We start from the raw sequence: 70,831 nt of genomic DNA, 5'->3' as shown, positions 1-70,831 counted from the left end.
TTTGGCCTTCCTAGCCCTGGGCCAAGTTCCTTCCTCTTTGCTCAGTTTTTACCCCTTTCCTTCATTCTCCCATCCAACTTTCAGTCCTTCCTTTCTCACGCCCCAGTTAGCAGCATCTGAAAATTCGAAAGGTTTGTTACTCGTCTATTAATTGTATTCCATTTACTTATTCAGTTCTATACCTGTCTTACCTGTGTATGGAAGAACAGCTGGTAGCCAAGGTGGCACCAAGAATCCTAGCAGCTCTCACTTGACGTATCCGTAGTAGTCGGCAATTTCCATTTCGTTTTCCCTCTCGGTGAAAAATTGCAGCTTGCCCGAAGAGGTGTATCTGGCAGCATTCTCCCGTTGTTGTTGAGCCCGCCTCTTCATGGCCTCTCGCTCTGGCCTCTGCTCTTGTTCGATGGGCTTTGACATGACTGGCTCAGGCACGTTGGGTTCCCTCCATGGAACTCGTTGCTTGCTGAAGTCTTGGAGTAGAAAGTGGGTTTGGAGCTTGGGTGGGGACTGGCGCTTATTCACAGCAGGGGGAACAGGCTCCCGCTGGAGAGGAGCGCCAGATGAAGTTTTGGAGGGTGCAGGCCTAGGAGCAGCAGACTGAGGGACACGAGGCTGGGTATGGTTGGTCCAAGCCGGTTGGGTTGGGTTGGTCACAGTTGGCTGAGCTGGTTTGGCGGGGCCTGGCAAAGAGGCAGGAGCTGGCTGGGATGAATTGGCTGCAGCAGGTTGAGCTGAGTCAGTAGAACCAGGCTGGGCACGGTAAGCCCCAGCAGGCCGATGTGAGGCGAGACTGTGGCCTCCGAGGAGCGGGTCGAGCTTGAGGCTTGTCCCAGGCAGAAAAAGGCAGAGGTATCAACTTGACCTTCCCAGGAGGAGGCCGCTCATACTGGGCTGGAGATGGACACTCTGTTTCAGCACTGCTGTCTGGTTTCTGGGCTTGGACTTGCGTTTTCTCAGGACCCTTCCCCTCACGTGGGGTATGCCGCCATGGCTGGATAGCTGGGGGTGGCTGGGGGTCTTTGGGGTTGCTTGACTTTCCCAAGAGCCGACAGGAAGAGAGCCCAGTTTTCGTCTCATTCTTCTTCCCCAGCGCATGAAGAACCTTCACAGACTCCAGCATGCGCACGCCAAGGGAGGTTCGAGGCTTTTGAAAGCTCTGTTGGAGAAGCTCAGTTTGGTGTTCCTTTCGCTTCGTGTGGGGGATTGCTGGCTTCTCTTCTGCCTTGACTTTGTTCCCTGACTGCTTGTTCTCCTCAGCCTTGTTTCTCCCTCTGGTCCTTTTGGTCTTTTCCTGCCCGTGGCTCTTAGTTTTGCTGATCTTTCTGGATGCAGCTTTCTGAGGTTTGCCTTGAGAGTGCTTGGCCGTGTTCACAGGAGCCCTGTCACTGACTGCAGCGTGGCATATAACCACTTCTCCCCCTAACAGGCACTCTGGATTCTTTGGCTGGATTTTGGCCTTGGGAGCGCCACTGATAGGCTCAGAGGCTTTCTGTTTGTTCTTCCTGGGTTGATCAGAGGGAACCTTTATGACACTTGGCTTTTCCTGCACCGGATTCACCTTAATGGCTCTGGTGTCTTTAGCTTTGATCACGTTGGGACCTTGGGATTGATCAAGATCTTTCAAAGGATTAAAGAGCTGGGGAAGGTGAATATCCTCCGCCAGTGTAGTAATGTCTGCAAGACCACTGCTAGGTTCAATCCCATTTTCAAGTGTCCCTAGGTCCTGACGACTCCGGCTGTTCTCTCCCAGATCAGCATTTTCAGAACCAGGCTGCTCCTCTTGGCTGAGGGGATCGGTGCAGGCCAGCGGCTGGTGAATATCAGGGATTCCTAAAGGGAGTAGTGGAGGATCTTGGTTCTCTGTTGGGATCTGGTAGGCATCCAGAGGCTTTGAAAGCTTGGTTTTGATATCATCCACGTGCTTACTCTCTATTTGTCCCTGGCTTGGAGCTGGAGGCAGGGCCAGGAGACGCCTGGCACTCTGGACTGGAGCTGTCACTGAAATGTCCCCAAGTTCAGATGGTGGGTTACTCTCAAGTATGTGGCTGTTTCTGCTACTGCAGGACTTGGGGAGTTCTTGACTTTGTGTCACACAAAACGTCTGGCTTGGAGGTTGCAATCCCAGGGAATTTTTCATCACCAGGGGGGAGGTCTCCATCCCTACAAAGGGATCAAGGGAGAAGTCAGTCCCTGGTAAGTGAGATGCTCCCCCTAAACACCAACACAGCAGTCGTGTACCTTTCAAGGGGTTCAGGGGCAAGATGGGCAAGGCATTTCTACTAACTCTTCTTAAGGATCACGGACAGTGCCCTATGCTACGAGGTAAGCGGTGACTGTTGTAATTCTTACTGGTGAGCCTTTCCTGTCGCTGATTCTCGGCTCGCTTTGTATTTCATAGGACTGTTATAAGTCCAATACAAAATGAGTCTTATTTTTAAAAACCTGAAATGTTTTACAAAGCCTAGCATTCTCATATAGGGTCCTTTCCATTCTCCCCACTTTCCCGAGAGGCCAAGAACACGTCACACCATGAACTAGGAGAGGGGGTAGAGCCCTTGCTGATGAAATACATCAACAAAGACAGAGTCTTAGCCTGCTTGCTCTCTGGACAGGATCTCGGACCACAAGGTCTTCAATCCTGGTATAAATGAAGGAAGTGAGGACAGTTCAACTGGCACTCTCATAACAAGAGTTCTGAAACACCTTCCGAAGAGACTATAGCAGTAGATGAGGGAAGGGAGTGCTACAGTGTGGCAGTACAGGGGGAACGATCGGCTACAGCAGTGAAAAGTGTGGTACCGATTGGTGTGCTCTCGGGGTTCTTGTACATGTAGCATAGATGACCTCTACAGTGGCCCTCCCACCGTCCCACCTGCATTAGGTGTTCTTTTTTTTTGTAATTTATGTTTATGTATTTATTTACTGTTTGAACTTATTTATTCTACGTATTTATTTTTTTGGCTGCACTGGGTCTCTCATTGCTGTGCACGGGCTTTCTCTAGTTGGCGGCTAGCGGGGGCTACTCTTGGTTGCGGTGTGCGGGCTTCTCATCGCGGTGGCTTCTCTTGTTGCGGAGCATGGGCTGTAGGCACGTGGGCTTCGGTAGTTGAGGCTCACGGGCTCTAGAATGCAGGCTCCGTCGTTGTGGCACATGCGCTTAGTTGCTGCACGGCATGTGGGATCTTCGCAGACCAGGGCTCGAACCCGTGTCCCCCGCATTGCATTGGCAGGCGGATTCTTAACCACGGCGCCACCAGGGAAGCCCTAGGTGTTCTCATAGAGAGTCTAAAAACAGAGGGCACTGAGCGAAGGTAGTGGTTATTAAAGGCTCAGGATCTAAATTCTACCTGCCTCTACACCCCTTCCCAGCTGTCGATTTGACCCCATTTTTGAATGCCGACCTCATTCTTCAACTTTCTCTGGCGTTTGTTATACTCACCTTGAAAACTTGTTTCTGTGATGCGTTGAGCAGACACAGGGTGGCAGACTGCAGAGGTGGAAGCTGGTGGTCGGATATTTGTGGGCTGAATCTCCTTCAGTCCCATTCCCATTTCTGGTTGCCCAGAGGCCCGACTTCCTGTGTATGACGCCGAGCCGTAGGATTGCGGGCAGGAGCCAAGTTCTCCATACAGTAAAGACCCCAGTGTGCCTTGGTTATAGTAATATACCTGGCTCCCTTCCTGGCAGGGAAGTGGCAGGCGGCTCTGCCCCTGATTTGGAATCTGAGATGGTGTTCCCTGAGCAAGGCTGGCAGAAAGCGATGGATGTAGAGGGACCATGTTCTTGGCGTCTGAAGTTTTATCATCCTGGGCTGCCAGAAACATGGAGGAGGCAGCTGTGTGGCGGTCAGTGAGTGCCAGAGTAAAGTCTCCGAGTGAAGAAGAATTCTTTTCAGTGCTTGCTGTGATGTCCCACTCAAGAACACCTGGATAGGAAGCAGCTGAAGTGGAGATCTGGCTGTGGTCAGTAACTCCAGATAACATAGTCGTGCTAGAATGTTGGTAAAGGTAGGCACTACCCATGAGTGTCTGGAAAGGGGTACCAGTAGCCGATGCCGAACTGACGGCAGGGGCAGAGACTCTGGAGAAGTTGCAGACACTTCGTGTTAGGGAAGTTGCATTGCTCACCACAGGAGGAGAATGCTGCAGAGAATTTAGAGTTCCAAGTAGAGATGGATGTTGGAAATTTTCTGTAAGAACAAGAGGGTCATGAAAAACTCAGGGAGGTTGAGAAATTCTCACTACGTTTGAGGAACGGCATCATCTGAAGGTTCTTGCTATCAGGACACCTCTACTATCACTACTTCCTGAGAAGCCCAAAATCAGACAGTTGATGATGGCTGTAAGGACTGAGCAGTTTTCCACTCTTCTCTATTAACTGCCTGTGCTCCCATCTTGGGCACAGACGGGCAGAAGAGCCAAGTGGTGTGGTTCAGAGATTGTTCTCTAGGCTGGAAGCAACCTTCTCCCTGCCCTGTCTTTCCCTTCGGCCTGCACTCGTATTGACTTCTATGCTATTTCCTAGACTGGAAGCATTTTAGAACTAGGAGGCCCTTAGAGAACTTCGATGTTCTCAGTCTCATTTCGTGAGTAAGGAAACTGAGGCTCAGAGAGGTCGGGTTGACTTGTTCAAGTTCTCTCATTATGTTAGTATCATTACCAGGTTTCAGAACCTAAGTATCCTGACTTCCTTGCCAGGACTCCACTCTGAGCATGATACTGCCAGAAAGCAGGAGAAATAGAACTTATAATATAGGCATTTTTTTTGTCCATTAGAAAACAGTACGGCTATTACCATTGTCGTCTTCAGTGTCTCCCTTTGCTTGTGCAGTTCCCACGCTATTACCTAGAGGTGACGTACAGCTCAGTCCAACTGGTGAATTGAAAGAGTCATTTTTGCCCTCTTCAAGCCTGGTTTCTCATCCTACCTCAAAATGATTACCCGAAAGTGGATTTCTTAAGTGCTTTTGGAAAGGGAAAAGTTATCTGATTACTTCAGATTACTCACCTATAAAGTGGTTATAACACCACCACCAATAATAATAGCAGTAATAATTAATAGATGAATAAGCTGATCTGTTGCGTATGATTTATATGGAGGAAGATACAATAAGTTCTAGAAAGACAAAGAAAAATCATGACAAGCATATTACGTTAACGAAAAAGAAATCCATAGATATTAATGAAAACTGGGGTATGTGGCAAGTATCGAAGCCTAATGAATTTACTAACAAATGGCATTCTGTACCATCCATGCAATATTATGAAAGTGAATTTTGCCCACTCTATTTTAGTGAATACTATTAACCAGAAAACACGATGGAGGTGATAGAGGTGAATGAATTCCTAGCCAATGCATACAGACAGAGAAGGTATGTCAGTAAAAAATGCATAACAAGCAACAGAATGCAATAAATGTGCATGTATAGGTAGCCACAACACATATAGACAAGTATTTCAATGAAAACCGGTACGAAGCAGACAGCAAAATAATAAGTGTAAAAGAGTTTCATTATTGTGCTCCTTCATATTTTTACCCAGCAAGTAAGAGGTATTAAGCCTAGGAGAAATATATATTTCAATGAATATAGCTTATATAATAAGCAGAAAGGAAGCTTAAAATGTATCAGGAAGGTTTTTGGATTTATCCTAGAACTTAGATTAGAATCATCTTCAGCATCCAAGAAGATGGCATCCCAAAACCTCAAAAAACCATCATGCCTAGAATCCAATTAAAAAAGATTTTCGAATGTAAGAAAATCCACAGGACTCCACAATATGGTTTTCGATAAACGTGGATGTTTGTTTGTTTTGTTTCTTTGGCCGCGCCGCGTGGCCCTGGCCGTGAAAGCACCGAGTCCTAAGCACTGGACCGCCAGGGAATTCCCTAAGTGGGGGGAATTAGAGATGTGGGGCTTGACTTTTTCTTCTTCTTCTTCTTCTTCTTCGGTAGCTAAGATCTGCAAGCGAACGATGGCTGTTGATCAATGTGCTCTCTGTGTTAGGAAGGAAATAACTGTAAAAATGAAAAGCAGCCTTGCCTTAGAACCTACATATCACACCAAGGAAAATAGTCCTTCTGATTCAATTTAGAAGATATCACTTAAAATGTTGAATTGGTGAAATGTCTACCTAGTTTAAAAATTAGAAAGAATAAAACACTGAAAAGCAGCCCCCTAGATAACCACTGTGGTTGCTTGTTTATAGGAGGCATCATTTCTAAAACGTATTTCTAAAATGTTTATATTCAAAACTGTCAAGTGGCCAACTGTATTCAGAGAGGCAATAAAAGAAAGAAAACGGAGTATGACTTTTCTGATAAGCTGCCTTTCCCGGTGATCCCCTGTTCTGGCCTTACTTTCCTTCTTAGTCTGTTAATGTAAGGGTTTGCTACCATCAACTTGGTTTTGCCCTGCTCTGAGCAGGTTTCCCTCTGTGCTGTTTCTGCTTTAATTGAAAATCTTTGGTTCCCATCAGCATTCCATTGCAAACTCCGTTTTTCTTGAGAGCTCCTCTATGCTTTCCCTCTTCATTCTTACATTTTCTCCCATCTCTTGGTGCCTGTTGGCCTGTGCTAATGAAAACCATCCTAAACTTCCTTACGCTCGACTCTGTGCCTCCCTGTAGAGCCCAGTACTCTCCATCCTCTCTCCCTATTCTCTCTTTTCAACTAGTCGAAATCCTAGTGGAGGGAGACCATTAGAGATGAAACATCTTGGTATATATTGCTAGTTTTCTATGTCCCCTGGCTTTTCTATGTTTCTGTTGAAACACTCTTGAGAAGTGTCTGATTTCGTTTTCTACATGGGTACCCTTTAAGGCTCAATACTGGAAAAGAAGGGGATCAGAGTGATCAACCCAATGTGGTATCCTAACGTAACAGTTAAGGAAAGCAACAGGCTTTGTGAGACAGCCAGTGATTTGTCCAAAGTCACACAGATAGTAAACGTCAAAGTCAAAAGTGAAATTAGGTCTCCAGACTTGTAGTTCAATACTTTCCCTCATTATTCCATGCTATTTTGAATCTCCTACTCAATTTAGGGGCAAAAGAAATCGAACGCAAAACTTTCCAAAGTTTCTTTTCTTACCTGACATGGTCAGAGAAGAGGAAGCATCCACTGCAGGTACAAGGGATGAGGAGACAACACTAGAGGATGTCTGAGTGGCTGCAGCTGAACGGCGCACGTGTCCAGTACAGAGGTCACTGGTTACTGGTCCAAACAGCTCCACGGAAACCCCAAGGCTCTACCAAGTGGTAGTAGGTTTGGTAGGAGAGTGATGTCACAAAGCAGGCAGTTGAAAGGTATGAGAGAGCCAATAGGGAGGTCCGATCCCCAACAGGAAGGCGGGCTTGGGTGAAGAGAGTGTAGGAGAGCTAAAACAACACCTGAGTTTCTGAGCTCTGGGGAGGAAATCCTAGAAGACAGATTTACCTCCCCCAGGCTCTTCCATTAGGGAAATCATTGCCACATTTCTTACAGACGTTCATTAATACACTGAACTAAGAGTTACTTATATTCTACAGAGTATTCTATTTTATGTATCATATACTTAGAGCTATATAGATCTTATTTAATTAATAATCCTTAGGAAGGAAAGAGCCATCTAGTTTGAACTATTACAGTTGTTCTGAAATCAGATGTGTCTAATGAGTGAACTGATAGCAGCTTTTAAGGAGCCAAAGTAGGGATTAAGAAGCTCTCTTTGTAACTTGGTTCAAGAGTAGGGTGAAGTTTCTTGAGTGTACCTTGTGGAGAATGTTGTGGTCCAAGGCTCTTCTCTTTTAGTTTCTTCTCCTTGACTCCTACCTTCCTTGGGCTGGGCTAGGCTGGGGGCCAGGTTGGACTTGCGACTTAACGTTTCTCTTCCGCTTCCTCTTTTTTTTTTTTCTTCCATTATGGGCATTGCTTCGAGGACAAGCCTTGATCTTGCATTGGACGTTACTTCCTGTCAACTTCCAGCAGCAGGAGTCTTCTTTTCAGTGCTTGATGCTTCACGAAATAGACTCTGCCCGTTGGCAGCAAATACCAGAGAGCTAGGAGACAGAGCTGGTTGCAGACCTTTCCTCTTCCAGCCTTTGGTTGCAATTGTTTGGCCCATAATTTGCTAGCTCTAGTTCCTTGGGCCACACAGGTATCCTGCCATCTCCAGCTCTTGTTATATGTGAGAGACATTCTGAACACTGTCCCTTTTTCTTTGCACAGAAGTATATACAGTGTGGCAGCTACTGTAATCTCCTCCGCCTTGCAAACAGCCACTCTAGAATCTTGGACCTCTAGGACTCTCTGTCTTGCATGCTTGGGGGCAAGGCCAAGCAAAATGAAGAGGAGAATAATTAGAGAAAGAGGAGGACGTTGGTGGAGAATTGGGAGCAGGTAAGGTGAAAGGGCACAGGAGAAAAGAGATGCATGTAGACTTTTTGGTTTCTGTGGGAAACAGGTTGACACACTTGGGCCTCATTTGGTATTAACAGAACAGAGAGTTAAAGATCTAAGTAGCTAGATAGTGTGCAGCAACTGCCATGAAGTCTGTACACTGAAGAGAACAGTCTCACATCTAGTTTTCATTTTGTTTTATGTCATAGTACCTTATTTATAGCATTCACTGGTGTGTTTGTAGAATACAGATGTTTTCAAATGCTCTGGTTTTGTCTACATGGTTATCTCCTTGTCCTGTTTGTAAGGAATCCAACATTGTAAGACATATTGCATGTTTTTCTCTTGACGATTGTTGACCTTGAAGCGTCATGAACTGACTTGAGCTGTTGGATTCTGTGGAGAAACGTTCAAAAGGGTCTGTGAAAAAGGCACTGTGGTGAGTCGCATTATGCACCCGAGCGTAAGGAGCAAGATATCTGCCACCAGCCCAGCTTGGCCTGGATTGCCTCTGTTTTAGTTCCCCTGGTTAGTGCTTTTCTCCCTAACCACTCTTGTGACTGTGATAATGTGAGTAAGGGCGGAGTTGCTAATGATCTATGTGTGAGGTAAGCTGGTTTGAGGGAGGAAATCTATGGACCTAGTCATTTTCCTTGGTGGTAAGCTTTCAGGGGTGCAGAGATTGATCTTCCTGGGGCCTTTTCTGGTCCCAGGAAGATATCGCATAGATGGGACCTCCCAAGACACACATTGAATCTTTAGGCCTGTTTTTCCTATTATGAGGTACGAGTTTCTTCACTGATGGGGATGATGCTTATCTGAGAAGAAATTGTGAAAGGTGGTGTAGTGTAGAGGTGTGGCTTAAGCTTTTAAGTTTTCCTCCAGGTTTTTCCCCTAAGCTTCCTACTTCGGACGGCCTACTTACATGATACTAGTAGGTGATGTCCGGCTAACAACTTCCTAAATATACCTGCAAGCCAGATCAGTGTCTCTTTTCTCTGTATTCCCATGGAAATCAAGAGTCCCGCCGAATTTTCCATCGAAACAGTTGATTTGTGTTGTCTCTAGGAATTCTAAAGGGCGTACCGTTGCTTCCTAACCGGTGTCATTTGGGAGATCCGCCTCTGTACGTTCAAATGATTAATTTTGAGACTTTGCTCATGTGTGCAGTAAACCCTTGAATTCCCTAAGACCTTCCTTTCCTCCATCTCCTACCCCATTAAGCCCGCTTCAGTTCATCTCCTGAATTTCTTTGGAATCTGTCAGCCAGCTCTTCCTCAACTTCCTAATACTGAACTTGCCTGTCTGTTGCGATTAGGTCCTAACTAGTGTCCATATATCTTGTTTCCTTCCAATCCACTCTTCACACAAGAAACCTTCAAAGCAAGTTGGAACGTTGCTCATAAACATCGCTCACAAGCATTGTTTTGAGAATAGAAAACACACTGTTGGCCTTTAAGACTCTGCGTGGTCTAGAATCCTCTCTGCTTCTCTAGCCCCATCTTGTGCCACTTTTGCCCTCACTTTCTATGCTTCAGATACACTGAATTAACCTTAGTTCTCACTCATCTGACAGAAGTCAGTTCAGATACTATTTTTCACTGTGATTCCTAGCATTAAGGAATTTGATTATCAGGTTTTGTATGAGGACTATTTCATCAGGGGTACAGAAGTTCTGGCCATCTCTGGTTTTGGATATCCCTTATTTGTTGAGACCTTTGCGTTGTTTGGTTGCCTTTTGTCTGTTTTCCAGATGGGAAAACAGGAACAAGGGAAGTATAGGTTATTACTAGGTGGGGTTGAACAAGTGGAGCAGCAAACTGCAAAGCAGAAAGAAGAGGGACGTACTATAGAGGGATATGACTTCCATTCTCAAGGCGCCTGCATCCTGTGCAGGGAGACAGCCTAACATAAAATGTGCCTAACAACAAATATATTGACTTCTTACTAAAAATCTCCAGTTCATAGAACCGAGGGGTTTGTACCTTCTCCTTTAAAAGTGATAGTCCTGGGACTTCCCCGGTGGTCCCGTGGTGAAGACTCTGCGCTTCCAATGCAGCAGGCGTGGGTTCAATCCCTGGTTGGGGAGCTAAGATCCCACATGCTGCGCAGCCAAAGAAATTTTTTTCAAAAGTTATACTCCTGTATTATTGGCTTTAGTGGTTTAGATTTTGTTTTACTGTTAAGAAGATTTCAGTTTATTTACCGGGAACAAACAACACGTAATGTAAGAATAGTTTCCCAGAAACGATTTCCATCATTCTCTTCCTCCCTTTCTCCCGCAGACTGGTGTTTCACCTTGACAAGTTCTCTGTCATTCCATAGGAAAGCTGTCTGGCTTGGAGGTTGCAATCCCAGGGAATTTTTCATCAGCGGGGAAGTCTCCATCACTACAGAGGAATCAAGGGAGAAGTCAGTCCCTGGTAAGTGAGATGCTCCCCCTAAACACCAACACAGCAGTCGTGTACCTTTCAAGGGGTTCAGGGGCAAGATGGGCAAGGCATTTCTACTAACTCTTCTTAAGGATCACGGACAGTGCCCTATGCTACGAGGTAAGCGGTGACTGCTGTAGTTCTTACTGGTGATCCTTTCCTGTCACTGATTCTCGGCTTTCTTTGTATTTCATAGGACTGTTGTCAGTCCAATACAAAATGAGTCTTATTTTTAAAAACCTGAAATGTTTTACAGAGCCTAGCATTCTCATATAGGGTCCTTTCCATTCTCCCCACTTTCCCGAGAGGCCAAGAACACGTCACACCATGAACTAGGAGAGGGGGTAGAGCCCTTTCTGATGAAATACATCAACAAAGACAGAGTCTTAGCCTGCTTGCTCTCTGGACAGGATCTCGGACCACAAGGTCTTCAATCCTGGTATAAATGAAGGAAGTGAGGACAGTTCAACTGGCACTCTCATAACAAGAGTTCTGAAACACCTTCCAAAGAGACTATAGCAGTAGATGAGGGAAGGGAGTGCTACAGTGTGGCAGTACAGGGGGAATGATCGGCTACAGCAGTGAAAAGTGTGGTACCGATCGGTGTGCTCTCGGGGTTCTTGTACATGTAGCATAGATGACCTCTACAGTGGCCCTCCCACCTTCCCACCTGCATTAGGTGTTCTTTTTTTTTGTAATTTATGTTTATGTATTTATTTACTGTTTGAACTTATTTATTCTACGTATTTATTTTTTTGGCCGCACTGGGTCTCTCATTGCTGTGCACGGGCTTTCTCTAGTTGGCGGCTAGCGGGGGCTACTCTCGGTTGCGGTGTGCGGGCATCTCATCGCGGTGGCTTCTCTTGTTGCGGAGCATGGGCTGTAGGCACGTGGGCTTCGGTAGTTGAGGCTCACGGGCTCTAGAATGCAGGCTCCGTCGTTGTGGCACATGCGCTTAGTTGCTGCACGGCATGTGGGATCTTCGCAGACCAGGGCTCGAACCCGTGTCCCCTGCATTGGCAGGCGCCACCAGGGAAGCCCTAGGTGTTCTCATATAGAGTCTAAAAACAGAGAGCACTGAGAGAAGGTAGTGGTTATTAAAGGCTCAGGATCTAAATTCTACCTGTCTCTACACCCCTTCCCAGCTGTCGATTTGACCCCATTTTTGAATGCTGACCTCATTGTTCAACTTTTCTCTGCCGTCTATATACTCACCTTGAAAACTTGTTTCTGTGATGCGTTGAGCAGACACAGGGTGGCAGATTGCAGAGGTGGAAGCTGGTGGTCGGATATTTGTGGGCTGAATCTCCTTCAGTCCCATTCCCATTTCTGGTTGCACAGAGGCCCTACTTCCTGTGTATGACGCCGAGCCGTAGGATTGCGGGCAGGAGCCAAGTTCTCCATACAGTAAAGACCCCAGTGTGCCTTGGTTACAGTAATATACCTGGCTTCCTTCCTGGCAGGGAAGTGACAGGCGGCTATGCCCCTGATTTGTTCGTGGGCCTCCTGATCCAGCAGTTCCCTTGGCTCTGCCCCTGTCGTCAGCTGCCCCTAGGATAACTCTGAGCCCTAGCCACTTCTCTGGTAGATTTCCCTATTCCCCCACTACAGTCACACCTGAATAAGGCAACTCAGACCTTTCAGAGATGTGTCCTGAACCTCTTGTTTTCTGAAATACCTATCTGGTGGTTGTGAGACTTAAGGCCAGCGTCCCCGAGAGACTTTTTCTATTTCTCCTAGTAAACCTAGACTCATCTTCTGTCACCTTCAACTCTACTCCAATTGTGTTCTTTCAACCCAGACCTCTGACCCTGCTTTTTACTTCTGCCGTTTCATCCTCGCTCCTGCTTCCTTTCCTAAATCCATACGTCTCTTTTGGCCTTCCTAGCCCTGGGCCAAGTTCCTTCCTCTTTGCTCAGTTTTTACCCCTTTCCTTCATTCTCCCATCCAACTTTCAGTCCTTCCTTTCTCACGCCCCAGTTAGCAGCATCTGAAAATTCGAAAGGTTTGTTACTCGTCTATTAATTGTATTCCATTTACTTATTCAGTTCTATACCTGTCTTACCTGTGTATGGAAGAACAGCTGGTAGCCAAGGTGGCACCAAGAATCCTAGCAGCTCTCACTTGACGTATCCGTAGTAGTCGGCAATTTCCATTTCGTTTTCCCTCTCGGTGAAAAATTGCAGCTTGCCCGAAGAGGTGTATCTGGCAGCATTCTCCCGTTGTTGTTGAGCCCGCCTCTTCATGGCCTCTCGCTCTGGCCTCTGCTCTTGTTCGATGGGCTTTGACATGACTGGCTCAGGCACGTTGGGTTCCCTCCATGGAACTCGTTGCTTGCTGAAGTCTTGGAGTAGAAATTGGGTTTGGAGCTTGGGTGGGGACTGGCGCTTATTCACAGCAGGGGGAACAGGCTCCCGCTGGAGAGGAGCGCCAGATGAAGTTTTGGAGGGTGCAGGCCTAGGAGCAGCAGACTGAGGGACACGAGGCTGGGTATGGTTGGTCCAAGCCGGTTGGGTTGGGTTGGTCACAGTTGGCTGAGCTGGTTTGGCGGGGCCTGGCAAAGAGGCAGGAGCTGGCTGGGATGAATTGACTGCAGCAGGTTGAGCTGAGTCAGTAGAACCAGGCTGGGCACGGTAAGCCCCAGCAGGCCGATGTGAGGCCAGAGACTGTGGCCTCCGAGGAGCGGGTCGAGCTTGAGGCTTGTCCCAGGCAGAAAAAGGCAGAGGTATCAACTTGACCTTCCCAGGAGGAGGCCGCTCATACTGGGCTGGAGACGGACACTCTGTTTCAGCACTGCTGTCTGGTTTCTGGGCTTGGACTTGCGTTTTCTCAGGACCCTTCCCCTCACGTGGGGTATGCCGCCATGGCTGGATAGCTGGGGGTGGCTGGGGGTCTTTGGGGTTGCTTGACTTTCCCAAGAGCCGACAGGAAGAGAGCCCAGTTTTCGTCTCATTCTTCTTCCCCAGCGCATGAAGAACCTTCACAGACTCCAGCATGCGCACGCCAAGGGAGGTTCGAGGCTTTTGAAAGCTCTGTTGGAGAAGCTCAGTTTGGTGTTCCTTTCGCTTCGTGTGGGGGATTGCTGGCTTCTCTTCTGCCTTGACTTTGTTCCCTGACTGCTTGTTCTCTTCAGCCTTGTTTCTCCCTCTGGTCCTTTTGGTCTTTTCCTGCCCGTGGCTCTTAGTTTTGCTGATCTTTCTGGATGCAGCTTTCTGAGGTTTGCCTTGAGAGTGCTTGGCCGTGTTCACAGGAGCCCTGTCACTGACTGCAGCGTGGCATATAACCACTTCTCCCCCTAACAGGCACTCTGGATTCTTTGGCTGGATTTTGGCCTTGGGAGCGCCACTGATAGGCTCAGAGGCTTTCTGTTTGTTCTTCCTGGGTTGATCAGAGGGAACCTTTATGACACTTGGCTTTTCCTGCACCTGATTCACCTTAATGGCTCTGGTGTCTTTAGCTTTGATCACGTTGGGACCGTGGGATTGATCAAGATCTTTCAAAGGATTAAAGAGCTGGGGAAGGTGAATATCCTCCGCCAGTGTAGTAATGTCTGCAAGACCACTGCTAGGTTCAATCCCATTTTCAAGTGTCCCTAGGTCCTGACGACTCCGGCTGTTCTCTCCCAGATCAGCATTTTCAGAACCAGGCTGCTCCTCTTGGCTGAGGGGATCGGTGCAGGCCAGCGGCTGGTGAATATCAGGGATTCCTAAAGGGAGTAGTGGAGGATCTTGGTTCTCTGTTGGGATCTGGTAGGCATCCAGAGGCTTTGAAAGCTTGGTTTTGATATCATCCACGTGCTTACTCTCTATTTGTCCCTGGCTTGGAGCTGGAGGCAGGGCCAGGAGACGCCTGGCACTCTGGACTGGAGCTGTCACTGAAATGTCCCCAAGTTCAGATGGTGGGTTACTCTCAAGTATGTGGCTGTTTCTGCTACTGCAGGACTTGGGGAGTTCTTGACTTTGTGTCACACAAAACGTCTGGCTTGGAGGTTGCAATCCCAGGGAATTTTTCATCACCAGGGGGGAGGTCTCCATCCCTACAAAGGGATCAAGGGAGAAGTCAGTCCCTGGTAAGTGAGATGCTCCCCCTAAACACCAACACAGCAGTCGTGTACCTTTCAAGGGGTTCAGGGGCAAGATGGGCAAGGCATTTCTACTAACTCTTCTTAAGGATCACGGACAGTGCCCTATGCTACGAGGTAAGCGGTGACTGTTGTAATTCTTACTGGTGAGCCTTTCCTGTCGCTGATTCTCGGCTCGCTTTGTATTTCATAGGACTGTTTATAAGTCCAATACAAAATGAGTCTTATTTTTAAAAACCTGAAATGTTTTACAAAGCCTAGCATTCTCATATAGGGTCCTTTCCATTCTCCCCACTTTCCCGAGAGGCCAAGAACACGTCACACCATGAACTAGGAGAGGGGGTAGAGCCCTTGCTGATGAAATACATCAACAAAGACAGAGTCTTAGCCTGCTTGCTCTCTGGACAGGATCTCGGACCACAAGGTCTTCAATCCTGGTATAAATGAAGGAAGTGAGGACAGTTCAACTGGCACTCTCATAACAAGAGTTCTGAAACACCTTCCGAAGAGACTATAGCAGTAGATGAGGGAAGGGAGTGCTACAGTGTGGCAGTACAGGGGGAACGATCGGCTACAGCAGTGAAAAGTGTGGTACCGATTGGTGTGCTCTCGGGGTTCTTGTACATGTAGCATAGATGACCTCTACAGTGGCCCTCCCACCGTCCCACCTGCATTAGGTGTTCTTTTTTTTTGTAATTTATGTTTATGTATTTATTTACTGTTTGAACTTATTTATTCTACGTATTTATTTTTTTGGCCGCACTGGGTCTCTCATTGCTGTGCACGGGCTTTCTCTAGTTGGCGGCTAGCGGGGGCTACTCTCGGTTGCGGCGTGTGGGCATCTCATCGCGGTGGCTTCTCTTGTTGCGGAGCATGGGCTGTAGGCACGTGGGCTTCGGTAGTTGAGGCTCACGGGCTCTAGAATGCAGGCTCCGTCGTTGTGGCACATGCGCTTAGTTGCTGCACGGCATGTGGGATCTTCGCAGACCAGGGCTCGAACCCGTGTCCCCTGCATTGGCAGGCGCCACCAGGGAAGCCCTAGGTGTTCTCATATAGAGTCTAAAAACAGAGAGCACTGAGAGAAGGTAGTGGTTATTAAAGGCTCAGGATCTAAATTCTACCTGTCTCTACACCCCTTCCCAGCTGTCGATTTGACCCCATTTTTGAATGCTGACCTCATTGTTCAACTTTTCTCTGCCGTCTGTATACTCACCTTGAAAACTTGTTTCTGTGATGCGTTGAGCAGACACAGGGTGGCAGATTGCAGAGGTGGAAGCTGGTGGTCGGATATTTGTGGGCTGAATCTCCTTCAGTCCCATTCCCATTTCTGGTTGCCCAGAGGCCCTACTTCCTGTGTGTGACGCAGAGCCGTAGGATTGCGGGCAGGAGCCAAGTTCTCCATACAGTAAAGACCCCAGTGTGCCTTGGTTACAGTAATATACCTGGCTTCCTTCCTGGCAGGGAAGTGACAGGCGGCTATGCCCCTGATTTGTTCGTGGGCCTCCTGATCCAGCAGTTCCCTTGGCTCTGCCCCTGTCGTCAGCTGCCCCTAGGATAACTCTGAGCCCTAGCCACTTCTCTGGTAGATTTCCCTATTCCCCCACTACAGTCACACCTGAATAAGGCAACTCAGACCTTTCAGAGATGTGTCCTGAACCTCTTGTTTTCTGAAATACCTATCTGGTGGTTGTGAGACTTAAGGCCAGCGTCCCCGAGAGACTTTTTCTATTTCTCCTAGTAAACCTAGACTCATCTTCTGTCACCTTCAACTCTACCCCAATTGTGTTCTTTCAACCCAGACCTCTGACCCTGCTTTTTACTTCTGCCATTTCATCCTCACTCCTGCTTCCTTTCCTAAATCCATACGTCTCTTTTGGCCTTCCTAGCCCTGGGCCAAGTTCCTTCCTCTTTGCTCAGTTTTTACCCCTTTCCTTCATTCTCCCATCCAACTTTCAGTCCTTCCTTTCTCACGCCCCAGTTAGCAGCATCTGAAAATTCGAAAGGTTTGTTACTCGTCTATTAATTGTATTCCATTTACTTATTCAGTTCTATACCTGTCTTACCTGTGTATGGAAGAACAGCTGGTAGCCAAGGTGGCACCAAGAATCCTAGCAGCTCTCACTTGACGTATCCGTAGTAGTCGGCAATTTCCATTTCGTTTTCCCTCTCGGTGAAAAATTGCAGCTTGCCCGAAGAGGTGTATCTGGCAGCATTCTCCCGTTGTTGTTGAGCCCGCCTCTTCATGGCCTCTCGCTCTGGCCTCTGCTCTTGTTCGATGGGCTTTGACATGACTGGCTCAGGCACGTTGGGTTCCCTCCATGGAACTCGTTGCTTGCTGAAGTCTTGGAGTAGAAATTGGGTTTGGAGCTTGGGTGGGGACTGGCGCTTATTCACAGCAGGGGGAACAGGCTCCCGCTGGAGAGGAGCGCCAGATGAAGTTTTGGAGGGTGCAGGCCTAGGAGCAGCAGACTGAGGGACACGAGGCTGGGTATGGTTGGTCCAAGCCGGTTGGGTTGGGTTGGTCACAGTTGGCTGAGCTGGTTTGGCGGGGCCTGGCAAAGAGGCAGGAGCTGGCTGGGATGAATTGGCTGCAGCAGGTTGAGCTGAGTCAGTAGAACCAGGCTGGGCACGGTAAGCCCCAGCAGGCCGATGTGAGGCCAGAGACTGTGGCCTCCGAGGAGCGGGTCGAGCTTGAGGCTTGTCCCAGGCAGAAAAAGGCAGAGGTATCAACTTGACCTTCCCAGGAGGAGGCCGCTCATACTGGGCTGGAGACGGACACTCTGTTTCAGCACTGCTGTCTGGTTTCTGGGCTTGGACTTGCGTTTTCTCAGGACCCTTCCCCTCACGTGGGGTATGCCGCCATGGCTGGATAGCTGGGGGTGGCTGGGGGTCTTTGGGGTTGCTTGACTTTCCCAAGAGCCGACAGGAAGAGAGCCCAGTTTTCGTCTCATTCTTCTTCCCCAGCGCATGAAGAACCTTCACAGACTCCAGCATGCGCACGCCAAGGGAGGTTCGAGGCTTTTGAAAGCTCTGTTGGAGAAGCTCAGTTTGGTGTTCCTTTCGCTTCGTGTGGGGGATTGCTGGCTTCTCTTCTGCCTTGACTTTGTTCCCTGACTGCTTGTTCTCCTCAGCCTTGTTTCTCCCTCTGGTCCTTTTGGTCTTTTCCTGCCCGTGGCTCTTAGTTTTGCTGATCTTTCTGGATGCAGCTTTCTGAGGTTTGCCTTGAGAGTGCTTGGCCGTGTTCACAGGAGCCCTGTCACTGACTGCAGCGTGGCATATAACCACTTCTCCCCCTAACAGGCACTCTGGATTCTTTGGCTGGATTTTGGCCTTGGGAGCGCCACTGATAGGCTCAGAGGCTTTCTGTTTGTTCTTCCTGGGTTGATCAGAGGGAACCTTTATGACACTTGGCTTTTCCTGCACCTGATTCACCTTAATGGCTCTGGTGTCTTTAGCTTTGATCACGTTGGGACCGTGGGATTGATCAAGATCTTTCAAAGGATTAAAGAGCTGGGGAAGGTGAATATCCTCCGCCAGTGTAGTAATGTCTGCAAGACCACTGCTAGGTTCAATCCCATTTTCAAGTGTCCCTAGGTCCTGACGACTCCGGCTGTTCTCTCCCAGATCAGCATTTTCAGAACCAGGCTGCTCCTCTTGGCTGAGGGGATCGGTGCAGGCCAGCGGCTGGTGAATATCAGGGATTCCTAAAGGGAGTAGTGGAGGATCTTGGTTCTCTGTTGGGATCTGGTAGGCATCCAGAGGCTTTGAAAGCTTGGTTTTGATATCATCCACGTGCTTACTCTCTATTTGTCCCTGGCTTGGAGCTGGAGGCAGGGCCAGGAGACGCCTGGCACTCTGGACTGGAGCTGTCACTGAAATGTCCCCAAGTTCAGATGGTGGGTTACTCTCAAGTATGTGGCTGTTTCTGCTACTGCAGGACTTGGGGAGTTCTTGACTTTGTGTCACACAAAACGTCTGGCTTGGAGGTTGCAATCCCAGGGAATTTTTCATCACCAGGGGGGAGGTCTCCATCCCTACAAAGGGATCAAGGGAGAAGTCAGTCCCTGGTAAGTGAGATGCTCCCCCTAAACACCAACACAGCAGTCGTGTACCTTTCAAGGGGTTCAGGGGCAAGATGGGCAAGGCATTTCTACTAACTCTTCTTAAGGATCACGGACAGTGCCCTATGCTACGAGGTAAGCGGTGACTGTTGTAATTCTTACTGGTGAGCCTTTCCTGTCGCTGATTCTCGGCTCGCTTTGTATTTCATAGGACTGTTTATAAGTCCAATACAAAATGAGTCTTATTTTTAAAAACCTGAAATGTTTTACAAAGCCTAGCATTCTCATATAGGGTCCTTTCCATTCTCCCCACTTTCCCGAGAGGCCAAGAACACGTCACACCATGAACTAGGAGAGGGGGTAGAGCCCTTGCTGATGAAATACATCAACAAAGACAGAGTCTTAGCCTGCTTGCTCTCTGGACAGGATCTCGGACCACAAGGTCTTCAATCCTGGTATAAATGAAGGAAGTGAGGACAGTTCAACTGGCACTCTCATAACAAGAGTTCTGAAACACCTTCCGAAGAGACTATAGCAGTAGATGAGGGAAGGGAGTGCTACAGTGTGGCAGTACAGGGGGAACGATCGGCTACAGCAGTGAAAAGTGTGGTACCGATTGGTGTGCTCTCGGGGTTCTTGTACATGTAGCATAGATGACCTCTACAGTGGCCCTCCCACCGTCCCACCTGCATTAGGTGTTCTTTTTTTTTGTAATTTATGTTTATGTATTTATTTACTGTTTGAACTTATTTATTCTACGTATTTATTTTTTTGGCTGCACTGGGTCTCTCATTGCTGTGCACGGGCTTTCTCTAGTTGGCGGCTAGCGGGGGCTACTCTTGGTTGCGGCGTGCGGGCTTCTCATCGCGGTGGCTTCTCTTGTTGCGGAGCATGGGCTGTAGGCACGTGGGCTTCGGTAGTTGAGGCTCACGGGCTCTAGAATGCAGGCTCCGTCGTTGTGGCACATGCGCTTAGTTGCTGCACGGCATGTGGGATCTTCGCAGACCAGGGCTCGAACCCGTGTCCCCCGCATTGCATTGGCAGGCGGATTCTTAACCACGGCGCCACCAGGGAAGCCCTAGGTGTTCTCATAGAGAGTCTAAAAACAGAGGGCACTGAGCGAAGGTAGTGGTTATTAAAGGCTCAGGATCTAAATTCTACCTGCCTCTACACCCCTTCCCAGCTGTCGATTTGACCCCATTTTTGAATGCCGACCTCATTCTTCAACTTTCTCTGGCGTTTGTTATACTCACCTTGAAAACTTGTTTCTGTGATGCGTTGAGCAGACACAGGGTGGCAGACTGCAGAGGTGGAAGCTGGTGGTCGGATATTTGTGGGCTGAATCTCCTTCAGTCCCATTCCCATTTCTGGTTGCCCAGAGGCCCGACTTCCTGTGTATGACGCCGAGCCGTAGGATTGCGGGCAGGAGCCAAGTTCTCCATACAGTAAAGACCCCAGTGTGCCTTGGTTATAGTAATATACCTGGCTCCCTTCCTGGCAGGGAAGTGGCAGGCGGCTCTGCCCCTGATTTGGAATCTGAGATGGTGTTCCCTGAGCAAGGCTGGCAGAAAGCGATGGATGTAGAGGGACCATGTTCTTGGCGTCTGAAGTTTTATCATCCTGGGCTGCCAGAAACATGGAGGAGGCAGCTGTGTGGCGGTCAGTGAGTGCCAGAGTAAAGTCTCCGAGTGAAGAAGAATTCTTTTCAGTGCTTGCTGTGATGTCCCACTCAAGAACACCTGGATAGGAAGCAGCTGAAGTGGAGATCTGGCTGTGGTCAGTAACTCCAGATAACATAGTCGTGCTAGAATGTTGGTAAAGGTAGGCACTACCCATGAGTGTCTGGAAAGGGGTACCAGTAGCCGATGCCGCACTGACGGCAGGGGCAGAGACTCTGGAGAAGTTGCAGACACTTCGTGTTAGGGAAGTTGCATTGCTCACCACAGGAGGAGAATGCTGCAGAGAATTTAGAGTTCCAAGTAGAGATGGATGTTGGAAATTTTCTGTAAGAACAAGAGGGTCATGAAAAACTCAGGGAGGTTGAGAAATTCTCACTACGTTTGAGGAACGGCATCATCTGAAGGTTCTTGCTATCAGGACACCTCTACTATCACTACTTCCTGAGAAACCCAAAATCAGACAGTTGATGATGGCTGTAAGGACTGAGCAGTTTTCCACTCTTCTCTATTAACTGCCTGTGCTCCCATCTTGGGCACAGACGGGCAGAAGAGCCAAGTGGTGTGGTTCAGAGATTGTTCTCTAGGCTGGAAGCAACCTTCTCCCTGCCCTGTCTTTCCCTTCAGCCTGCACTCGTATTGACTTCTATGCTATTTCCTAGACTGGAAGCATTTTAGAACTAGGAGGCCCTTAGAGAACTTCGATGTTCTCAGTCTCATTTCGTGAGTAAGGAAACTGAGGCTCAGAGAGGTCGGGTTGACTTGTTCAAGTTCTCTCATTATGTTAGTATCATTACCAGGTTTCAGAACCTAAGTATCCTGACTTCCTTGCCAGGACTCCACTCTGAGCATGATACTGCCAGAAAGCAGGAGAAATAGAACTTATAATATAGGCATTTTTTTTGTCCATTAGAAAACAGTACGGCTATTACCATTGTCGTCTTCAGTGTCTCCCTTTGCTTGTGCAGTTCCCACGCTATTACCTAGAGGTGACGTACAGCTCAGTCCAACTGGTGAATTGAAAGAGTCATTTTTGCCCTCTTCAAGCCTGGTTTCTCATCCTACCTCAAAATGATTACCCGAAAGTGGATTTCTTAAGTGCTTTTGGAAAGGGAAAAGTTATCTGATTACTTCAGATTACTCACCTATAAAGTGGTTATAACACCACCACCAATAATAATAGCAGTAATAATTAATAGATGAATAAGCTGATCTGTTGCGTATGATTTATATGGAGGAAGATACAATAAGTTCTAGAAAGACAAAGAAAAATCATGACAAGCATATTACGTTAACGAAAAAGAAATCCATAGATATTAATGAAAACTGGGGTATGTGGCAAGTATCGAAGCCTAATGAATTTACTAACAAATGGCATTCTGTACCATCCATGCAATATTATGAAAGTGAATTTTGCCCACTCTAGTTTAGTGAATACTATTAACCAGAAAACACGATGGAGGTGATAGAGGTGAATGAATTCCTAGCCAATGCATACAGACAGAGAAGGTATGTCAGTAAAAAATGCATAACAAGCAACAGAATGCAATAAATGTGCATGTATAGGTAGCCACAACACATATAGACAAGTATTTCAATGAAAACCGGTACGAAGCAGACAGCAAAATAATAAGTGTAAAAGAGTTTCATTATTGTGCTCCTTCATATTTTTACCCAGCAAGTAAGAGGTATTAAGCCTAGGAGAAATATATATTTCAATGAATATAGCTTATATAATAAGCAGAAAGGAAGCTTAAAATGTATCAGGAAGGTTTTTGGATTTATCCTAGAACTTAGATTAGAATCATCTTCAGCATCCAAGAAGATGGCATCCCAAAACCTCAAAAAACCATCATGCCTAGAATCCAATTAAAAAAGATTTTCGAATGTAAGAAAATCCACAGGACTCCACAATATGGTTTTCGATAAACGTGGATGTTTGTTTGTTTTGTTTCTTTGGCCGCGCCGCGTGGCCCTGGCCGTGAAAGCACCGAGTCCTAAGCACTGGACCGCCAGGGAATTCCCTAAGTGGGGGGAATTAGAGATGTGGGGCTTGACTTTTTCTTCTTCTTCTTCTTCTTCGGTAGCTAAGATCTGCAAGCGAACGATGGCTGTTGATCAATGTGCTCTCTGTGTTAGGAAGGAAATAACTGTAAAAATGAAAAGCAGCCTTGCCTTAGAACCTACATATCACACCAAGGAAAATAGTCCTTCTGATTCAATTTAGAAGATATCACTTAAAATGTTGAATTGGTGAAATGTCTACCTAGTTTAAAAATTAGAAAGAATAAAACACTGAAAAGCAGCCCCCTAGATAACCACTGTGGTTGCTTGTTTATAGGAGGCATCATTTCTAAAACGTATTTCTAAAATGTTTATATTCAAAACTGTCAAGTGGCCAACTGTATTCAGAGAGGCAATAAAAGAAAGAAAACGGAGTATGACTTTTCTGATAAGCTGCCTTTCCCGGTGATCCCCTGTTCTGGCCTTACTTTCCTTCTTAGTCTGTTAATGTAAGGGTTTGCTACCATCAACTTGGTTTTGCCCTGCTCTGAGCAGGTTTCCCTCTGTGCTGTTTCTGCTTTAATTGAAAATCTTTGGTTCCCATCAGCATTCCATTGCAAACTCCGTTTTTCTTGAGAGCTCCTCTATGCTTTCCCTCTTCATTCTTACATTTTCTCCCATCTCTTGGTGCCTGTTGGCCTGTGCTAATGAAAACCATCCTAAACTTCCTTACGCTCGACTTTGTGCCTCCCTGTAGAGCCCAGTACTCTCCATCCTCTCTCCCTATTCTCTCTTTTCAACTAGTCGAAATCCTAGTGGAGGGAGACCATTAGAGATGAAACATCTTGGTATATATTGCTAGTTTTCTATGTCCCCTGGCTTTTCTATGTTTCTGTTGAAACACTCTTGAGAAGTGTCTGATTTCGTTTTCTACATGGGTACCCTTTAAGGCTCAATACTGGAAAAGAAGGGGATCAGAGTGATCAACCCAACGTGGTATCCTAACGTAACAGTTAAGGAAAGCAACAGGCTTTGTGAGACAGCCAGTGATTTGTCCAAAGTCACACAGATAGTAAACGTCAAAGTCAAAAGTGAAATTAGGTCTCCAGACTTGTAGTTCAATACTTTCCCTCATTATTCCATGCTATTTTGAATCTCCTACTCAATTTAGGGGCAAAAGAAATCGAACGCAAAACTTTCCAAAGTTTCTTTTCTTACCTGACATGGTCAGAGAAGAGGAAGCATCCACTGCAGGTACAAGGGATGAGGAGACAACACTAGAGGATGTCTGAGTGGCTGCAGCTGAACGGCGCACGTGTCCAGTACAGAGGTCACTGGTTACTGGTCCAAACAGCTCCACGGAAACCCCAAGGCTCTACCAAGTGGTAGTAGGTTTGGTAGGAGAGTGATGTCACAAAGCAGGCAGTTGAAAGGTATGAGAGAGCCAATAGGGAGGTCCGATCCCCAACAGGAAGGCGGGCTTGGGTGAAGAGAGTGTAGGAGAGCTAAAACAACACCTGAGTTTCTGAGCTCTGGGGAGGAAATCCTAGAAGACAGATTTACCTCCCCCAGGCTCTTCCATTAGGGAAATCATTGCCACATTTCTTACAGACGTTCATTAATACACTGAACTAAGAGTTACTTATATTCTACAGAGTATTCTATTTTATGTATCATATACTTAGAGCTATATAGATCTTATTTAATTAATAATCCTTAGGAAGGAAAGAGCCATCTAGTTTGAACTATTACAGTTGTTCTGAAATCAGATGTGTCTAATGAGTGAACTGATAGCAGCTTTTAAGGAGCCAAAGTAGGGATTAAGAAGCTCTCTTTGTAACTTGGTTCAAGAGTAGGGTGAAGTTTGTTGAGTGTACCTTGTGGAGAATGTTGTGGTCCAAGGCTCTTCTCTTTTAGTTTCTTCTCCTTGACTCCTACCTTCCTTGGGCTGGGCTAGGCTGGGGGCCAGGTTGGACTTGCGACTTAACGTTTCTCTTCCGCTTCCTCTTTTTTTTTTTCTTCCATTATGGGCATTGCTTCGAGGACAAGCCTTGATCTTGCATTGGACGTTACTTCCTGTCAACTTCCAGCAGCAGGAGTCTTCTTTTCAGTGCTTGATGCTTCACGAAATAGACTCTGCCCGTTGGCAGCAAATACCAGAGAGCTAGGAGACAGAGCTGGTTGCAGACCTTTCCTCTTCCAGCCTTTGGTTGCAATTGTTTGGCCCATAATTTGCTAGCTCTAGTTCCTTGGGCCACACAGGTATCCTGCCATCTCCAGCTCTTGTTATATGTGAGAGACATTCTGAACACTGTCCCTTTTTCTTTGCACAGAAGTATATACAGTGTGGCAGTTACTGTAATCTCCTCCGCCTTGCAAACAGCCACTCTAGAATCTTGGACCTCTAGGACTCTCTGTCTTGCATGCTTGGGGGCAAGGCCAAGCAAAATGAAGAGGAGAATAATTAGAGAAAGAGGAGGACGTTGGTGGAGAATTGGGAGCAGGTAAGGTGAAAGGGCACAGGAGAAAAGAGATGCATGTAGACTTTTTGGTTTCTGTGGGAAACAGGTTGACACACTTGGGCCTCATTTGGTATTAACAGAACAGAGAGTTAAAGATCTAAGTAGCTAGATAGTGTGCAGCAACTGCCATGAAGTCTGTACACTGAAGAGAACAGTCTCACATCTAGTTTTCATTTTGTTTTATGTCATAGTACCTTATTTATAGCATTCACTGGTGTGTTTGTAGAATACAGATGTTTTCAAATGCTCTGGTTTTGTCTACATGGTTATCTCCTTGTCCTGTTTGTAAGGAATCCAACATTGTAAGACATATTGCATGTTTTTCTCTTGACGATTGTTGACCTTGAAGCGTCATGAACTAACTTGAGCTGTTGGATTCTGTGGAGAAACGTTCAAAAGGGTCTGTGAAAAAGGCACTGTGGTGAGTCGCATTATGCACCCGAGCGTAAGGAGCAAGATATCTGCCACCAGCCCAGCTTGGCCTGGATTGCCTCTGTTTTAGTTCCCCTGGTTAGTGCTTTTCTCCCTAACCACTCTTGTGACTGTGATAATGTGAGTAAGGGCTGAGTTGCTAATGATCTATGTGTGAGGTAAGCTGGTTTGAGGGAGGAAATCTATGGACCTAGTCATTTTCCTTGGTGGTAAGCTTTCAGGGGTGCAGAGATTGATCTTCCTGGGGCCTTTTCTGGTCCCAGGAAGATATCGCATAGATGGGACCTCCCAAGACACACATTGAATCTTTAGGCCTGTTTTTCCTATTATGAGGTACGAGTTTCTTCACTGATGGGGATGATGCTTATCTGAGAAGAAATTGTGAAAGGTGGTGTAGTGTAGAGGTGTGGCTTAAGCTTTTAAGTTTTCCTCCAGGTTTTTCCCCTAAGCTTCCTACTTCGGACGGCCTACTTACATGATACTAGTAGGTGATGTCCGGCTAACAACTTCCTAAATACCTGCAAGCCAGATCAGTGTCTCTTTTCTCTGTATTCCCATGGAAATCAAGGGTCCCGCCGAATTTTCCATCGAAACAGTTGATTTGTGTTGTCTCTAGGAATTCTAAAGGGCGTACCGTTGCTTCCTAACCGGTGTCATTTGGGAGATCCGCCTCTGTACGTTCAAATGATTAATTTTGAGACTTTGCTCATGTGTGCAGTAAACCCTTGAATTCCCTAAGACCTTCCTTTCCTCCATCTCCTACCCCATTAAGCCCGCTTCAGTTCATCTCCTGAATTTCTTTGGAATCTGTCAGCCAGCTCTTCCTCAACTTCCTAATACTGAACTTGCCTGTCTGTTGCGATTAGGTCCTAACTAGTGTCCATATATCTTGTTTCCTTCCAATCCACTCTTCACACAAGAAACCTTCAAAGCAAGTTGGAACGTTGCTCATAAACATCGCTCACAAGCATTGTTTTGAGAATAGAAAACACACTGTTGGCCTTTAAGACTCTGCGTGGTCTAGAATCCTCTCTGCTTCTCTAGCCCCATCTTGTGCCACTTTTGCCCTCACTTTCTATGCTTCAGATACACTGAATTAACCTTAGTTCTCACTCATCTGACAGAAGTCAGTTCAGATACTATTTTTCACTGTGATTCCTAGCATTAAGGAATTTGATTATCAGGTTTTGTATGAGGACTATTTCATCAGGGGTACAGAAGTTCTGGCCATCTCTGGTTTTGGATATCCCTTATTTGTTGAGACCTTTGCGTTGTTTGGTTGCCTTTTGTCTGTTTTCCAGATGGGAAAACAGGAACAAGGGAAGTATAGGTTATTACTAGGTGGAGTTGAACAAGTGGAGCAGCAAACTGCAAAGCAGAAAGAAGAGGGACGTACTATAGAGGGATATGACTTCCATTCTCAAGGCGCCTGCATCCTGTGCAGGGAGACAGCCTAACATAAAATGTGCCTAACAACAAATATATTGACTTCTTACTAAAAATCTCCAGTTCATAGAACCGAGGGGTTTGTACCTTCTCCTTTAAAAGTGATAGTCCTGGGACTTCCCCGGTGGTCCCGTGGTGAAGACTCTGCGCTTCCAATGCAGCAGGCGTGGGTTCAATCCCTGGTTGGGGAGCTAAGATCCCACATGCTGCGCAGCCAAAGAAATTTTTTTCAAAAGTTATACTCCTGTATTATTGGCTTTAGTGGTTTAGATTTTGTTTTACTGTTAAGAAGATTTCAGTTTATTTACCGGGAACAAACAACACGTAATGTAAGAATAGTTTCCCAGAAACGATTTCCATCATTCTCTTCCTCCCTTTCTCCCGCAGACTGGTGTTTCACCTTGACAAGTTCTCTGTCATTCCATAGGAAAGCTGTCTGGCTTGGAGGTTGCAATCCCAGGGAATTTTTCATCAGCGGGGAAGTCTCCATCACTACAGAGGAATCAAGGGAGAAGTCAGTCCCTGGTAAGTGAGATGCTCCCCCTAAACACCAACACAGCAGTCGTGTACCTTTCAAGGGGTTCAGGGGCAAGATGGGCAAGGCATTTCTACTAACTCTTCTTAAGGATCACGGACAGTGCCCTATGCTACGAGGTAAGCGGTGACTGCTGTAGTTCTTACTGGTGATCCTTTCCTGTCACTGATTCTCGGCTTTCTTTGTATTTCATAGGACTGTTGTCAGTCCAATACAAAATGAGTCTTATTTTTAAAAACCTGAAATGTTTTACAGAGCCTAGCATTCTCATATAGGGTCCTTTCCATTCTCCCCACTTTCCCGAGAGGCCAAGAACACGTCACACCATGAACTAGGAGAGGGGGTAGAGCCCTTTCTGATGAAATACATCAACAAAGACAGAGTCTTAGCCTGCTTGCTCTCTGGACAGGATCTCGGACCACAAGGTCTTCAATCCTGGTATAAATGAAGGAAGTGAGGACAGTTCAACTGGCACTCTCATAACAAGAGTTCTGAAACACCTTCCAAAGAGACTATAGCAGTAGATGAGGGAAGGGAGTGCTACAGTGTGGCAGTACAGGGGGAATGATCGGCTACAGCAGTGAAAAGTGTGGTACCGATCGGTGTGCTCTCGGGGTTCTTGTACATGTAGCATAGATGACCTCTACAGTGGCCCTCCCACCTTCCCACCTGCATTAGGTGTTCTTTTTTTTTGTAATTTATGTTTATGTATTTATTTACTGTTTGAACTTATTTATTCTACGTATTTATTTTTTTGGCCGCACTGGGTCTCTCATTGCTGTGCACGGGCTTTCTCTAGTTGGCGGCTAGCGGGGGCTACTCTCGGTTGCGGTGTGCGGGCATCTCATCGCGGTGGCTTCTCTTGTTGCGGAGCATGGGCTGTAGGCACGTGGGCTTCGGTAGTTGAGGCTCACGGGCTCTAGAATGCAGGCTCCGTCGTTGTGGCACATGCGCTTAGTTGCTGCACGGCATGTGGGATCTTCGCAGACCAGGGCTCGAACCCGTGTCCCCTGCATTGGCAGGCGCCACCAGGGAAGCCCTAGGTGTTCTCATATAGAGTCTAAAAACAGAGAGCACTGAGAGAAGGTAGTGGTTATTAAAGGCTCAGGATCTAAATTCTACCTGTCTCTACACCCCTTCCCAGCTGTCGATTTGACCCCATTTTTGAATGCTGACCTCATTGTTCAACTTTTCTCTGCCGTCTATATACTCACCTTGAAAACTTGTTTCTGTGATGCGTTGAGCAGACACAGGGTGGCAGATTGCAGAGGTGGAAGCTGGTGGTCGGATATTTGTGGGCTGAATCTCCTTCAGTCCCATTCCCATTTCTGGTTGCACAGAGGCCCTACTTCCTGTGTATGACGCCGAGCCGTAGGATTGCGGGCAGGAGCCAAGTTCTCCATACAGTAAAGACCCCAGTGTGCCTTGGTTACAGTAATATACCTGGCTTCCTTCCTGGCAGGGAAGTGACAGGCGGCTATGCCCCTGATTTGTTCGTGGGCCTCCTGATCCAGCAGTTCCCTTGGCTCTGCCCCTGTCGTCAGCTGCCCCTAGGATAACTCTGAGCCCTAGCCACTTCTCTGGTAGATTTCCCTATTCCCCCACTACAGTCACACCTGAATAAGGCAACTCAGACCTTTCAGAGATGTGTCCTGAACCTCTTGTTTTCTGAAATACCTATCTGGTGGTTGTGAGACTTAAGGCCAGCGTCCCCGAGAGACTTTTTCTATTTCTCCTAGTAAACCTAGACTCATCTTCTGTCACCTTCAACTCTACTCCAATTGTGTTCTTTCAACCCAGACCTCTGACCCTGCTTTTTACTTCTGCCGTTTCATCCTCGCTCCTGCTTCCTTTCCTAAATCCATACGTCTCTTTTGGCCTTCCTAGCCCTGGGCCAAGTTCCTTCCTCTTTGCTCAGTTTTTACCCCTTTCCTTCATTCTCCCATCCAACTTTCAGTCCTTCCTTTCTCACGCCCCAGTTAGCAGCATCTGAAAATTCGAAAGGTTTGTTACTCGTCTATTAATTGTATTCCATTTACTTATTCAGTTCTATACCTGTCTTACCTGTGTATGGAAGAACAGCTGGTAGCCAAGGTGGCACCAAGAATCCTAGCAGCTCTCACTTGACGTATCCGTAGTAGTCGGCAATTTCCATTTCGTTTTCCCTCTCGGTGAAAAATTGCAGCTTGCCCGAAGAGGTGTATCTGGCAGCATTCTCCCGTTGTTGTTGAGCCCGCCTCTTCATGGCCTCTCGCTCTGGCCTCTGCTCTTGTTCGATGGGCTTTGACATGACTGGCTCAGGCACGTTGGGTTCCCTCCATGGAACTCGTTGCTTGCTGAAGTCTTGGAGTAGAAATTGGGTTTGGAGCTTGGGTGGGGACTGGCGCTTATTCACAGCAGGGGGAACAGGCTCCCGCTGGAGAGGAGCGCCAGATGAAGTTTTGGAGGGTGCAGGCCTAGGAGCAGCAGACTGAGGGACACGAGGCTGGGTATGGTTGGTCCAAGCCGGTTGGGTTGGGTTGGTCACAGTTGGCTGAGCTGGTTTGGCGGGGCCTGGCAAAGAGGCAGGAGCTGGCTGGGATGAATTGACTGCAGCAGGTTGAGCTGAGTCAGTAGAACCAGGCTGGGCACGGTAAGCCCCAGCAGGCCGATGTGAGGCCAGAGACTGTGGCCTCCGAGGAGCGGGTCGAGCTTGAGGCTTGTCCCAGGCAGAAAAAGGCAGAGGTATCAACTTGACCTTCCCAGGAGGAGGCCGCTCATACTGGGCTGGAGATGGACACTCTGTTTCAGCACTGCTGTCTGGTTTCTGGGCTTGGACTTGCGTTTTCTCAGGACCCTTCCCCTCACGTGGGGTATGCCGCCATGGCTGGATAGCTGGGGGTGGCTGGGGGTCTTTGGGGTTGCTTGACTTTCCCAAGAGCCGACAGGAAGAGAGCCCAGTTTTCGTCTCATTCTTCTTCCCCAGCGCATGAAGAACCTTCACAGACTCCAGCATGCGCACGCCAAGGGAGGTTCGAGGCTTTTGAAAGCTCTGTTGGAGAAGCTCAGTTTGGTGTTCCTTTCGCTTCGTGTGGGGGATTGCTGGCTTCTCTTCTGCCTTGACTTTGTTCCCTGACTGCTTGTTCTCTTCAGCCTTGTTTCTCCCTCTGGTCCTTTTGGTCTTTTCCTGCCCGTGGCTCTTAGTTTTGCTGATCTTTCTGGATGCAGCTTTCTGAGGTTTGCCTTGAGAGTGCTTGGCCGTGTTCACAGGAGCCCTGTCACTGACTGCAGCGTGGCATATAACCACTTCTCCCCCTAACAGGCACTCTGGATTCTTTGGCTGGATTTTGGCCTTGGGAGCGCCACTGATAGGCTCAGAGGCTTTCTGTTTGTTCTTCCTGGGTTGATCAGAGGGAACCTTTATGACACTTGGCTTTTCCTGCACCTGATTCACCTTAATGGCTCTGGTGTCTTTAGCTTTGATCACGTTGGGACCTTGGGATTGATCAAGATCTTTCAAAGGATTAAAGAGCTGGGGAAGGTGAATATCCTCCGCCAGTGTAGTAATGTCTGCAAGACCACTGCTAGGTTCAATCCCATTTTCAAGTGTCCCTAGGTCCTGACGACTCCGGCTGTTCTCTCCCAGATCAGCATTTTCAGAACCAGGCTGCTCCTCTTGGCTGAGGGGATCGGTGCAGGCCAGCGGCTGGTGAATATCAGGGATTCCTAAAGGGAGTAGTGGAGGATCTTGGTTCTCTGTTGGGATCTGGTAGGCATCCAGAGGCTTTGAAAGCTTGGTTTTGATATCATCCACGTGCTTACTCTCTATTTGTCCCTGGCTTGGAGCTGGAGGCAGGGCCAGGAGACGCCTGGCACTCTGGACTGGAGCTGTCACTGAAATGTCCCCAAGTTCAGATGGTGGGTTACTCTCAAGTATGTGGCTGTTTCTGCTACTGCAGGACTTGGGGAGTTCTTGACTTTGTGTCACACAAAACGTCTGGCTTGGAGGTTGCAATCCCAGGGAATTTTTCATCACCAGGGGGGAGGTCTCCATCCCTACAAAGGGATCAAGGGAGAAGTCAGTCCCTGGTAAGTGAGATGCTCCCCCTAAACACCAACACAGCAGTCGTGTACCTTTCAAGGGGTTCAGGGGCAAGATGGGCAAGGCATTTCTACTAACTCTTCTTAAGGATCACGGACAGTGCCCTATGCTACGAGGTAAGCGGTGACTGTTGTAATTCTTACTGGTGAGCCTTTCCTGTCGCTGATTCTCGGCTCGCTTTGTATTTCATAGGACTGTTATAAGTCCAATACAAAATGAGTCTTATTTTTAAAAACCTGAAATGTTTTACAAAGCCTAGCATTCTCATATAGGGTCCTTTCCATTCTCCCCACTTTCCCGAGAGGCCAAGAACACGTCACACCATGAACTAGGAGAGGGGGTAGAGCCCTTGCTGATGAAATACATCAACAAAGACAGAGTCTTAGCCTGCTTGCTCTCTGGACAGGATCTCGGACCACAAGGTCTTCAATCCTGGTATAAATGAAGGAAGTGAGGACAGTTCAACTGGCACTCTCATAACAAGAGTTCTGAAACACCTTCCGAAGAGACTATAGCAGTAGATGACGGAAGGGAGTGCTACAGTGTGGCAGTACAGGGGGAACGATCGGCTACAGCAGTGAAAAGTGTGGTACCGATTGGTGTGCTCTCGGGGTTCTTGTACATGTAGCATAGATGACCTCTACAGTGGCCCTCCCACCGTCCCACCTGCATTAGGTGTTCTTTTTTTTTGTAATTTATGTTTATGTATTTATTTACTGTTTGAACTTATTTATTCTACGTATTTATTTTTTTGGCTGCACTGGGTCTCTCATTGCTGTGCACGGGCTTTCTCTAGTTGGCGGCTAGCGGGGGCTACTCTTGGTTGCGGTGTGCGGGCTTCTCATCGCGGTGGCTTCTCTTGTTGCGGAGCATGGGCTGTAGGCACGTGGGCTTCGGTAGTTGAGGCTCACGGGCTCTAGAATGCAGGCTCCGTCGTTGTGGCACATGTGCTTAGTTGCTGCACGGCATGTGGGATCTTCGCAGACCAGGGCTCGAACCCGTGTCCCCCGCATTGCATTGGCAGGCGGATTCTTAACCACGGCGCCACCAGGGAAGCCCTAGGTGTTCTCATAGAGAGTCTAAAAACAGAGGGCACTGAGCGAAGGTAGTGGTTATTAAAGGCTCAGGATCTAAATTCTACCTGCCTCTACACCCCTTCCCAGCTGTCGATTTGACCCCATTTTTGAATGCCGACCTCATTCTTCAACTTTCTCTGGCGTTTGTTATACTCACCTTGAAAACTTGTTTCTGTGATGCGTTGAGCAGACACAGGGTGGCAGACTGCAGAGGTGGAAGCTGGTGGTCGGATATTTGTGGGCTGAATCTCCTTCAGTCCCATTCCCATTTCTGGTTGCCCAGAGGCCCGACTTCCTGTGTATGACGCCGAGCCGTAGGATTGCGGGCAGGAGCCAAGTTCTCCATACAGTAAAGACCCCAGTGTGCCTTGGTTATAGTAATATACCTGGCTCCCTTCCTGGCAGGGAAGTGGCAGGCGGCTCTGCCCCTGATTTGGAATCTGAGATGGTGTTCCCTGAGCAAGGCTGGCAGAAAGCGATGGATGTAGAGGGACCATGTTCTTGGCGTCTGAAGTTTTATCATCCTGGGCTGCCAGAAACATGGAGGAGGCAGCTGTGTGGCGGTCAGTGAGTGCCAGAGTAAAGTCTCCGAGTGAAGAAGAATTCTTTTCAGTGCTTGCTGTGATGTCCCACTCAAGAACACCTGGATAGGAAGCAGCTGAAGTGGAGATCTGGCTGTGGTCAGTAACTCCAGATAACATAGTCGTGCTAGAATGTTGGTAAAGGTAGGCACTACCCATGAGTGTCTGGAAAGGGGTACCAGTAGCCGATGCCGCACTGACGGCAGGGGCAGAGACTCTGGAGAAGTTGCAGACACTTCGTGTTAGGGAAGTTGCATTGCTCACCACAGGAGGAGAATGCTGCAGAGAATTTAGAGTTCCAAGTAGAGATGGATGTTGGAAATTTTCTGTAAGAACAAGAGGGTCATGAAAAACTCAGGGAGGTTGAGAAATTCTCACTACGTTTGAGGAACGGCATCATCTGAAGGTTCTTGCTATCAGGACACCTCTACTATCACTACTTCCTGAGAAACCCAAAATCAGACAGTTGATGATGGCTGTAAGGACTGAGCAGTTTTCCACTCTTCTCTATTAACTGCCTGTGCTCCCATCTTGGGCACAGACGGGCAGAAGAGCCAAGTGGTGTGGTTCAGAGATTGTTCTCTAGGCTGGAAGCAACCTTCTCCCTGCCCTGTCTTTCCCTTCAGCCTGCACTCGTATTGACTTCTATGCTATTTCCTAGACTGGAAGCATTTTAGAACTAGGAGGCCCTTAGAGAACTTCGATGTTCTCAGTCTCATTTCGTGAGTAAGGAAACTGAGGCTCAGAGAGGTCGGGTTGACTTGTTCAAGTTCTCTCATTATGTTAGTATCATTACCAGGTTTCAGAACCTAAGTATCCTGACTTCCTTGCCAGGACTCCACTCTGAGCATGATACTGCCAGAAAGCAGGAGAAATAGAACTTATAATATAGGCATTTTTTTTGTCCATTAGAAAACAGTACGGCTATTACCATTGTCGTCTTCAGTGTCTCCCTTTGCTTGTGCAGTTCCCACGCTATTACCTAGAGGTGACGTACAGCTCAGTCCAACTGGTGAATTGAAAGAGTCATTTTTGCCCTCTTCAAGCCTGGTTTCTCATCCTACCTCAAAATGATTACCCGAAAGTGGATTTCTTAAGTGCTTTTGGAAAGGGAAAAGTTATCTGATTACTTCAGATTACTCACCTATAAAGTGGTTATAACACCACCACCAATAATAATAGCAGTAATAATTAATAGATGAATAAGCTGATCTGTTGCGTATGATTTATATGGAGGAAGATACAATAAGTTCTAGAAAGACAAAGAAAAATCATGACAAGCATATTACGTTAACGAAAAAGAAATCCATAGATATTAATGAAAACTGGGGTATGTGGCAAGTATCGAAGCCTAATGAATTTACTAACAAATGGCATTCTGTACCATCCATGCAATATTATGAAAGTGAATTTTGCCCACTCTATTTTAGTGAATACTATTAACCAGAAAACACGATGGAGGTGATAGAGGTGAATGAATTCCTAGCCAATGCATACAGACAGAGAAGGTATGTCAGTAAAAAATGCATAACAAGCAACAGAATGCAATAAATGTGCATGTATAGGTAGCCACAACACATATAGACAAGTATTTCAATGAAAACCGGTACGAAGCAGACAGCAAAATAATAAGTGTAAAAGAGTTTCATTATTGTGCTCCTTCATATTTTTACCCAGCAAGTAAGAGGTATTAAGCCTAGGAGAAATATATATTTCAATGAATATAGCTTATATAATAAGCAGAAAGGAAGCTTAAAATGTATCAGGAAGGTTTTTGGATTTATCCTAGAACTTAGATTAGAATCATCTTCAGCATCCAAGAAGATGGCATCCCAAAACCTCAAAAAACCATCATGCCTAGAATCCAATTAAAAAAGATTTTCGAATGTAAGAAAATCCACAGGACTCCACAATATGGTTTTCGATAAACGTGGATGTTTGTTTGTTTTGTTTCTTTGGCCGCGCCGCGTGGCCCTGGCCGTGAAAGCACCGAGTCCTAAGCACTGGACCGCCAGGGAATTCCCTAAGTGGGGGGAATTAGAGATGTGGGGCTTGACTTTTTCTTCTTCTTCTTCTTCTTCTTCGGTAGCTAAGATCTGCAAGCGAACGATGGCTGTTGATCAATGTGCTCTCTGTGTTAGGAAGGAAATAACTGTAAAAATGAAAAGCAGCCTTGCCTTAGAACCTACATATCACACCAAGGAAAATAGTCCTTCTGATTCAATTTAGAAGATATCACTTAAAATGTTGAATTGGTGAAATGTCTACCTAGTTTAAAAATTAGAAAGAATAAAACACTGAAAAGCAGCCCCCTAGATAACCACTGTGGTTGCTTGTTTATAGGAGGCATCATTTCTAAAACGTATTTCTAAAATGTTTATATTCAAAACTGTCAAGTGGCCAACTGTATTCAGAGAGGCAATAAAAGAAAGAAAACGGAGTATGACTTTTCTGATAAGCTGCCTTTCCCGGTGATCCCCTGTTCTGGCCTTACTTTCCTTCTTAGTCTGTTAATGTAAGGGTTTGCTACCATCAACTTGGTTTTGCCCTGCTCTGAGCAGGTTTCCCTCTGTGCTGTTTCTGCTTTAATTGAAAATCTTTGGTTCCCATCAGCATTCCATTGCAAACTCCGTTTTTCTTGAGAGCTCCTCTATGCTTTCCCTCTTCATTCTTACATTTTCTCCCATCTCTTGGTGCCTGTTGGCCTGTGCTAATGAAAACCATCCTAAACTTCCTTACGCTCGACTCTGTGCCTCCCTGTAGAGCCCAGTACTCTCCATCCTCTCTCCCTATTCTCTCTTTTCAACTAGTCGAAATCCTAGTGGAGGGAGACCATTAGAGATGAAACATCTTGGTATATATTGCTAGTTTTCTATGTCCCCTGGCTTTTCTATGTTTCTGTTGAAACACTCTTGAGAAGTGTCTGATTTCGTTTTCTACATGGGTACCCTTTAAGGCTCAATACTGGAAAAGAAGGGGATCAGAGTGATCAACCCAACGTGGTATCCTAACGTAACAGTTAAGGAAAGCAACAGGCTTTGTGAGACAGCCAGTGATTTGTCCAAAGTCACACAGATAGTAAACGTCAAAGTCAAAAGTGAAATTAGGTCTCCAGACTTGTAGTTCAATACTTTCCCTCATTATTCCATGCTATTTTGAATCTCCTACTCAATTTAGGGGCAAAAGAAATCGAACGCAAAACTTTCCAAAGTTTCTTTTCTTACCTGACATGGTCAGAGAAGAGGAAGCATCCACTGCAGGTACAAGGGATGAGGAGACAACACTAGAGGATGTCTGAGTGGCTGCAGCTGAACGGCGCACGTGTCCAGTACAGAGGTCACTGGTTACTGGTCCAAACAGCTCCACGGAAACCCCAAGGCTCTACCAAGTGGTAGTAGGTTTGGTAGGAGAGTGATGTCACAAAGCAGGCAGTTGAAAGGTATGAGAGAGCCAATAGGGAGGTCCGATCCCCAACAGGAAGGCGGGCTTGGGTGAAGAGAGTGTAGGAGAGCTAAAACAACACCTGAGTTTCTGAGCTCTGGGGAGGAAATCCTAGAAGACAGATTTACCTCCCCCAGGCTCTTCCATTAGGGAAATCATTGCCACATTTCTTACAGACGTTCATTAATACACTGAACTAAGAGTTACTTATATTCTACAGAGTATTCTATTTTATGTATCATATACTTAGAGCTATATAGATCTTATTTAATTAATAATCCTTAGGAAGGAAAGAGCCATCTAGTTTGAACTATTACAGTTGTTCTGAAATCAGATGTGTCTAATGAGTGAACTGATAGCAGCTTTTAAGGAGCCAAAGTAGGGATTAAGAAGCTCTCTTTGTAACTTGGTTCAAGAGTAGGGTGAAGTTTGTTGAGTGTACCTTGTGGAGAATGTTGTGGTCCAAGGCTCTTCTCTTTTAGTTTCTTCTCCTTGACTCCTACCTTCCTTGGGCTGGGCTAGGCTGGGGGCCAGGTTGGACTTGCGACTTAACGTTTCTCTTCCGCTTCCTCTTTTTTTTTTTCTTCCATTATGGGCATTGCTTCGAGGACAAGCCTTGATCTTGCATTGGACGTTACTTCCTGTCAACTTCCAGCAGCAGGAGTCTTCTTTTCAGTGCTTGATGCTTCACGAAATAGACTCTGCCCGTTGGCAGCAAATACCAGAGAGCTAGGAGACAGAGCTGGTTGCAGACCTTTCCTCTTCCAGCCTTTGGTTGCAATTGTTTGGCCCATAATTTGCTAGCTCTAGTTCCTTGGGCCACACAGGTATCCTGCCATCTCCAGCTCTTGTTATATGTGAGAGACATTCTGAACACTGTCCCTTTTTCTTTGCACAGAAGTATATACAGTGTGGCAGTTACTGTAATCTCCTCCGCCTTGCAAACAGCCACTCTAGAATCTTGGACCTCTAGGACTCTCTGTCTTGCATGCTTGGGGGCAAGGCCAAGCAAAATGAAGAGGAGAATAATTAGAGAAAGAGGAGGACGTTGGTGGAGAATTGGGAGCAGGTAAGGTGAAAGGGCACAGGAGAAAAGAGATGCATGTAGACTTTTTGGTTTCTGTGGGAAACAGGTTGACACACTTGGGCCTCATTTGGTATTAACAGAACAGAGAGTTAAAGATCTAAGTAGCTAGATAGTGTGCAGCAACTGCCATGAAGTCTGTACACTGAAGAGAACAGTCTCACATCTAGTTTTCATTTTGTTTTATGTCATAGTACCTTATTTATAGCATTCACTGGTGTGTTTGTAGAATACAGATGTTTTCAAATGCTCTGGTTTTGTCTACATGGTTATCTCCTTGTCCTGTTTGTAAGGAATCCAACATTGTAAGACATATTGCATGTTTTTCTCTTGACGATTGTTGACCTTGAAGCGTCATGAACTAACTTGAGCTGTTGGATTCTGTGGAGAAACGTTCAAAAGGGTCTGTGAAAAAGGCACTGTGGTGAGTCGCATTATGCACCCGAGCGTAAGGAGCAAGATATCTGCCACCAGCCCAGCTTGGCCTGGATTGCCTCTGTTTTAGTTCCCCTGGTTAGTGCTTTTCTCCCTAACCACTCTTGTGACTGTGATAATGTGAGTAAGGGCTGAGTTGCTAATGATCTATGTGTGAGGTAAGCTGGTTTGAGGGAGGAAATCTATGGACCTAGTCATTTTCCTTGGTGGTAAGCTTTCAGGGGTGCAGAGATTGATCTTCCTGGGGCCTTTTCTGGTCCCAGGAAGATATCGCATAGATGGGACCTCCCAAGACACACATTGAATCTTTAGGCCTGTTTTTCCTATTATGAGGTACGAGTTTCTTCACTGATGGGGATGATGCTTATCTGAGAAGAAATTGTGAAAGGTGGTGTAGTGTAGAGGTGTGGCTTAAGCTTTTAAGTTTTCCTCCAGGTTTTTCCCCTAAGCTTCCTACTTCGGACGGCCTACTTACATGATACTAGTAGGTGATGTCCGGCTAACAACTTCCTAAATACCTGCAAGCCAGATCAGTGTCTCTTTTCTCTGTATTCCCATGGAAATCAAGGGTCCCGCCGAATTTTCCATCGAAACAGTTGATTTGTGTTGTCTCTAGGAATTCTAAAGGGCGTACCGTTGCTTCCTAACCGGTGTCATTTGGGAGATCCGCCTCTGTACGTTCAAATGATTAATTTTGAGACTTTGCTCATGTGTGCAGTAAACCCTTGAATTCCCTAAGACCTTCCTTTCCTCCATCTCCTACCCCATTAAGCCCGCTTCAGTTCATCTCCTGAATTTCTTTGGAATCTGTCAGCCAGCTCTTCCTCAACTTCCTAATACTGAACTTGCCTGTCTGTTGCGATTAGGTCCTAACTAGTGTCCATATATCTTGTTTCCTTCCAATCCACTCTTCACACAAGAAACCTTCAAAGCAAGTTGGAACGTTGCTCATAAACATCGCTCACAAACATTGTTTTGAGAATAGAAAACACACTGTTGGCCTTTAAGACTCTGCGTGGTCTAGAATCCTCTCTGCTTCTCTAGCCCCATCTTGTGCCACTTTTGCCCTCACTTTCTATGCTTCAGATACACTGAATTAACCTTAGTTCTCACTCATCTGACAGAAGTCAGTTCAGATACTATTTTTCACTGTGATTCCTAGCATTAAGGAATTTGATTATCAGGTTTTGTATGAGGACTATTTCATCAGGGGTACAGAAGTTCTGGCCATCTCTGGTTTTGGATATCCCTTATTTGTTGAGACCTTTGCGTTGTTTGGTTGCCTTTTGTCTGTTTTCCAGATGGGAAAACAGGAACAAGGGAAGTATAGGTTATTACTAGGTGGGGTTGAACAAGTGGAGCAGCAAACTGCAAAGCAGAAAGAAGAGGGACGTACTATAGAGGGATATGACTTCCATTCTCAAGGCGCCTGCATCCTGTGCAGGGAGACAGCCTAACATAAAATGTGCCTAACAACAAATATATTGACTTCTTACTAAAAATCTCCAGTTCATAGAACCGAGGGGTTTGTACCTTCTCCTTTAAAAGTGATAGTCCTGGGACTTCCCCGGTGGTCCCGTGGTGAAGACTCTGCGCTTCCAATGCAGCAGGCGTGGGTTCAATCCCTGGTTGGGGAGCTAAGATCCCACATGCTGCGCAGCCAAAGAAATTTTTTTCGAACGTTATACTCCTGTATTGTTGGCTTTAGTGGTTTAGATTTTGTTTTACTGTTAAGAAGATTTCAGTTTATTTACCGGGAACAAACAACACATAATGTAAGAATAGTTTCCCAGAAACGATTTCCATCATTCTCTTCCTCCCTTTCTCCCGCAGACTGGTGTTTCACCTTGACAAGTTCTCTGTCATTCCATAGGAAAGCTGTCTGGCTTGGAGGTTGCAATCCCAGGGAATTTTTCATCAGCGGGGAAGTCTCCATCACTACAGAGGAATCAAGGGAGAAGTCAGTCCCTGGTAAGTGAGATGCTCCCCCTAAACACCAACACAGCAGTCGTGTACCTTTCAAGGGGTTCAGGGGCAAGATGGGCAAGGCATTTCTACTAACTCTTCTTAAGGATCACGGACAGTGCCCTATGCTACGAGGTAAGCGGTGACTGCTGTAGTTCTTACTGGTGATCCTTTCCTGTCACTGATTCTCGGCTTTCTTTGTATTTCATAGGACTGTTGTCAGTCCAATACAAAATGAGTCTTATTTTTAAAAACCTGAAATGTTTTACAGAGCCTAGCATTCTCATATAGGGTCCTTTCCATTCTCCCCACTTTCCCGAGAGGCCAAGAACACGTCACACCATGAACTAGGAGAGGGGGTAGAGCCCTTTCTGATGAAATACATCAACAAAGACAGAGCCTTAGCCTGCTTGCTCTCTGGACAGGATCTCGGACCACAAGGTCTTCAATCCTGGTATAAATGAAGGAAGTGAGGACAGTTCAACTGGCACTCTCATAACAAGAGTTCTGAAACACCTTCCAAAGAGACTATAGCAGTAGACGAGGGAAGGGAGTGCTACAGTGTGGCAGTACAGGGGGAATGATCGGCTACAGCAGTGAAAAGTGTGGTACCGATCGGTGTGCTCTCGGGGTTCTTGTACATGTAGCATAGATGACCTCTACGGTGGCCCTCCCACCTTCCCACCTGCATTAGGTGTTCTTTTTTTTTGTAATTTATGTTTATGTATTTATTTACTGTTTGAACTTATTTATTCTACGTATTTATTTTTTTGGCCGCACTGGGTCTCTCATTGCTGTGCACGGGCTTTCTCTAGTTGGCGGCTAGCGGGGGCTACTCTCGGTTGCGGTGTGCGGGCATCTCATCGCGGTGGCTTCTCTTGTTGCGGAGCATGGGCTGTAGGCACGTGGGCTTCGGTAGTTGAGGCTCACGGGCTCTAGAATGCAGGCTCCGTCGTCGTGGCACATGCGCTTAGTTGCTGCACGGCATGTGGGATCTTCGCAGACCAGGGCTCGAACCCGTGTCCCCTGCATTGGCAGGCGCCACCAGGGAAGCCCTAGGTGTTCTCATATAGAGTCTAAAAACAGAGAGCACTGAGAGAAGGTAGTGGTTATTAAAGGCTCAGGATCTAAATTCTACCTGTCTCTACACCCCTTCCCAGCTGTCGATTTGACCCCATTTTTGAATGCTGACCTCATTGTTCAACTTTTCTCTGCCGTCTGTATACTCACCTTGAAAACTTGTTTCTGTGATGCGTTGAGCAGACACAGGGTGGCAGATTGCAGAGGTGGAAGCTGGTGGTCGGATATTTGTGGGCTGAATCTCCTTCAGTCCCATTCCCATTTCTGGTTGCCCAGAGGCCCTACTTCCTGTGTGTGACGCAGAGCCGTAGGATTGCGGGCAGGAGCCAAGTTCTCCATACAGTAAAGACCCCAGTGTGCCTTGGTTATAGTAATATACCTGGCTTCCTTCCTGGCAGGGAAGTGACAGGCGGCTATGCCCCTGATTTGTTCGTGGGCCTCCTGATCCAGCAGTTCCCTTGGCTCTGCCCCTGTCATCAGCTGCCCCTAGGATAACTCTGAGCCCTAGCCACTTCTCTGGTAGATTTCCCTATTCCCCCACTACAGTCACACCTGAATAAGGCAACTCAGACCTTTCAGAGATGTGTCCTGAACCTCTTGTTTTCTGAAATACCTATCTGGTGGTTGTGAGACTTAAGGCCAGCGTCCCCGAGAGACTTTTTCTATTTCTCCTAGTAAACCTAGACTCATCTTCTGTCACCTTCAACTCTACTCCAATTGTGTTCTTTCAACCCAGACCTCTGACCCTGCTTTTTACTTCTGCCATTTCATCCTCGCTCCTGCTTCCTTTCCTAAATCCATACGTCTCTTTTGGCCTTCCTAGCCCTGGGCCAAGTTCCTTCCTCTTTGCTCAGTTTTTACCCCTTTCCTTCATTCTCCCATCCAACTTTCAGTCCTTCCTTTCTCACGCCCCAGTTAGCAGCATCTGAAAATTCGAAAGGTTTGTTACTCGTCTATTAATTGTATTCCATTTACTTATTCAGTTCTATACCTGTCTTACCTGTGTATGGAAGAACAGCTGGTAGCCAAGGTGGCACCAAGAATCCTAGCAGCTCTCACTTGACGTATCCGTAGTAGTCGGCAATTTCCATTTCGTTTTCCCTCTCGGTGAAAAATTGCAGCTTGCCCGAAGAGGTGTATCTGGCAGCATTCTCCCGTTGTTGTTGAGCCCGCCTCTTCATGGCCTCTCGCTCTGGCCTCTGCTCTTGTTCGATGGGCTTTGACATGACTGGCTCAGGCACGTTGGGTTCCCTCCATGGAACTCGTTGCTTGCTGAAGTCTTGGAGTAGAAAGTGGGTTTGGAGCTTGGGTGGGGACTGGCGCTTATTCACAGCAGGGGGAACAGGCTCCCGCTGGAGAGGAGCGCCAGATGAAGTTTTGGAGGGTGCAGGCCTAGGAGCAGCAGACTGAGGGACACGAGGCTGGGTATGGTTGGTCCAAGCCGGTTGGGTTGGGTTGGTCACAGTTGGCTGAGCTGGTTTGGCGGGGCCTGGCAAAGAGGCAGGAGCTGGCTGGGATGAATTGGCTGCAGCAGGTTGAGCTGAGTCAGTAGAACCAGGCTGGGCACGGTAAGCCCCAGCAGGCCGATGTGAGGCGAGACTGTGGCCTCCGAGGAGCGGGTCGAGCTTGAGGCTTGTCCCAGGCAGAAAAAGGCAGAGGTATCAACTTGACCTTCCCAGGAGGAGGCCGCTCATACTGGGCTGGAGATGGACACTCTGTTTCAGCACTGCTGTCTGGTTTCTGGGCTTGGACTTGCGTTTTCTCAGGACCCTTCCCCTCACGTGGGGTATGCCGCCATGGCTGGATAGCTGGGGGTGGCTGGGGGTCTTTGGGGTTGCTTGACTTTCCCAAGAGCCGACAGGAAGAGAGCCCAGTTTTCGTCTCATTCTTCTTCCCCAGCGCATGAAGAACCTTCACAGACTCCAGCATGCGCACGCCAAGGGAGGTTCGAGGCTTTTGAAAGCTCTGTTGGAGAAGCTCAGTTTGGTGTTCCTTTCGCTTCGTGTGGGGGATTGCTGGCTTCTCTTCTGCCTTGACTTTGTTCCCTGACTGCTTGTTCTCCTCAGCCTTGTTTCTCCCTCTGGTCCTTTTGGTCTTTTCCTGCCCGTGGCTCTTAGTTTTGCTGATCTTTCTGGATGCAGCTTTCTGAGGTTTGCCTTGAGAGTGCTTGGCCGTGTTCACAGGAGCCCTGTCACTGACTGCAGCGTGGCATATAACCACTTCTCCCCCTAACAGGCACTCTGGATTCTTTGGCTGGATTTTGGCCTTGGGAGCGCCACTGATAGGCTCAGAGGCTTTCTGTTTGTTCTTCCTGGGTTGATCAGAGGGAACCTTTATGACACTTGGCTTTTCCTGCACCGGATTCACCTTAATGGCTCTGGTGTCTTTAGCTTTGATCACGTTGGGACCTTGGGATTGATCAAGATCTTTCAAAGGATTAAAGAGCTGGGGAAGGTGAATATCCTCCGCCAGTGTAGTAATGTCTGCAAGACCACTGCTAGGTTCAATCCCATTTTCAAGTGTCCCTAGGTCCTGACGACTCCGGCTGTTCTCTCCCAGATCAGCATTTTCAGAACCAGGCTGCTCCTCTTGGCTGAGGGGATCGGTGCAGGCCAGCGGCTGGTGAATATCAGGGATTCCTAAAGGGAGTAGTGGAGGATCTTGGTTCTCTGTTGGGATCTGGTAGGCATCCAGAGGCTTTGAAAGCTTGGTTTTGATATCATCCACGTGCTTACTCTCTATTTGTCCCTGGCTTGGAGCTGGAGGCAGGGCCAGGAGACGCCTGGCACTCTGGACTGGAGCTGTCACTGAAATGTCCCCAAGTTCAGATGGTGGGTTACTCTCAAGTATGTGGCTGTTTCTGCTACTGCAGGACTTGGGGAGTTCTTGACTTTGTGTCACACAAAACGTCTGGCTTGGAGGTTGCAATCCCAGGGAATTTTTCATCACCAGGGGGGAGGTCTCCATCCCTACAAAGGGATCAAGGGAGAAGTCAGTCCCTGGTAAGTGAGATGCTCCCCCTAAACACCAACACAGCAGTCGTGTACCTTTCAAGGGGTTCAGGGGCAAGATGGGCAAGGCATTTCTACTAACTCTTCTTAAGGATCACGGACGGTGCCCTATGCTACGAGGTAAGCGGTGACTGTTGTAATTCTTACTGGTGAGCCTTTCCTGTCGCTGATTCTCGGCTCGCTTTGTATTTCATAGGACTGTTATAAGTCCAATACAAAATGAGTCTTATTTTTAAAAACCTGAAATGTTTTACAAAGCCTAGCATTCTCATATAGGGTCCTTTCCATTCTCCCCACTTTCCCGAGAGGCCAAGAACACGTCACACCATGAACTAGGAGAGGGGGTAGAGCCCTTGCTGATGAAATACATCAACAAAGACAGAGTCTTAGCCTGCTTGCTCTCTGGACAGGATCTCGGACCACAAGGTCTTCAATCCTGGTATAAATGAAGGAAGTGAGGACAGTTCAACTGGCACTCTCATAACAAGAGTTCTGAAACACCTTCCGAAGAGACTATAGCAGTAGATGAGGGAAGGGAGTGCTACAGTGTGGCAGTACAGGGGGAACGATCGGCTACAGCAGTGAAAAGTGTGGTACCGATTGGTGTGCTCTCGGGGTTCTTGTACATGTAGCATAGATGACCTCTACAGTGGCCCTCCCACCGTCCCACCTGCATTAGGTGTTCTTTTTTTTTGTAATTTATGTTTATGTATTTATTTACTGTTTGAACTTATTTATTCTACGTATTTATTTTTTTGGCTGCACTGGGTCTCTCATTGCTGTGCACGGGCTTTCTCTAGTTGGCGGCTAGCGGGGGCTACTCTTGGTTGCGGTGTGCGGGCTTCTCATCGCGGTGGCTTCTCTTGTTGCGGAGCATGGGCTGTAGGCACGTGGGCTTCGGTAGTTGAGGCTCACGGGCTCTAGAATGCAGGCTCCGTCGTTGTGGCACATGCGCTTAGTTGCTGCACGGCATGTGGGATCTTCGCAGACCAGGGCTCGAACCCGTGTCCCCCGCATTGCATTGGCAGGCGGATTCTTAACCACGGCGCCACCAGGGAAGCCCTAGGTGTTCTCATAGAGAGTCTAAAAACAGAGGGCACTGAGCGAAGGTAGTGGTTATTAAAGGCTCAGGATCTAAATTCTACCTGCCTCTACACCCCTTCCCAGCTGTCGATTTGACCCCATTTTTGAATGCCGACCTCATTCTTCAACTTTCTCTGGCGTTTGTTATACTCACCTTGAAAACTTGTTTCTGTGATGCGTTGAGCAGACACAGGGTGGCAGACTGCAGAGGTGGAAGCTGGTGGTCGGATATTTGTGGGCTGAATCTCCTTCAGTCCCATTCCCATTTCTGGTTGCCCAGAGGCCCGACTTCCTGTGTATGACGCCGAGCCGTAGGATTGCGGGCAGGAGCCAAGTTCTCCATACAGTAAAGACCCCAGTGTGCCTTGGTTATAGTAATATACCTGGCTCCCTTCCTGGCAGGGAAGTGGCAGGCGGCTCTGCCCCTGATTTGGAATCTGAGATGGTGTTCCCTGAGCAAGGCTGGCAGAAAGCGATGGATGTAGAGGGACCATGTTCTTGGCGTCTGAAGTTTTATCATCCTGGGCTGCCAGAAACATGGAGGAGGCAGCTGTGTGGCGGTCAGTGAGTGCCAGAGTAAAGTCTCCGAGTGAAGAAGAATTCTTTTCAGTGCTTGCTGTGATGTCCCACTCAAGAACACCTGGATAGGAAGCAGCTGAAGTGGAGATCTGGCTGTGGTCAGTAACTCCAGATAACATAGTCGTGCTAGAATGTTGGTAAAGGTAGGCACTACCCATGAGTGTCTGGAAAGGGGTACCAGTAGCCGATGCCGAACTGACGGCAGGGGCAGAGACTCTGGAGAAGTTGCAGACACTTCGTGTTAGGGAAGTTGCATTGCTCACCACAGGAGGAGAATGCTGCAGAGAATTTAGAGTTCCAAGTAGAGATGGATGTTGGAAATTTTCTGTAAGAACAAGAGGGTCATGAAAAACTCAGGGAGGTTGAGAAATTCTCACTACGTTTGAGGAACGGCATCATCTGAAGGTTCTTGCTATCAGGACACCTCTACTATCACTACTTCCTGAGAAGCCCAAAATCAGACAGTTGATGATGGCTGTAAGGACTGAGCAGTTTTCCACTCTTCTCTATTAACTGCCTGTGCTCCCATCTTGGGCACAGACGGGCAGAAGAGCCAAGTGGTGTGGTTCAGAGATTGTTCTCTAGGCTGGAAGCAACCTTCTCCCTGCCCTGTCTTTCCCTTCGGCCTGCACTCGTATTGACTTCTATGCTATTTCCTAGACTGGAAGCATTTTAGAACTAGGAGGCCCTTAGAGAACTTCGATGTTCTCAGTCTCATTTCGTGAGTAAGGAAACTGAGGCTCAGAGAGGTCGGGTTGACTTGTTCAAGTTCTCTCATTATGTTAGTATCATTACCAGGTTTCAGAACCTAAGTATCCTGACTTCCTTGCCAGGACTCCACTCTGAGCATGATACTGCCAGAAAGCAGGAGAAATAGAACTTATAATATAGGCATTTTTTTTGTCCATTAGAAAACAGTACGGCTATTACCATTGTCGTCTTCAGTGTCTCCCTTTGCTTGTGCAGTTCCCACGCTATTACCTAGAGGTGACGTACAGCTCAGTCCAACTGGTGAATTGAAAGAGTCATTTTTGCCCTCTTCAAGCCTGGTTTCTCATCCTACCTCAAAATGATTACCCGAAAGTGGATTTCTTAAGTGCTTTTGGAAAGGGAAAAGTTATCTGATTACTTCAGATTACTCACCTATAAAGTGGTTATAACACCACCACCAATAATAATAGCAGTAATAATTAATAGATGAATAAGCTGATCTGTTGCGTATGATTTATATGGAGGAAGATACAATAAGTTCTAGAAAGACAAAGAAAAATCATGACAAGCATATTACGTTAACGAAAAAGAAATCCATAGATATTAATGAAAACTGGGGTATGTGGCAAGTATCGAAGCCTAATGAATTTACTGACAAATGGCATTCTGTACCATCCATGCAATATTATGAAAGTGAATTTTGCCCACTCTATTTTAGTGAATACTATTAACCAGAAAACACGATGGAGGTGATAGAGGTGAATGAATTCCTAGCCAATGCATACAGACAGAGAAGGTATGTCAGTAAAAAATGCATAACAAGCAACAGAATGCAATAAATGTGCATGTATAGGTAGCCACAACACATATAGACAAGTATTTCAATGAAAACCGGTACGAAGCAGACAGCAAAATAATAAGTGTAAAAGAGTTTCATTATTGTGCTCCTTCATATTTTTACCCAGCAAGTAAGAGGTATTAAGCCTAGGAGAAATATATATTTCAATGAATATAGCTTATATAATAAGCAGAAAGGAAGCTTAAAATGTATCAGGAAGGTTTTTGGATTTATCCTAGAACTTAGATTAGAATCATCTTCAGCATCCAAGAAGATGGCATCCCAAAACCTCAAAAAACCATCATGCCTAGAATCCAATTAAAAAAGATTTTCGAATGTAAGAAAATCCACAGGACTCCACAATATGGTTTTCGATAAACGTGGATGTTTGTTTGTTTTGTTTCTTTGGCCGCGCCGCGTGGCCCTGGCCGTGAAAGCACCGAGTCCTAAGCACTGGACCGCCAGGGAATTCCCTAAGTGGGGGGAATTAGAGATGTGGGGCTTGACTTTTTCTTCTTCTTCTTCTTCTTCTTCGGTAGCTAAGATCTGCAAGCGAACGATGGCTGTTGATCAATGTGCTCTCTGTGTTAGGAAGGAAATAACTGTAAAAATGAAAAGCAGCCTTGCCTTAGAACCTACATATCACACCAAGGAAAATAGTCCTTCTGATTCAATTTAGAAGATATCACTTAAAATGTTGAATTGGTGAAATGTCTACCTAGTTTAAAAATTAGAAAGAATAAAACACTGAAAAGCAGCCCCCTAGATAACCACTGTGGTTGCTTGTTTATAGGAGGCATCATTTCTAAAACGTATTTCTAAAATGTTTATATTCAAAACTGTCAAGTGGCCAACTGTATTCAGAGAGGCAATAAAAGAAAGAAAACGGAGTATGACTTTTCTGATAAGCTGCCTTTCCCGGTGATCCCCTGTTCTGGCCTTACTTTCCTTCTTAGTCTGTTAATGTAAGGGTTTGCTACCATCAACTTGGTTTTGCCCTGCTCTGAGCAGGTTTCCCTCTGTGCTGTTTCTGCTTTAATTGAAAATCTTTGGTTCCCATCAGCATTCCATTGCAAACTCCGTTTTTCTTGAGAGCTCCTCTATGCTTTCCCTCTTCATTCTTACATTTTCTCCCATCTCTTGGTGCCTGTTGGCCTGTGCTAATGAAAACCATCCTAAACTTCCTTACGCTCGACTCTGTGCCTCCCTGTAGAGCCCAGTACTCTCCATCCTCTCTCCCTATTCTCTCTTTTCAACTAGTCGAAATCCTAGTGGAGGGAGACCATTAGAGATGAAACATCTTGGTATATATTGCTAGTTTTCTATGTCCCCTGGCTTTTCTATGTTTCTGTTGAAACACTCTTGAGAAGTGTCTGATTTCGTTTTCTACATGGGTACCCTTTAAGGCTCAATACTGGAAAAGAAGGGGATCAGAGTGATCAACCCAATGTGGTATCCTAACGTAACAGTTAAGGAAAGCAACAGGCTTTGTGAGACAGCCAGTGATTTGTCCAAAGTCACACAGATAGTAAACGTCAAAGTCAAAAGTGAAATTAGGTCTCCAGACTTGTAGTTCAATACTTTCCCTCATTATTCCATGCTATTTTGAATCTCCTACTCAATTTAGGGGCAAAAGAAATCGAACGCAAAACTTTCCAAAGTTTCTTTTCTTACCTGACATGGTCAGAGAAGAGGAAGCATCCACTGCAGGTACAAGGGATGAGGAGACAACACTAGAGGATGTCTGAGTGGCTGCAGCTGAACGGCGCACGTGTCCAGTACAGAGGTCACTGGTTACTGGTCCAAACAGCTCCACGGAAACCCCAAGGCTCTACCAAGTGGTAGTAGGTTTGGTAGGAGAGTGATGTCACAAAGCAGGCAGTTGAAAGGTATGAGAGAGCCAATAGGGAGGTCCGATCCCCAACAGGAAGGCGGGCTTGGGTGAAGAGAGTGTAGGAGAGCTAAAACAACACCTGAGTTTCTGAGCTCTGGGGAGGAAATCCTAGAAGACAGATTTACCTCCCCCAGGCTCTTCCATTAGGGAAATCATTGCCACATTTCTTACAGACGTTCATTAATACACTGAACTAAGAGTTACTTATATTCTACAGAGTATTCTATTTTATGTATCATATACTTAGAGCTATATAGATCTTATTTAATTAATAATCCTTAGGAAGGAAAGAGCCATCTAGTTTGAACTATTACAGTTGTTCTGAAATCAGATGTGTCTAATGAGTGAACTGATAGCAGCTTTTAAGGAGCCAAAGTAGGGATTAAGAAGCTCTCTTTGTAACTTGGTTCAAGAGTAGGGTGAAGTTTGTTGAGTGTACCTTGTGGAGAATGTTGTGGTCCAAGGCTCTTCTCTTTTAGTTTCTTCTCCTTGACTCCTACCTTCCTTGGGCTGGGCTAGGCTGGGGGCCAGGTTGGACGTGCGACTTAACGTTTCTCTTCCGCTTTCTCTTTTTTTTTTTTTCTTCCATTATGGGCATTGCTTCGAGGACAAGCCTTGATCTTGCATTGGACGTTACTTCCTGTCAACTTCCAGCAGCAGGAGTCTTCTTTTCAGTGCTTGATGCTTCACGAAATAGACTCTGCCCGTTGGCAGCAAATACCAGAGAGCTAGGAGACAGAGCTGGTTGCAGACCTTTCCTCTTCCAGCCTTTGGTTGCAATTGTTTGGCCCATAATTTGCTAGCTCTAGTTCCTTGGGCCACACAGGTATCCTGCCATCTCCAGCTCTTGTTATATGTGAGAGACATTCTGAACACTGTCCCTTTTTCTTTGCACAGAAGTATATACAGTGTGGCAGCTACTGTAATCTCCTCCGCCTTGCAAACAGCCACTCTAGAATCTTGGACCTCTAGGACTCTCTGTCTTGCATGCTTGGGGGCAAGGCCAAGCAAAATGAAGAGGAGAATAATTAGAGAAAGAGGAGGACGTTGGTGGAGAATTGGGAGCAGGTAAGGTGAAAGGGCACAGGAGAAAAGAGATGCATGTAGACTTTTTGGTTTCTGTGGGAAACAGGTTGACACACTTGGGCCTCATTTGGTATTAACAGAACAGAGAGTTAAAGATCTAAGTAGCTAGATAGTGTGCAGCAACTGCCATGAAGTCTGTACACTGAAGAGAACAGTCTCACATCTAGTTTTCATTTTGTTTTATGTCATAGTACCTTATTTATAGCATTCACTGGTGTGTTTGTAGAATACAGATGTTTTCAAATGCTCTGGTTTTGTCTACATGGTTATCTCCTTGTCCTGTTTGTAAGGAATCCAACATTGTAAGACATATTGCATGTTTTTCTCTTGACGATTGTTGACCTTGAAGCGTCATGAACTGACTTGAGCTGTTGGATTCTGTGGAGAAACGTTCAAAAGGGTCTGTGAAAAAGGCACTGTGGTGAGTCGCATTATGCACCCGAGCGTAAGGAGCAAGATATCTGCCACCAGCCCAGCTTGGCCTGGATTGCCTCTGTTTTAGTTCCCCTGGTTAGTGCTTTTCTCCCTAACCACTCTTGTGACTGTGATAATGTGAGTAAGGGCGGAGTTGCTAATGATCTATGTGTGAGGTAAGCTGGTTTGAGGGAGGAAATCTATGGACCTAGTCATTTTCCTTGGTGGTAAGCTTTCAGGGGTGCAGAGATTGATCTTCCTGGGGCCTTTTCTGGTCCCAGGAAGATATCGCATAGATGGGACCTCCCAAGACACACATTGAATCTTTAGGCCTGTTTTTCCTATTATGAGGTACGAGTTTCTTCACTGATGGGGATGATGCTTATCTGAGAAGAAATTGTGAAAGGTGGTGTAGTGTAGAGGTGTGGCTTAAGCTTTTAAGTTTTCCTCCAGGTTTTTCCCCTAAGCTTCCTACTTCGGACGGCCTACTTACATGATACTAGTAGGTGATGTCCGGCTAACAACTTCCTAAATATACCTGCAAGCCAGATCAGTGTCTCTTTTCTCTGTATTCCCATGGAAATCAAGAGTCCCGCCGAATTTTCCATCGAAACAGTTGATTTGTGTTGTCTCTAGGAATTCTAAAGGGCGTACCGTTGCTTCCTAACCGGTGTCATTTGGGAGATCCGCCTCTGTACGTTCAAATGATTAATTTTGAGACTTTGCTCATGTGTGCAGTAAACCCTTGAATTCCCTAAGACCTTCCTTTCCTCCATCTCCTACCCCATTAAGCCCGCTTCAGTTCATCTCCTGAATTTCTTTGGAATCTGTCAGCCAGCTCTTCCTCAACTTCCTAATACTGAACTTGCCTGTCTGTTGCGATTAGGTCCTAACTAGTGTCCATATATCTTGTTTCCTTCCAATCCACTCTTCACACAAGAAACCTTCAAAGCAAGTTGGAACGTTGCTCATAAACATCGCTCACAAGCATTGTTTTGAGAATAGAAAACACACTGTTGGCCTTTAAGACTCTGCGTGGTCTAGAATCCTCTCTGCTTCTCTAGTCCCATCTTGTGCCACTTTTGCCCTCACTTTCTATGCTTCAGATACACTGAATTAACCTTAGTTCTCACTCATCTGACAGAAGTCAGTTCAGATACTATTTTTCACTGTGATTCCTAGCATTAAGGAATTTGATTATCAGGTTTTGTATGAGGACTATTTCATCAGGGGTACAGAAGTTCTGGCCATCTCTGGTTTTGGATATCCCTTATTTGTTGAGACCTTTGCGTTGTTTGGTTGCCTTTTGTCTGTTTTCCAGATGGGAAAACAGGAACAAGGGAAGTATAGGTTATTACTAGGTGGGGTTGAGCAAGTGGAGCAGCAAACTGCAAAGCAGAAAGAAGAGGGACGTACTATAGAGGGATATGACTTCCATTCTCAAGGCGCCTGCATCCTGTGCAGGGAGACAGCCTAACATAAAATGTGCCTAACAACAAATATATTGACTTCTTACTAAAAATCTCCAGTTCATAGAACCGAGGGGTTTGTACCTTCTCCTTTAAAAGTGATAGTCCTGGGACTTCCCCGGTGGTCCCGTGGTGAAGACTCTGCGCTTCCAATGCAGCAGGCGTGGGTTCAATCCCTGGTTGGGGAGCTAAGATCCCACATGCTGCGCAGCCAAAGAAATTTTTGTCGAACGTTATACTCCTGTATTGTTGGCTTTAGTGGTTTAGATTTTGTTGTACTGTTAAGAAGATTTCAGTTTATTTACCGGGAACAAACAACACATAATGTAAAAATAGTTTCCCAGAAACGATTTCCATCATTCTCTTCCTCCCTTTCTCCCGCAGACTGGTGTTTCACCTTGACAAGTTCTCTGTCATTCCATAGGAAAGCTGTCTGGCTTGGAGGTTGCAATCCCAGGGAATTTTTCATCAGCGGGGAAGTCTCCATCACTACAGAGGAATCAAGGGAGAAGTCAGTCCCTGGTAAGTGAGATGCTCCCCCTAAACACCAACACAGCAGTCGTGTACCTTTCAAGGGGTTCAGGGGCAAGATGGGCAAGGCATTTCTACTAACTCTTCTTAAGGATCACGGACAGTGCCCTATGCTACGAGGTAAGCGGTGACTGCTGTAGTTCTTACTGGTGATCCTTTCCTGTCACTGATTCTCGGCTTTCTTTGTATTTCATAGGACTGTTGTCAGTCCAATACAAAATGAGTCTTATTTTTAAAAACCTGAAATGTTTTACAGAGCCTAGCATTCTCATATAGGGTCCTTTCCATTCTCCCCACTTTCCCGAGAGGCCAAGAACACTTCACACCATGAACTAGGAGAGGGGGTAGAGCCCTTTCTGATGAAATACATCAACAAAGACAGAGCCTTAGCCTGCTTGCTCTCTGGACAGGATCTCGGACCACAAGGTCTTCAATCCTGGTATAAATGAAGGAAGTGAGGACAGTTCAACTGGCACTCTCATAACAAGAGTTCTGAAACACCTTCCAAAGAGACTATAGCAGTAGATGAGGGAAGGGAGTGCTACAGTGTGGCAGTACAGGGGGAATGATCGGCTACAGCAGTGAAAAGTGTGGTACCGATTGGTGTGCTCTCGGGGTTCTTGTACATGTAGCATAGATGACCTCTACGGTGGCCCTCCCACCTTCCCACCTGCATTAGGTGTTCTTTTTTTTTGTAATTTATGTTTATGTATTTATTTACTGTTTGAACTTATTTATTCTACGTATTTATTTTTTTGGCCGCACTGGGTCTCTCATTGCTGTGCACGGGCTTTCTCTAGTTGGCGGCTAGCGGGGGCTACTCTCGGTTGCGGTGTGCGGGCATCTCATCGCGGTGGCTTCTCTTGTTGCGGAGCATGGGCTGTAGGCACGTGGGCTTCGGTAGTTGAGGCTCACGGGCTCTAGAATGCAGGCTCCGTCGTTGTGGCACATGCGCTTAGTTGCTGCACGGCATGTGGGATCTTCGCAGACCAGGGCTCGAACCCGTGTCCCCTGCATTGGCAGGCGCCACCAGGGAAGCCCTAGGTGTTCTCATATAGAGTCTAAAAACAGAGAGCACTGAGAGAAGGTAGTGGTTATTAAAGGCTCAGGATCTAAATTCTACCTGTCTCTACACCCCTTCCCAGCTGTCGATTTGACCCCATTTTTGAATGCTGACCTCATTGTTCAACTTTTCTCTGCCGTCTGTATACTCACCTTGAAAACTTGTTTCTGTGATGCGTTGAGCAGACACAGGGTGGCAGATTGCAGAGGTGGAAGCTGGTGGTCGGATATTTGTGGGCTGAATCTCCTTCAGTCCCATTCCCATTTCTGGTTGCCCAGAGGCCCTACTTCCTGTGTGTGACGCAGAGCCGTAGGATTGCGGGCAGGAGCCAAGTTCTCCATACAGTAAAGACCCCAGTGTGCCTTGGTTACAGTAATATACCTGGCTTCCTTCCTGGCAGGGAAGTGACAGGCGGCTATGCCCCTGATTTGTTCGTGGGCCTCCTGATCCAGCAGTTCCCTTGGCTCTGCCCCTGTCGTCAGCTGCCCCTAGGATAACTCTGAGCCCTAGCCACTTCTCTGGTAGATTTCCCTATTCCCCCACTACAGTCACACCTGAATAAGGCAACTCAGACCTTTCAGAGATGTGTCCTGAACCTCTTGTTTTCTGAAATACCTATCTGGTGGTTGTGAGACTTAAGGCCAGCGTCCCCGAGAGACTTTTTCTATTTCTCCTAGTAAACCTAGACTCATCTTCTGTCACCTTCAACTCTACTCCAATTGTGTTCTTTCAACCCAGACCTCTGACCCTGCTTTTTACTTCTGCCATTTCATCCTCACTCCTGCTTCCTTTCCTAAATCCATACGTCTCTTTTGGCCTTCCTAGCCCTGGGCCAAGTTCCTTCCTCTTTGCTCAGTTTTTACCCCTTTCCTTCATTCTCCCATCCAACTTTCAGTCCTTCCTTTCTCACGCCCCAGTTAGCAGCATCTGAAAATTCGAAAGGTTTGTTACTCGTCTATTAATTGTATTCCATTTACTTATTCAGTTCTATACCTGTCTTACCTGTGTATGGAAGAACAGCTGGTAGCCAAGGTGGCACCAAGAATCCTAGCAGCTCTCACTTGACGTATCCGTAGTAGTCGGCAATTTCCATTTCGTTTTCCCTCTCGGTGAAAAATTGCAGCTTGCCCGAAGAGGTGTATCTGGCAGCATTCTCCCGTTGTTGTTGAGCCCGCCTCTTCATGGCCTCTCGCTCTGGCCTCTGCTCTTGTTCGATGGGCTTTGACATGACTGGCTCAGGCACGTTGGGTTCCTTCCATGGAACTCGTTGCTTGCTGAAGTCTTGGAGTAGAAATTGGGTTTGGAGCTTGGGTGGGGACTGGCGCTTATTCACAGCAGGGGGAACAGGCTCCCGCTGGAGAGGAGCGCCAGATGAAGTTTTGGAGGGTGCAGGCCTAGGAGCAGCAGACTGAGGGACACGAGGCTGGGTATGGTTGGTCCAAGCCGGTTGGGTTGGGTTGGTCACAGTTGGCTGAGCTGGTTTGGCGGGGCCTGGCAAAGAGGCAGGAGCTGGCTGGGATGAATTGGCTGCAGCAGGTTGAGCTGAGTCAGTAGAACCAGGCTGGGCACGGTAAGCCCCAGCAGGCCGATGTGAGGCCAGAGACTGTGGCCTCCGAGGAGCGGGTCGAGCTTGAGGCTTGTCCCAGGCAGAAAAAGGCAGAGGTATCAACTTGACCTTCCCAGGAGGAGGCCGCTCATACTGGGCTGGAGACGGACACTCTGTTTCAGCACTGCTGTCTGGTTTCTGGGCTTGGACTTGCGTTTTCTCAGGACCCTTCCCCTCACGTGGGGTATGCCGCCATGGCTGGATAGCTGGGGGTGGCTGGGGGTCTTTGGGGTTGCTTGACTTTCCCAAGAGCCGACAGGAAGAGAGCCCAGTTTTCGTCTCATTCTTCTTCCCCAGCGCATGAAGAACCTTCACAGACTCCAGCATGCGCACGCCAAGGGAGGTTCGAGGCTTTTGAAAGCTCTGTTGGAGAAGCTCAGTTTGGTGTTCCTTTCGCTTCGTGTGGGGGATTGCTGGCTTCTCTTCTGCCTTGACTTTGTTCCCTGACTGCTTGTTCTCCTCAGCCTTGTTTCTCCCTCTGGTCCTTTTGGTCTTTTCCTGCCCGTGGCTCTTAGTTTTGCTGATCTTTCTGGATGCAGCTTTCTGAGGTTTGCCTTGAGAGTGCTTGGCCGTGTTCACAGGAGCCCTGTCACTGACTGCAGCGTGGCATATAACCACTTCTCCCCCTAACAGGCACTCTGGATTCTTTGGCTGGATTTTGGCCTTGGGAGCGCCACTGATAGGCTCAGAGGCTTTCTGTTTGTTCTTCCTGGGTTGATCAGAGGGAACCTTTATGACACTTGGCTTTTCCTGCACCTGATTCACCTTAATGGCTCTGGTGTCTTTAGCTTTGATCACGTTGGGACCGTGGGATTGATCAAGATCTTTCAAAGGATTAAAGAGCTGGGGAAGGTGAATATCCTCCGCCAGTGTAGTAATGTCTGCAAGACCACTGCTAGGTTCAATCCCATTTTCAAGTGTCCCTAGGTCCTGACGACTCCGGCTGTTCTCTCCCAGATCAGCATTTTCAGAACCAGGCTGCTCCTCTTGGCTGAGGGGATCGGTGCAGGCCAGCGGCTGGTGAATATCAGGGATTCCTAAAGGGAGTAGTGGAGGATCTTGGTTCTCTGTTGGGATCTGGTAGGCATCCAGAGGCTTTGAAAGCTTGGTTTTGATATCATCCACGTGCTTACTCTCTATTTGTCCCTGGCTTGGAGCTGGAGGCAGGGCCAGGAGACGCCTGGCACTCTGGACTGGAGCTGTCACTGAAATGTCCCCAAGTTCAGATGGTGGGTTACTCTCAAGTATGTGGCTGTTTCTGCTACTGCAGGACTTGGGGAGTTCTTGACTTTGTGTCACACAAAACGTCTGGCTTGGAGGTTGCAATCCCAGGGAATTTTTCATCACCAGGGGGGAGGTCTCCATCCCTACAAAGGGATCAAGGGAGAAGTCAGTCCCTGGTAAGTGAGATGCTCCCCCTAAACACCAACACAGCAGTCGTGTACCTTTCAAGGGGTTCAGGGGCAAGATGGGCAAGGCATTTCTACTAACTCTTCTTAAGGATCACGGACAGTGCCCTATGCTACGAGGTAAGCGGTGACTGTTGTAATTCTTACTGGTGAGCCTTTCCTGTCGCTGATTCTCGGCTCGCTTTGTATTTCATAGGACTGTTTATAAGTCCAATACAAAATGAGTCTTATTTTTAAAAACCTGAAATGTTTTACAAAGCCTAGCATTCTCATATAGGGTCCTTTCCATTCTCCCCACTTTCCCGAGAGGCCAAGAACACGTCACACCATGAACTAGGAGAGGGGGTAGAGCCCTTGCTGATGAAATACATCAACAAAGACAGAGTCTTAGCCTGCTTGCTCTCTGGACAGGATCTCGGACCACAAGGTCTTCAATCCTGGTATAAATGAAGGAAGTGAGGACAGTTCAACTGGCACTCTCATAACAAGAGTTCTGAAACACCTTCCGAAGAGACTATAGCAGTAGATGAGGGAAGGGAGTGCTACAGTGTGGCAGTACAGGGGGAACGATCGGCTACAGCAGTGAAAAGTGTGGTACCGATTGGTGTGCTCTCGGGGTTCTTGTACATGTAGCATAGATGACCTCTACAGTGGCCCTCCCACCGTCCCACCTGCATTAGGTGTTCTTTTTTTTTGTAATTTATGTTTATGTATTTATTTACTGTTTGAACTTATTTATTCTACGTATTTATTTTTTTGGCCGCACTGGGTCTCTCATTGCTGTGCACGGGCTTTCTCTAGTTGGCGGCTAGCGGGGGCTACTCTCGGTTGCGGTGTGCGGGCATCTCATCGCGGTGGCTTCTCTTGTTGCGGAGCATGGGCTGTAGGCACGTGGGCTTCGGTAGTTGAGGCTCACGGGCTCTAGAATGCAGGCTCCGTCGTTGTGGCACATGCGCTTAGTTGCTGCACGGCATGTGGGATCTTCGCAGACCAGGGCTCGAACCCGTGTCCCCTGCATTGGCAGGCGCCACCAGGGAAGCCCTAGGTGTTCTCATATAGAGTCTAAAAACAGAGAGCACTGAGAGAAGGTAGTGGTTATTAAAGGCTCAGGATCTAAATTCTACCTGTCTCTACACCCCTTCCCAGCTGTCGATTTGACCCCATTTTTGAATGCTGACCTCATTGTTCAACTTTTCTCTGCCGTCTGTATACTCACCTTGAAAACTTGTTTCTGTGATGCGTTGAGCAGACACAGGGTGGCAGATTGCAGAGGTGGAAGCTGGTGGTCGGATATTTGTGGGCTGAATCTCCTTCAGTCCCATTCCCATTTCTGGTTGCCCAGAGGCCCTACTTCCTGTGTGTGACGCAGAGCCGTAGGATTGCGGGCAGGAGCCAAGTTCTCCATACAGTAAAGACCCCAGTGTGCCTTGGTTATAGTAATATACCTGGCTTCCTTCCTGGCAGGGAAGTGACAGGCGGCTATGCCCCTGATTTGTTCGTGGGCCTCCTGATCCAGCAGTTCCCTTGGCTCTGCCCCTGTCGTCAGCTGCCCCTAGGATAACTCTGAGCCCTAGCCACTTCTCTGGTAGATTTCCCTATTCCCCCACTACAGTCACACCTGAATAAGGCAACTCAGACCTTTCAGAGATGTGTCCTGAACCTCTTGTTTTCTGAAATACCTATCTGGTGGTTGTGAGACTTAAGGCCAGCGTCCCCGAGAGACTTTTTCTATTTCTCCTAGTAAACCTAGACTCATCTTCTGTCACCTTCAACTCTACTCCAATTGTGTTCTTTCAACCCAGACCTCTGACCCTGCTTTTTACTTCTGCCGTTTCATCCTCGCTCCTGCTTCCTTTCCTAAATCCATACGTCTCTTTTGGCCTTCCTAGCCCTGGGCCAAGTTCCTTCCTCTTTGCTCAGTTTTTACCCCTTTCCTTCATTCTCCCATCCAACTTTCAGTCCTTCCTTTCTCACGCCCCAGTTAGCAGCATCTGAAAATTCGAAAGGTTTGTTACTCGTCTATTAATTGTATTCCATTTACTTATTCAGTTCTATACCTGTCTTACCTGTGTATGGAAGAACAGCTGGTAGCCAAGGTGGCACCAAGAATCCTAGCAGCTCTCACTTGACGTATCCGTAGTAGTCGGCAATTTCCATTTCGTTTTCCCTCTCGGTGAAAAATTGCAGCTTGCCCGAAGAGGTGTATCTGGCAGCATTCTCCCGTTGTTGTTGAGCCCGCCTCTTCATGGCCTCTCGCTCTGGCCTCTGCTCTTGTTCGATGGGCTTTGACATGACTGGCTCAGGCACGTTGGGTTCCCTCCATGGAACTCGTTGCTTGCTGAAGTCTTGGAGTAGAAATTGGGTTTGGAGCTTGGGTGGGGACTGGCGCTTATTCACAGCAGGGGGAACAGGCTCCCGCTGGAGAGGAGCGCCAGATGAAGTTTTGGAGGGTGCAGGCCTAGGAGCAGCAGACTGAGGGACACGAGGCTGGGTATGGTTGGTCCAAGCCGGTTGGGTTGGGTTGGTCACAGTTGGCTGAGCTGGTTTGGCGGGGCCTGGCAAAGAGGCAGGAGCTGGCTGGTGGGATGAATTGGCTGCAGCAGGTTGAGCTGAGTCAGTAGAACCAGGCTGGGCACGGTAAGCCCCAGCAGGCCGATGTGAGGCCAGAGACTGTGGCCTCCGAGGAGCGGGTCGAGCTTGAGGCTTGTCCCAGGCAGAAAAAGGCAGAGGTATCAACTTGACCTTCCCAGGAGGAGGCCGCTCATACTGGGCTGGAGACGGACACTCTGTTTCAGCACTGCTGTCTGGTTTCTGGGCTTGGACTTGCGTTTTCTCAGGACCCTTCCCCTCACGTGGGGTATGCCGCCATGGCTGGATAGCTGGGGGTGGCTGGGGGTCTTTGGGGTTGCTTGACTTTCCCAAGAGCCGACAGGAAGAGAGCCCAGTTTTCGTCTCATTCTTCTTCCCCAGCGCATGAAGAACCTTCACAGACTCCAGCATGCGCACGCCAAGGGAGGTTCGAGGCTTTTGAAAGCTCTGTTGGAGAAGCTCAGTTTGGTGTTCCTTTCGCTTCGTGTGGGGGATTGCTGGCTTCTCTTCTGCCTTGACTTTGTTCCCTGACTGCTTGTTCTCCTCAGCCTTGTTTCTCCCTCTGGTCCTTTTGGTCTTTTCCTGCCCGTGGCTCTTAGTTTTGCTGATCTTTCTGGATGCAGCTTTCTGAGGTTTGCCTTGAGAGTGCTTGGCCGTGTTCACAGGAGCCCTGTCACTGACTGCAGCGTGGCATATAACCACTTCTCCCCCTAACAGGCACTCTGGATTCTTTGGCTGGATTTTGGCCTTGGGAGCGCCACTGATAGGCTCAGAGGCTTTCTGTTTGTTCTTCCTGGGTTGATCAGAGGGAACCTTTATGACACTTGGCTTTTCCTGCACCGGATTCACCTTAATGGCTCTGGTGTCTTTAGCTTTGATCACGTTGGGACCTTGGGATTGATCAAGATCTTTCAAAGGATTAAAGAGCTGGGGAAGGTGAATATCCTCCGCCAGTGTAGTAATGTCTGCAAGACCACTGCTAGGTTCAATCCCATTTTCAAGTGTCCCTAGGTCCTGACGACTCCGGCTGTTCTCTCCCAGATCAGCATTTTCAGAACCAGGCTGCTCCTCTTGGCTGAGGGGATCGGTGCAGGCCAGCGGCTGGTGAATATCAGGGATTCCTAAAGGGAGTAGTGGAGGATCTTGGTTCTCTGTTGGGATCTGGTAGGCATCCAGAGGCTTTGAAAGCTTGGTTTTGATATCATCCACGTGCTTACTCTCTATTTGTCCCTGGCTTGGAGCTGGAGGCAGGGCCAGGAGACGCCTGGCACTCTGGACTGGAGCTGTCACTGAAATGTCCCCAAGTTCAGATGGTGGGTTACTCTCAAGTATGTGGCTGTTTCTGCTACTGCAGGACTTGGGGAGTTCTTGACTTTGTGTCACACAAAACGTCTGGCTTGGAGGTTGCAATCCCAGGGAATTTTTCATCACCAGGGGGGAGGTCTCCATCCCTACAAAGGGATCAAGGGAGAAGTCAGTCCCTGGTAAGTGAGATGCTCCCCCTAAACACCAACACAGCAGTCGTGTACCTTTCAAGGGGTTCAGGGGCAAGATGGGCAAGGCATTTCTACTAACTCTTCTTAAGGATCACGGACAGTGCCCTATGCTACGAGGTAAGCGGTGACTGTTGTAATTCTTACTGGTGAGCCTTTCCTGTCGCTGATTCTCGGCTCGCTTTGTATTTCATAGGACTGTTTATAAGTCCAATACAAAATGAGTCTTATTTTTAAAAACCTGAAATGTTTTACAAAGCCTAGCATTCTCATATAGGGTCCTTTCCATTCTCCCCACTTTCCCGAGAGGCCAAGAACACGTCACACCATGAACTAGGAGAGGGGGTAGAGCCCTTGCTGATGAAATACATCAACAAAGACAGAGTCTTAGCCTGCTTGCTCTCTGGACAGGATCTCGGACCACAAGGTCTTCAATCCTGGTATAAATGAAGGAAGTGAGGACAGTTCAACTGGCACTCTCATAACAAGAGTTCTGAAACACCTTCCGAAGAGACTATAGCAGTAGATGAGGGAAGGGAGTGCTACAGTGTGGCAGTACAGGGGGAACGATCGGCTACAGCAGTGAAAAGTGTGGTACCGATTGGTGTGCTCTCGGGGTTCTTGTACATGTAGCATAGATGACCTCTACAGTGGCCCTCCCACCGTCCCACCTGCATTAGGTGTTCTTTTTTTTTGTAATTTATGTTTATGTATTTATTTACTGTTTGAACTTATTTATTCTACGTATTTATTTTTTTGGCTGCACTGGGTCTCTCATTGCTGTGCACGGGCTTTCTCTAGTTGGCGGCTAGCGGGGGCTACTCTTGGTTGCGGCGTGCGGGCTTCTCATCGCGGTGGCTTCTCTTGTTGCGGAGCATGGGCTGTAGGCACGTGGGCTTCGGTAGTTGAGGCTCACGGGCTCTAGAATGCAGGCTCCGTCGTTGTGGCACATGCGCTTAGTTGCTGCACGGCATGTGGGATCTTCGCAGACCAGGGCTCGAACCCGTGTCCCCCGCATTGCATTGGCAGGCGGATTCTTAACCACGGCGCCACCAGGGAAGCCCTAGGTGTTCTCATAGAGAGTCTAAAAACAGAGGGCACTGAGCGAAGGTAGTGGTTATTAAAGGCTCAGGATCTAAATTCTACCTGCCTCTACACCCCTTCCCAGCTGTCGATTTGACCCCATTTTTGAATGCCGACCTCATTCTTCAACTTTCTCTGGCGTTTGTTATACTCACCTTGAAAACTTGTTTCTGTGATGCGTTGAGCAGACACAGGGTGGCAGACTGCAGAGGTGGAAGCTGGTGGTCGGATATTTGTGGGCTGAATCTCCTTCAGTCCCATTCCCATTTCTGGTTGCCCAGAGGCCCGACTTCCTGTGTATGACGCCGAGCCGTAGGATTGCGGGCAGGAGCCAAGTTCTCCATACAGTAAAGACCCCAGTGTGCCTTGGTTATAGTAATATACCTGGCTCCCTTCCTGGCAGGGAAGTGGCAGGCGGCTCTGCCCCTGATTTGGAATCTGAGATGGTGTTCCCTGAGCAAGGCTGGCAGAAAGCGATGGATGTAGAGGGACCATGTTCTTGGCGTCTGAAGTTTTATCATCCTGGGCTGCCAGAAACATGGAGGAGGCAGCTGTGTGGCGGTCAGTGAGTGCCAGAGTAAAGTCTCCGAGTGAAGAAGAATTCTTTTCAGTGCTTGCTGTGATGTCCCACTCAAGAACACCTGGATAGGAAGCAGCTGAAGTGGAGATCTGGCTGTGGTCAGTAACTCCAGATAACATAGTCGTGCTAGAATGTTGGTAAAGGTAGGCACTACCCATGAGTGTCTGGAAAGGGGTACCAGTAGCCGATGCCGCACTGACGGCAGGGGCAGAGACTCTGGAGAAGTTGCAGACACTTCGTGTTAGGGAAGTTGCATTGCTCACCACAGGAGGAGAATGCTGCAGAGAATTTAGAGTTCCAAGTAGAGATGGATGTTGGAAATTTTCTGTAAGAACAAGAGGGTCATGAAAAACTCAGGGAGGTTGAGAAATTCTCACTACGTTTGAGGAACGGCATCATCTGAAGGTTCTTGCTATCAGGACACCTCTACTATCACTACTTCCTGAGAAACCCAAAATCAGACAGTTGATGATGGCTGTAAGGACTGAGCAGTTTTCCACTCTTCTCTATTAACTGCCTGTGCTCCCATCTTGGGCACAGACGGGCAGAAGAGCCAAGTGGTGTGGTTCAGAGATTGTTCTCTAGGCTGGAAGCAACCTTCTCCCTGCCCTGTCTTTCCCTTCAGCCTGCACTCGTATTGACTTCTATGCTATTTCCTAGACTGGAAGCATTTTAGAACTAGGAGGCCCTTAGAGAACTTCGATGTTCTCAGTCTCATTTCGTGAGTAAGGAAACTGAGGCTCAGAGAGGTCGGGTTGACTTGTTCAAGTTCTCTCATTATGTTAGTATCATTACCAGGTTTCAGAACCTAAGTATCCTGACTTCCTTGCCAGGACTCCACTCTGAGCATGATACTGCCAGAAAGCAGGAGAAATAGAACTTATAATATAGGCATTTTTTTTGTCCATTAGAAAACAGTACGGCTATTACCATTGTCGTCTTCGGTGTCTCCCTTTGCTTGTGCAGTTCCCACGCTATTACCTAGAGGTGACGTACAGCTCAGTCCAACTGGTGAATTGAAAGAGTCATTTTTGCCCTCTTCAAGCCCGGTTTCTCATCCTACCTCAAAATGATTACCCGAAAGTGGATTTCTTAAGTGCTTTTGGAAAGGGAAAAGTTATCTGATTACTTCAGATTCCTCACCTGTAAAGTGGTTATAACACCACCACCAATAATAATAGCAGTAATAATTAATAGATGAATAAGCTGATCTATTGCGTATGATTTATATGGAGGAAGATACAATAAGTTCTAGAAAGACAAAGAAAAATCATGACAAGCATATTACGTTAACGAAAAAGAAATCCATAGATATTAATGAAAACTGGGGTATGTGGCAAGTATCGAAGCCTAATGAATTTACTGACAAATGGCATTCTGTACTATCCATGCAATATTATGAAAGTGAATTTTGCCCACTCTAGTTTAGTGAATACTATTAACCAGAAAACACGATGGAGGTGATAGAGGTGAATGAATTCCTAGCCAATGCATACAGACAGAGAAGGTATGTCAGTAAAAAATGCATAACAAGCAACAGAATGCAATAAATGTGCATGTATAGGTAGCCACAACACATATAGACAAGTATTTCAATGAAAACCGGTACGAAGCAGACAGCAAAATAATAAGTGTAAAAGAGTTTCATTATTGTGCTCCTTCATATTTTTACCCAGCAAGTAAGAGGTATTAAGCCTAGGAGAAATATATATTTCAATGAATATAGCTTATATAATAAGCAGAAAGGAAGCTTAAAATGTATCAGGAAGGTTTTTGGATTTATCCTAGAACTTAGATTAGAATCATCTTCAGCATCCAAGAAGATGGCATCCCAAAACCTCAAAAAACCATCATGCCTAGAATCCAATTAAAAAAGATTTTCAAATGTAAGAAAATCCACAGGACTCCACAATATGGTTTTCGATAAACGTGGATGTTTGTTTGTTTTGTTTCTTTGGCCGCGCCGCGTGGCCCTGGCCGTGAAAGCACCGAGTCCTAAGCACTGGACCGCCAGGGAATTCCCTAAGTGGGGGGAATTAGAGATGTGGGGCTTGACTTTTTCTTCTTCTTCTTCGGTAGCTAAGCTCTACAAGCGAACGATGGCTGTTGATCAATGTGCTCTCTGTGTTAGGAAGGAAATAACTGTAAAAATGAAAAGCAGCCTTGCCTTAGAACCTACATATCACACCAAGGAAAATAGTCCTTCTGATTCAATTTAGAAGATATCACTTAAAATGTTGAATTGGTGAAATGTCTACCTAGTTTAAAAATTAGAAAGAATAAAACACTGAAAAGCAGCCCCCTAGATAACCACTGTGGTTGCTTGTTTATAGGAGGCATCATTTCTAAAACGTATTTCTAAAATGTTTATATTCAAAACTGTCAAGTGGCCAACTGTATTCAGAGAGGCAATAAAAGAAAGAAAACGGAGTATGACTTTTCTGATAAGCTGCCTTTCCTGGTGATCCCCTGTTCTGGCCTTACTTTCCTTCTTAGTCTGTTAATGTAAGGGTTTGCTACCATCAACTTGGTTTTGCCCTGCTCTGAGCAGGTTTCCCTCTGTGCTGTTTCTGCTTTAATTGAAAATCTTTGGTTCCCATCAGCATTCCATTGCAAACTCCGTTTTTCTTGAGAGCTCCTCTATGCTTTCCCTCTTCATTCTTACATTTTCTCCCATCTCTTGGTGCCTGTTGGCCTGTGCTAATGAAAACCGTCCTAAACTTCCTTACGCTCGACTCTGTGCCTCCCTGTAGAGCCCAGTACTCTCCATCCTCTCTCCCTATTCTCTCTTTTCAACTAGTCGAAATCCTAGTGGAGGGAGACCATTAGAGATGAAACATCTTGGTATATATTGCTAGTTTTCTATGTCCCCTGGCTTTTCTATGTTTCTGTTGAAACACTCTTGAGAAGTGTCTGATTTCGTTTTCTACATGGGTACCCTTTAAGGCTCAATACTGGAAAAGAAGGGGATCAGAGTGATCAACCCAACGTGGTATCCTAACGTAACAGTTAAGGAAAGCAACAGGCTTTGTGAGACAGCCAGTGATTTGTCCAAAGTCACACAGATAGTAAACGTCAAAGTCAAAAGTGAAATTAGGTCTCCAGACGTGTAGTTCAATACTTTCCCTCATTATTCCATGCTATTTTGAATCTCCTACTCAATTTAGGGGCAAAAGAAATCGAACGCAAAACTTTCCAAAGTTTCTTTTCTTACCTGACATGGTCAGAGAAGAGGAAGCATCCACTGCAGGTACAAGGGATGAGGAGACAACACTAGAGGATGTCTGAGTGGCTGCAGCTGAACGGCGCACGTGTCCAGTACAGAGGTCACTGGTTACTGGTCCAAACAGCTCCACGGAAACCCCAAGACTCTACCAAGTGGTAGTAGGTTTGGTAGGAGAGTGATGTCACAAAGCAGGCAGTTGAAAGGTATGAGAGAGCCAATAGGGAGGTCCGATCCCCAACAGGAAGGCGGGCTTGGGTGAAGAGAGTGTAGGAGAGCTAAAACAACACCTGAGTTTCTGAGCTCTGGGGAGGAAATCCTAGAAGACAGATTTACCTCCCCCAGGCTCTTCCATTAGGGAAATCATTGCCACATTTCTTACAGACGTTCATTAATACACTGAACTAAGAGTTACTTATATTCTACAGAGTATTCTATTTTATGTATCATATACTTAGAGCTATATAGATCTTCTTTAATTAATAATCCTTAGGAAGGAAAGAGCCATCTAGTTTGAACTATTACAGTTGTTCTGAAATCATATGTGTCTAATGAGTGAACTGATAGCAGCTTTTAAGGAGCCAAAGTAGGGATTAAGAAGCTCTTTTTGTAACTTGGTTCAAGAGTAGGGTGAAGTTTGTTGAGTGTACCTTGTGGAGAATGTTGTGGTCCAAGGCTCTTCTCTTTTAGTTTCTTCTCCTTGACTCCTACCTTCCTTGGGCTGGGCTAGGCTGGGGGCCAGGTTGGACTTGCGACTTAACGTTTCTCTTCCGCTTTCTCTTTTTTTTTTTTCTTCCATTATGGGCATTGCTTTGAGGACAAGCCTTGATCTTGCATTGGACGTTACTTCCTGTCAACTTCAGCAGCAGGAGTCTTCTTTTCAGTGCTTGATGCTTCACAAAATAGACTCTGCCCGTTGGCAGCAAATACCAGAGAGCTAGGAGACAGAGCTGGTTGCAGACCTTTCCTCTTCCAGCCTTTGGTTGCAATTGTTTGGCCCATAATTTGCTAGCTCTAGTTCCTTGGGCCACACAGGTATCCTGCCATCTCCAGCTCTTGTTATATGTGAGAGACATTCTGAACACTGTCCCTTTTTCTTTGCACAGAAGTATATACAGTGTGGCAGTTACTGTAATCTCCTCCGCCTTGCAAACAGCCACTCTAGAATCTTGGACCTCTAGGACTCTCTGTCTTGCATGCTTGGGGGCAAGGCCAAGCAAAATGAAGAGGAGAATAATTAGAGAAAGAGGAGGACGTTGGTGGAGAATTGGGAGCAGGTAAGGTGAAAGGGCACAGGAGAAAAGAGATGCATGTAGACTTTTTGGTTTCTGTGGGAAACAGGTTGACACACTTGGGCCTCATTTGGTATTAACAGAACAGAGAGTTAAAGATCTAAGTAGCTAGATAGTGTGCAGCAACTGCCATGAAGTCTGTACACTGAAGAGAAGAGTCTCACATCTAGTTTTCATTTTGTTTTATGTCATAGTACCTTATTTATAGCATTCACTGGTGTGTTTGTAGAATACAGATGTTTTCAAATGCTCTGGTTTTGTCTACATGGTTATCTCCTTGTCCTGTTTGTAAGGAATCCAACATTGTAAGACATATTGCATGTTTTTCTCTTGACGATTGTTGACCTTGAAGCGTCATGAACTGACTTGAGCTGTTGGATTCTGTGGAGAAACGTTCAAAAGGGTCTGTGAAAAAGGCACTGTGGTGAGTCGCATTATGCACCCGAGCGTAAGGAGCAAGATATCTGCCACCAGCCCAGCTTGGCCTGGATTGCCTCTGTTTTAGTTCCCCTGGTTAGTGCTTTTCTCCCTAACCACTCTTGTGACTGTGATAATGTGAGTAAGGGCTGAGTTGCTAATGATCTATGTGTGAGGTAAGCTGGTTTGAGGGAGGAAATCTATGGACCTAGTCATTTTCCTTGGTGGTAAGCTTTCAGGGGTGCAGAGATTGATCTTCCTGGGGCCTTTTCTGGTCCCAGGAAGATATCGCATAGATGGGACCTCCCAAGACACACATTGAATCTTTAGGCCTGTTTTTCCTATTATGAGGTACGAGTTTCTTCACTGATGGGGATGATGCTTATCTGAGAAGAAATTGTGAAAGGTGGTGTAGTGTAGAGGTGTGGCTTAAGCTTTTAAGTTTTCCTCCAGGTTTTTCCCCTAAGCTTCCTACTTCGGACGGCCTACTTACATGATACTAGTAGGTGATGTCCGGCTAACAACTTCCTAAATACCTGCAAGCCAGATCAGTGTCTCTTTTCTCTGTATTCCCATGGAAATCAAGGGTCCCGCCGAATTTTCCATCGAAACAGTTGATTTGTGTTGTCTCTAGGAATTCTAAAGGGCGTACCGTTGCTTCCTAACCGGTGTCATTTGGGAGATCCACCTCTGTACGTTCAAATGATTAATTTTGAGACTTTGCTCATGTGTGCAGTAAACCCTTGAATTCCCTAAGACCTTCCTTTCCTCCATCTCCTACCCCATTAAGCCCGCTTCAGTTCATCTCCTGAATTTCTTTGGAATCTGTCAGCTCTTCCTCAACATCCTAATACTGAACTTGCCTGTCTGTTGCGATTAGGTCCTAACTAGCGTCCATATATCTTGTTTCCTTTCAATCCATTCTTCACACAAGAGACCTTCAAAGCAAGTTGGAACGTTGCTCATAAACATCGCTCACAAACATTGTTTTGAGAATAGAAAACACACTGTTGGCCTTTAAGACTCTGCGTGGTCTAGAATCCTCTCTGCTTCTCTAGTCCCATCTTTTGCCACTTTTGCCCTCACTTTCTATGCTTCAGATACACTGAATTAACCTTAGTTCTCACTCATCTGACAGAAGTCAGTTCAGATACTATTTTTCACTGTGATTCCTAGCATTAAGGAATTTGATTATCAGGTTTTGTATGAGGACTAAAACTAAACTGGGAAGTGGAAGAATTGAGTTTCAACTGTTTCAGTCAACACGCATGAATTAATGATACCTAAGTATTGAACACCGGGCTAGGTTTCATCAGGGATACAGAAGTTCTGGCCATCTCTGGTTTTGGATATCCCTTATTTGTTGAGACCTTTGCGTTGTTTGGTTGCCTTTTGTCTGTTTTCCAGATGGGAAAACAGGAACAAGGGAAGTATAGGTTATTACTAGGTGGGGTTGAGCAAGTGGAGCAGCAAACTGCAAAGCAGAAAGAAGAGGGACGTACTATAGAGGGATATGATTTCCATCCTCAAGGCGCCTGCATCCTGTGCAGGGAGACAGCCTAACATAAAATGAGCCTAACAACAAATATATTGACTTCTTACTAAAAATCTCCAGTTCATAGAACCGAGGGGTTTGTACCTTCTCCTTTAAAAGTGATAGTCCTGGGACTTCCCCGGTGGTCCCGTGGTGAAGACTCTGCGCTTCCAATGCAGCAGGCGTGGGTTCAATCCCTGGTTGGGGAGCTAAGATCCCACATGCTGCGCAGCCAAAGAAATTTTTTTCAAAAGTTATACTCCTGTATTATTGGATTTAGTGGTTTAGATTTTGTTGTACTGTTAAGAAGATTTCAGTTTATTTACCGGGAACAAACAACACATAATGTAAAAATAGTTTCCCAGAAACGATTTCCATCATTCTCTTCTTCCCTTTCTCCCGCAGACTGGTGTTTCACCTTGACAAGTTCTCTGTCATTCCATAGGAAAGCTGTCTGGCTTGGAGGTTGCAATCCCAGGGAATTTTTCATCAGCGGGGAAGTCTCCATCACTACAGAGGAATCAAGGGAGAAGTCAGTCCCTGGTAAGTGAGATGCTCCCCCTAAACACCAACACAGCAGTCGTGTACCTTTCAAGGGGTTCAGGGGCAAGATGGGCTAGGCATTTCTACTAACTCTTCTTAAGGATCATGGACAGTGCCCTATGCTACGAGGTAAGCGGTGACTGCTGTAATTCTTACTGGTGATCCTTTCCTGTCACAGATTCTCGGCTTTCTTTGTATTTCATAGGACTGTTGTAAGTCCAATACAAAATGAGTCTTATTTTTAAAAACCTGAAATGTTTTACAGAGCCTAGCATTCTCATATAGGGTCCTTTCCATTCTCCCCACTTTCCCGAGAGGCTAAGAACACTTCACACCATGAAGTAGGAGAGGGGGTAGAGCCCTTTTTGATGAAATACATCAACAAAGACAGAGTCTTAGCCTGCTTGCTCTCTGGACAGGATCTCGGACCACAAGGTCTTCAATCCTGGTATAAATGAAGGAAGTGAGGACAGTTCAACTGGCACTCTCATAACAAGAGTTCTGAAACACCTTCCGAAGAGACTATAGCAGTAGATGAGGGAAGGGAGTGCTACAGTGTGGCAGTACAGGGGGAACGATCGGCTACAGCAGTGAAAAGTGTGGTACCGATTGGTGTGCTCTCGGGGTTCTTGTACATGTAGCATAGATGACCTCTACAGTGGCCCTCCCACCGTCCCACCTGCATTAGGTGTTCTTTTTTTTTGTAATTTATGTTTATGTATTTATTTACTGTTTGAACTTATTTATTCTACGTATTTATTTTTTTGGCTGCACTGGGTCTCTCATTGCTGTGCACGGGCTTTCTCTAGTTGGCGGCTAGCGGGGGCTACTCTTGGTTGCGGCGTGCGGGCTTCTCATCGCGGTGGCTTCTCTTGTTGCGGAGCATGGGCTGTAGGCACGTGGGCTTCGGTAGTTGAGGCTCACGGGCTCTAGAATGCAGGCTCCGTCGTTGTGGCACATGCGCTTAGTTGCTGCACGGCATGTGGGATCTTCGCAGACCAGGGCTCGAACCCGTGTCCCCCGCATTGCATTGGCAGGCGGATTCTTAACCACGGCGCCACCAGGGAAGCCCTAGGT

General features: G+C 46.8%; 2 protein-coding genes across 4 annotated transcripts in view; one reads left to right on the top strand and one right to left on the bottom strand.

The window, feature by feature from the left end:
- Window positions 1-55,023: 55,023 nt before the first annotated feature.
- LOC309621962 (uncharacterized protein C2orf78-like) lies at window positions 55,024-69,014 on the bottom strand (the record flags this gene model as incomplete). Its single annotated transcript, XM_082409218.1, has 4 exons — window positions 55,024-56,958; window positions 62,321-63,070; window positions 65,960-66,043; window positions 68,981-69,014. The coding sequence occupies 4 exons, from the start codon at window positions 69,012-69,014 to the stop codon at window positions 55,043-55,045; spliced, it is 2,784 nt and encodes a 927-aa protein (XP_082265344.1). The 3' UTR covers window positions 55,024-55,042.
- A 725-nt stretch (window positions 69,015-69,739) lies between these two features.
- LOC309621965 (RNA/RNP complex-1-interacting phosphatase homolog) overlaps window positions 69,740-70,831 on the top strand; it is a 19,830-nt gene continuing 18,738 nt past the window's right edge. For 2 of the 3 annotated variants that reach the window (XR_014240354.1, XR_014240355.1), the window contains exon 1: window positions 69,740-69,754. Coding sequence is in view for 1 of the 3 variants with exons in the window: in XM_082409219.1 (XP_082265345.1) it covers window positions 69,874-69,883 (10 nt within the window). In the remaining 2 variants the exon portion in view is untranslated. Of the gene's footprint in view, window positions 69,755-69,858; window positions 69,884-70,831 lie in introns of those variants that run through there. The other variant, XM_082409219.1, reaches the window with a different exon arrangement.

Source organism: Balaenoptera borealis (assembly GCF_965194805.1).
Source record: "Balaenoptera borealis genome assembly, contig: HAP1_SCAFFOLD_1286, whole genome shotgun sequence".
Taxonomy (NCBI): domain Eukaryota; kingdom Metazoa; phylum Chordata; class Mammalia; order Artiodactyla; family Balaenopteridae; genus Balaenoptera; species Balaenoptera borealis.
This window is presented reverse-complemented; position numbering and strand designations above follow the sequence as displayed.